Raw genomic sequence first — 72,089 nt, forward strand, 5'->3', positions numbered from 1 at the left:
TCAATTTAATGAATGCCTCCAGCTCAACTTGATAAGATTATTGGGTATGGATGCTTAGGACATTTCTAGGAGTGGATCTTCACACTGACACCTTACTAATTTTGCTTCAGAAATGGAGTCTGTCTCTTAAGAATAGGTTGATTAAGTCTCATGAAGATGGAGCATTAGTGGAAGACTTGTCCTCTTTCTGGTTAGTAGAAGCAAGTGAATAATTTTTTGTTACCTACCCTACCTGAACCAGGTCCTCAGAGACTATGTCCTGGAGGAGTTAATTCCCTCAGCTTTACAACCTCCATCCTAGGGACATGAAGTCCTTATTAGTGAGAGCTGACTAAATTTGGCAGGCCCTGAATGAACGCTGCTTCATCTTGGCCATCTTCTTGCCATCTGTCTTGATACAGGCATTCCAGGTCTCTACCCACACCTTCCTATTTATTGCTCTGGGAATAATAATTGCTTCAAGCCAGTGTTAATTGATTGCCCAATTGCTCTTCCCCAGGCCACTCTTCCCTTATCTACATTGGATCTCCTTGTTAGAATGCACACCCCTCGAGGGCAGGGACTATATTGGTATCCTCAGTACTACTTACTATGGTTCCTGGCACATAGTAGTGCTTAATAAATGCTTATTCATTCATGTGACTCACTCCTTTCCTCTTTTCTTGTACTTTCTCTCTTCAATTTCTACATGAGTCCAGTAAGGTAAGGGAAGGATATAGGGGAGAAATCCCTTCCTTCCTTACTCCCAGGAGTAGAAAATGGCAATTTAACCAAAAAAGTACATGGTGAGAAACCTGTGTTTGTTCAGACAAAACTGAGAGGAGACTTCTGGTTTATGTACCTTTAGTTTTTGGCTATCTCCTTTCTTTCTGTCCCCCCCCCCACCTTTTTTTTTGAGAAAAGACCTCTGTCCCTGACAATAGATATTTCTAGACTTGTGCTTACCTCATGAGGAAGTCTCAGTTCTACAGTTCTCAAGAGAACAATAGTCCCTAAATTAGAAGGTTTGGCAACAGAGGGAGATTTCTTCATCATCATGTTTTTTGGAGGATTAAGAGGAACCATCAACACCCCACAGCTGGAGCAATAAAGTCATGCCATGAAGTGCCAGAAGATGATTAAAGGAAGACGAGGACTACCACCAACATCATCCTGCAGCTGGAGCACTGAAGCCATGACAAGAGGGGCCAGGAGACCTAGACTTTGGCAACCTTCTATGATATTGCAGTGAGTTGCTCAGATGCTAGAGGTTGGAGATGAATTTGTGAGTATTTGTTAGTTTCCTCTCTCCACAAAATGACTTTAACTTCTGTGAGAAGTCTAATGAATATAATGGACTTGAGATACACCGCCCCATTAGGTCTGATTTGGATGATTAGCCCGCAAAGGAGACTGAGAAAGATCAGTTAGACAGATAGGAGGAGAACCAAGAGCAGCTACAAACACCAGAAAGAAGAGAGTAGCTAGGAGTAAAGGGCAGTCAACAGTATCAACTGACACAAGCAGGGCAAGAAGGATGAAGACTGAGAAAAGGTCATTGGATTTGGTAATTGCTATCTTCGGTAACTTTGGAGAAAGCAGTTTCAGTTTAGTATTGAGGTAGGAAGCCAGATCACAAGGACATGCAAAGTGAGGGAGAGAAGAGGAAGTGGAGCCAATGAGTATAGGAAATTTATACAGGTATTTAGCCCTGAAAGAAGGAGAGATATATGACAACAAATTAAGGGCATGAATCTCTAGTGACTTTTTTTTTTTTAAGGATGTGGGTTTTGGAACATAGGCACAAGTTCATCAATTATTTATTTGAGTAATGGTATGGAGCCATATGATTCTAAAGGTAGATCCAGAACTGGGAGAATCACCTATGAAGGAAAAATATGCATAAGAATAGAATTTTATTGGTCAAAAGTCCAGGCCAAGTCCAAGATTCAGTTGGGGGTAGGCAATCAGCAAAAGTCTTGCTGGCTGTTAGTGGTCAATAGCCTGCCATAGGGCAGGAAATCTAGTCCCTGACAAGACTGGGGGACCAGGAAATGACTCAGTTATAGAGAACTGTTACTAAAGGAAGAAAAGCTGTGGGGGAAGGAGGGCAGCAATTAAGTCCCATAGCTCTGTGAAGTTCTTCTTCCTTATTGGAGCTGCTTTTAGCCATTATGCTTGGAGCCCTGGGCTTAAGCCTGGAGCATTCACAGAAGAGACTCTCCTTATTGGTGGAGAAAATGATGACTCAATGTAGCATGCCTATGTGAGGAGCGGATTGATGGGAAAGCTTGGGAATGGGGGGACGTTCTTCTTCTTTCCTGATTTGGGAGGAGGCATACGTGGTTTCAGACTTTCTTTACAGAGAAATTCAGAGAGACAAAAGGCTTTGAGAAGGAAGAAGAATGTCCTCTCTTAAGCCTTCCCATCAGATGTGACCCTTGTGCAGATACGCAACACTGAGTCATCATTCTCCCTACCAATGAGGAGAGATTGCTGTGAATGCTCTGCGCTTGAGCTCAGGGCTACACAGATAAGCAAAGAGAAGCACAGCATTTGCTGCTGGCACCTGGAAACTGTGTTTGGTGGTGGAAGGAGGCCAGTGTGACTGAATCCAGAAGGAAGGGATGGGGGGGCAGTGGGGCTGCAAGGGGTAAATGATCCTGAGGACTTTGTAACTGTTAGTGTTGCCTTTGTCCTGTGAGTGTCCTCTTGAGGGGTCTCTCATACTGGACCTTTGCTGCTTCTTGATGTCTTCATGCATGGAGAATATCTGAGGAATTTGGTTGTCCTGAATCTGTGTCAGAAGTTGTGTCCTTGATGACACTGTCTGAGGCACTTCTTCCTCTGTTAGGAATTAACTGTACCAGAAATGACAGAAACCTGAAAGGAACGAGACAGGAACCCAGTTTCTGAAGAGCTTGTATAAGAAAAAAAAACAGAAAAGGAAGCTGAGCCAGTGAGCTACAGAACAAGGTTCTTTATATTTTCTTTTGCTTGAGGAATCTTAGACTTCAAAAAAAGAATCCTGCAAGAATACAACTGAGTGTTTATCTAGCTTCACTTGATGATACCTAAAAGGAGAGAAACCCATTACTTCCTTATTTTTTTTACTTGTGTGATAATTTATAATTTATAAAATATTCAGAACAACATTGTGAGGTATGAAGGTTAGTTATTACATTTTTACAAAAGAGGAAACTAAGGATCAGAGTGATTTATGGAATTGCCCAGAGTTAAACCAAAGTCATTTGGATCCAATTCAAGGACTTTCCCCACGACACCCTGATGTCTCCATACACAAAGGATTAAATGTGTTCTGCACAGTTGTCAAGGTTGGTACTAGAGCAGATGTCTGGAAGCTACAGGTCACCTGCAACTCAAAGGAAAGAAGGAATATTTATACAATTAAAAAAATTTCAAAATCAAAGAGGCAGCCACAGAGAATTATAGAATATTCACACTTAGAGAGAAAACAGAGATTAAGAGTTCAAATTCATCTATCTAGACACTGTGGCCTAGCCAGTGCTGGCATCAGAACAAATGGATCTTAGAGAAAAAGATCTTATTTAAAAGAGGAAAGGGATAAAAATAAATACAAAAGGCATGAATGGAGGAAAACACAAGGCAAAAAAAAGATAATCTTAAAAGTGAATGGATTAAACAATATAAGAGAGTCACAGAATGATAAGAAAATAAAATCTAGTAACTTAGTGTGTAGAATAAATGAGTGGATAAAGCATTTTTTAAGTACTTAGGTATAAAACTATGCTAAGCATTGGGGATATAAATAAAAAAAAGTAAGACAGATTGCTCTCAAGGCACTCACATTCTAGTGGGGACAGACAACACATATCGAAGGTTTCAGCTGCCAGTCAGGTAGAAAGGTCCAATGGTCCTTAGGACACAGCAGCAAAGGAAATATTAGTGTCTTTTCTTTAATGTAATTATCTAATGTCACTAATTCCAAAGCTTTTGGGTGAAGAGTCCTGGGCTGTATCCATCAGGGTTTGCAGGACATGACATCTTAGATGGCAGCTGGGATGGTTTGACTGTCCTTGCATGTACTGCCTCCAGTCTCTCCCTCAACTGGACAGTTTTACTTGAGCAACTCAACCCTGCTCCCCCCTTACCCTCCCCTCCCCTTCCCTACCTCTACATGGGGTATCATGCTGGTAAATTTTGATGAATGAAACCTACATAGTTATCTTGGTGTTTACTGGCTAGATTTCTTTCTTAAAGACCACACCTTAAACTTGATTCCCTCTGGCTGTCATTGACTGGCCAACAATAGGTCCCTGCCCAAGCACCACCTAATGTTTATTTTTTGGGCCCTGATGGCTCAGAGTAAATCCATGTAGTAATTGTTTCTCTTTTGGCCAGCAACCCTGAAGGCCTTCCCCTCCCTTTTTGATTTTTCTTCTTTCTTTCTTTCTCTCTTTCAAAGGCACCATCCCTTGACTCACTTCTTAAATAGGCCTAATAACTGAATGGGCATTGCCTCAGTCAAAGTGAGAATTTGGAAAGACCTGAGCTTAAAAAGGCCAAGGTCTCCCACTGCATTTTGGGCCATCTCCGGTTGTCCTGATCTATATCTGGCCACTGGACCCAATGTCTCTGGAGGAGAAAGTGAGGCTGGTGACTTTGCACAGCCCTCCCTCACTCAAATCCAATTCACTTGTAAGTCATGGCATCATCTTCCTGATGTCATGGTCCTCTTCATGAATGAAGGACAAACCACACACAACCACAATTTCTTGAGACATCTCCCTCTTATATCCAAGGTGCTTTCTCTCATTCCAAATGGTATATTACAGCTGGTTTGCAAACAACAAGTCCAGTACATTGGAAATGCAAAAGTGTTGGATTTAGATTCAGCTAGAGATTCAATCCTAATCCTTTTATACTTTGAGGATCAGTGGTCATGCTTGGGAGACCCAGTAGGCGGTACAAATGATCACTGAGAGATGTTCTGTATTTCATTACTGGTGGACCCTGACTCTCTCAGGAGTCCAGAGGCCATTTCTTTCTCTTCAAAGCTCCCACCTTTTGGGGAAGAGCAGAGTCCACTAGAGGCAGAGGTGGGAAAGTGAAGGACACAAGGAGAGGGATGTACTCTGTCTACCTCAGGCTCTCAGATTGAGAGCCTAGGAATATATCCCCATTACCACTTACCTCCCAGTCAAGATAGGAGAGGGTTGGGAGTAGCAGATCCCATCCTTTCCATTTCTGGAAGTGGCTTTAGTCTAACCCTGGCCATGGAAATATTGTATCCTCCCTGTCCCTCCAGAAGCTCCCATTTTATTCCAGAAGGTGGCTTCCTGAAGAATGGATGAAACCCATTACTTCTAGAACTCATCCATTCTACTTTTGGAGAGCTCTAATTTTTTTTTTTTTGGCTAGGAAATGGGGTTAAGTGACTTGCCCAGGGTCACACAGCTAGTAAGTGTTAAATGTCTGAGGCCGGATTTGAACACAGGTCCTCCTGACTCCAGTGCTGTGCTCTATCCACTGCACCACCTAGCTGATCCTGAGAGCTCCAATTTTTGAGGAGTTTTCCCTTGTATTAAACTTAAAGTTGTCTCTTTTTAGTTTCTAGCCATTCCTGATCATTTTACTCTTAGGGGCCTTGCAGAACAGGTCAATACCTCTTCCACATCATTGCTCCTTAGATACATGAAGACTTCTATCAAGTCCAACTTTCTGTCTACCCTTCTGTAGGCTAAATATTATCAGGCTCTTTGATCAGTCCTTTTTGATGTGAATGTGTGACTATTTATCATCCTGGTTGTCCTTCTTTAGACACTCTAAAGTTGATCAATATTCTTCCTAAAATGTGGAATCCAGAAATGAACATAATGGCCTAATCAATCACTCAATCAATAATCATTCATTAAGCTTCTACTCTATGTTATGCACTGTGCTTAGCCCTGGGTTGATTATGACAGAGTATAGCAGGTGAAGATTGGAATCAGTCTGGTCGAAAAAGGAACCTGCATTTGGGGCCTAATTGAAGCTTATAGAGATGAAGTGGTCTGGGAACCAATCTGACCATTATAAGAGAATGGATCCTTCACTTTGCAGAGGATTCACAATAGGATTTCTTTAAATTCCAATCTTCTTTAGTGCATTTATGGTGTGATTTGACCTAGAAAAGTTTGCCTTACATTCATCTTTTCAGGACTTCATCAATTCAGTAAAATGAAACACATTTATTCTGCTGTTCTATGGGATATCCACTCCCCTATCCACTACTATCCCCTTTCCTCAGTCTTTGATTCTGCTTATTGCCTCTAGAATCTTTCCAGTCCCCAAAGATAATGGGGTATCACAATCTAGCCATCTTAGTAACACATAATTTCTAAATTGTTTCACATTCAGCTCGCATGCCTCCCTTCCTTTTGAGACTGGTAATAGCGTACAATGGTAAAAGTGCAAAAAGATACCATATGTTGATGAGTTCATCTGAGATTTTTTAAAAGGGCAAGAGAATTACCCAGAAAAATCTTTAGAATAGATAATGATAGTGACTAAACCACAGTAAGAGGAACAGACTTCCAAATAATTTATTGATTTCCCTGGATGCTGGATAGAATGTGGGTGGTGGTGTCTGGAATTCTGTTACATAGACACGCTCTATTTCTGATGCTCATTTCGATGAATATTTCATGAGAGGCACTCAAGTCAAAGTTATGACTGTAGATAGACTTAAGAAAAATCATACAGCTTTCTTAAGAACCTGAAGTGTTGAGTTTAAATGAAAGATTTTATATGGTATCTTCCAACAGAAGAATTTCTTCTCCACAGGTAAGTGATTGGCAGCAGCATGATATAATTCTTCTGTTCAAATTTGTGACTCGAATCTCAAGAGTATTTTTGGATCAAAAGGTACAACCCTTTTGTGAAACATACATCCCTTCTGTATCATTCCCAGCACATGGGCCTCTCTCTTCTATTTGAAATTTAACCTCTTCAACTGTTCACAGACCATCTTTGCTTGGATTTTCCATCAGCAATTTAAAGTCCACAAGTCAAACACTTAACAGGGTGTAATGCAACTTAACTGACTTGCCAACATAAATTTACTAAAAACTCATATTTCTATATATATCTAGATATGTACTGATGTACATTTACTAAGCACTGACTATGTGCCATGTATTAGATATGTGTATGTATACACATACATGCATATATAGTCACTGGGGATACAAAGAAAGGAAAAAAATAGTCTCTGCTTTTAAGGAGCTTACAGTCTAATGGGGGTGACAACAAGCAAATATGTAAAACAAGATCTATTTATCTATGTATCTATCTATCTACCTGATAAATTGGAAATAATCAACAGAAGAAAGGGACAAGAATTAAGAGACATTAAGAAACGCTTCCTCCCGAAGTTGGGGTTTTAGCTGGAACTTGAAGGATTCCAGAGAAATCAGGTGGTAGAGATGAGAAGGGAGAGCATTCCAGGCATGAAGGACAGTTTATTAAAGTGCCTGGAGTGGAGAAATGGAATGTCTTATTTTAGGAGCGACAAGAGGATCACTGGATTTTAGAATATCTGGAGGGAGAAGTGTAAGGTATAAGAAGACTGAAAAGGTGGAGGAATGCAAACTATGATGAGCTTTGAATGCCAAACAGGGGATTTTATATTTGAACCTAGAGATAATAGGGAGCTACTGCAGATTATTGAGTAGAGGAAGTGATATGATCAGACCTGCTCTGAGGAAGACCATTTTAGCAGCTGAGTGGAGGATAAACTGGAGTGGTAAGAGAATTTGTGACAGAAAGACCCACAGTAGACTATTTCAATAGTCTAGGCAGGAGGTAATGAGGTCTTATACCAGAATGGTGGCAATATCAGAGCAGAGGAGACATGTGTGAAAGATGTTATGAAAGGTAAAATTGACAGGCCTTGCAAATTGGACATGGGGGTGAGGGAGAGAGTGAGTAGAGGATGTGGTGCTCTCATTCTTTATACTTTTATGGGTCTGTGGTCTCACCATTGGATAGCGTTCCATAACTCAAAGCTGTCCAGCATCACAAGAAGAATATCATTACTGAAAAGATAAATCTTTGCTTTAGGCAAAACTTTATGGCCATTGTACCCTAATGATTCCTAGACTTTGCCATTCACCTTGCCATATAAGTCTAAGGACATCCAGCTGTACTGCAGCTGGATCTTCCTATATGCGATGTCTCTCCCAATTAGAATTTGAACTGTTTGATTTTCTTATTTGTAGTCTTATTCCTTAGCATAATGCTTACCTCATAGAAAAATCTTAATAAACTTTTTAATTAACTCATTCACATGTATATTTAACTATGTCGCTCACCTTCTCCAGTGGCTTGGTGTTGCTTTTAGGATAGCATAAAAAGTGTTATGTTAAAGTCCTTATGACCTGGTCCCAATCCAGTTTTCCAAAATAATGGACATGAGTATTGCTGCTGTTCAGTTGTGTCCAACTCTTTGTGACTCCATTTGGGGTTTTCTTGGCAGAGATATTGGAGTGGTCTGCCATTTGCTTCTCCAGCTCATTTTACAGATGAGGAAACAGAAGCAAACAGGGTTAAATGAATTGCCCAGGGTCACACAGCTAGCAAGTGTCTGAAGCTGAATTTGAATTCAGGTCTTCTTGACTCCAGGCCCAGTGCTCCATCTACTGCATTACCTAGCTGCCCATAACATTGCATGCCTTCCTACAATCTGTGGTCTAGCCAGACTGGCCTTCTTGTTACTCTTCACGCTGCCCTTTTTTTCTTATCTCCATGCCTTTGAAATGGCTGTCCCCAGTGCCTGGGATGCATCCTCTGACTTTTAAAGTCTTTTGTAGCTTAGCCTCTTTCTATCCTTCCAGTCTTCTTATGCCTTATTTCCCCTATAAGTACTCTGAAGTGACACTGGCCTTGCAATTCCTCATAGACAATCCTCTATCATCTGACTGTGAACATTTTTCATTGGTTACCCCCATGCCTGGAATGATCTCCCTCCTTATCTCTGCTTCCTGGCTTCTCTGCCTTCCTTCACGTCACAGCTGAAGTATTGTCTTTCCCAGTCTTCATTAATCTTTGTGTCTTCCCTCTGAGACTCTCCCTAATTTGTCCTTTATGTAGCTTGTTTGTATAGTTGATTGTATATTTTTCCCCTATTTCCCCATTAGAACATAAACTCCTTGAAAGTGGGGACTTTTTTTTTGGATCCCTACTACTTAGCATAGTCTACAGGAGGTGCTTAATAAATGTTTGTTGGCTTGAATCCCTCCTCTATCCCTCCTATAAGACTCAGCTCAAGCCCCACCTGTTTCATAAAGCCTTTCCTGATCCTCCCATCTGAAAGTACCTTCCCTCAACTAACTTCTTCATATTTATTTTGTATTAATTCTGCACTTACTTGTTAATTTGCCTGTTGTTCTATGTACAAAAGAATTAAATCTTCTTGAGGTCAGGGACTGTTCTATGTTTGTCTCTGTATCCATAACACTTTGTATCCATAATGCTTAACCTGGCACATAATAGTCATTGGCAGTAATATCGCTAAATATTTCTAGATTGATTATACTCCAGACAAAATGAATTATTTTATGCATCATGAACGTGTCCCACAATTTTACATTCCTTTCCCTTGCCCACTTTGTTCTTTACACCTGGAATGAAGTCTTTCCATTTTTACCTCTATCAACCCACGCTTCAAAGTCCAGTTCAAACATAATCTTCTCCATGAAGCCTTCCCTGATTTTCCCAGCTGGGGAGTGATTTCTTGCTCTTTTGCACCCTTAGCCTCCTTTTAAAATACTTATCGTGGTCTGTTTTTATTGATGTGTTTAATGTTTACACTAGAAATATTTAAATATTGTCACTTTATGGGAGATCTTTTGTAACAAAGCACAATAGATAAAACTAATAATTCAGTGACCTCATCTGAAACCATATGCAACATTTCACATCTGTAACAGAAATATTTATTTTCTCTCCCACTCACCCTCAACATCTACTGGAAAAAAAGAGAATAGAAAAACAAATTTCCTGTAATAAGTATGCATAGTCAAGCAAAACAAATTCCTTCTTCAGTGAGAGTACACTATATATATGTGTATATTATATATACACATACATACGTATATACATACATATATGTGTATATATGTGTATATACACATATATGTATATGTGTATGTGTATATGTGTGTGTATATGTGTATAATGTATATATTCCATGCTCTAAATCCAGCATTTCTCTTTCGTGGATAGCATGTGTCATCATCAGTCCTCTGGAATCCTGCATGATCATTTTATTGATCATAGTTTTTTTACAGCTTTTAAACTTGGTTATTTTATAGTATTATTATCATAGAAATTGTTTGCCTGGTTCTGCAAACAGAATGAAGTGAGAAGAACCAAAAGAGCATTTATACTATGACATTAAGGTCATAAAAATGAAAAAAAATTGAGCATTTATCAGTGTTTAATTCATATTTATTTTATCTTGTCTTACCCCTTTCCTCCTCCGGATACTAGGGGACTATACCTCTTAAGTATCTCATTGAGATTTGGTAGAATTGCACTCACAATTGGTACATGGCAACAGAGAGGCACATGAGGAATAGACTAGATAAGAAGGGAGATGGGCCTGTATATTAAGAAGATAGTCATTTCTGTGGAGATCCACAAATATGAAGGGGAAAGCATGGTATAGTGAGGTGTTTTAGAAGATTTCAGTGAGGACTGAAGAAGGAAGAAATTGAAACAATATCATGGTGTGGGTATATGCAGACCTCCAAGAGAGAGGAGCCAATTAAAGATGAGGTACTCCAACTATCTAGGAATCTGCTAGAGCTCTTTCTCCATTAAAAACAAAAGTGGACGACAAATTCTTTTGCTTGTCTTGCTGATAATTTCAGCTTTCTTAAGCAAATGAAGCAATAGAGGACCTCTATTCTTCACCTGATTCTGACAATAAAGAGGAACTGATAAAAATTATGGGAGCCTTTGGTGGCAGGAACCATGACATCTTAGAGTTCATGATAGATAAGGAAAGAAAGGTTGGTGTAGCTATGCTTATACAAAAGGCTTGAGGAGAGTGGAATTTCAAAAAATTCAGAAATGGGATAGGTAGGTTCTTCAAAATATAAAGGAAGTTGACTCATGATGCTTGAGAGGAGACTCTCAGGAATGTAAGTCAAACAATACAATAGTAATTGATTCTGATAAGAGAGATAAGGAAGGCAGCCATCTAAATGTACCTGGGAGTCTGTACAGGGATCTCATTGATGAATTTGGAATTTAAAAAGCCATGTTGAAGCAGTAGAAAGGAGGGCAAGTTACTGAGGATAAATATGACGGAGTGTCAATATCCCAGAATAGCACCAGCAGGATTAAACTGAGCAGGGACATAAAATACTACAAAAAGAGATTTATTAGCTATCAAGCTGGGCACAAAAGGATAACCAAAGATAACCAGATTGTGCTAGTAAATGTTTAACAATCAGGTCTCAAAAAATATATATATGTATATGCATATATATGTATATACGTGTATATATATAATATATAATATATGCATGATACACTTTTAGGTATAATTTGCATTATTAACATTTTCTCCATCATTTCCTTAAGTCTAGATAATCAACAAAGCCATAAATCAAACCTTGATTTGCGGCATTTGCTGATTTCCAAACTGTAAATGCTCACACTGAAAACTTAACAATCAGCTCTAGCAAGACAATTCCTAACTAGCTCTGGCACACCACTGAAGAGGACTCATGTTTTGAGCTGAATGAAAAAATGATAAGGGGTGATGGAGAGAAGACCAAACTCAGCTTCTATGCTGCTTTTTCTTTCTCTACCAAGGAAAATGAATAGAACAAAAATAATGAACAGGGGTTTGGAGTCCAAAATGAGTGAAGGGATGCTAAGAGAGTACTTAGCAATTCTCAGTGAGTGAACCTGATCCAGAAGAGCAACATCTTAGAAGATAAAGCAAGGATCACAGAATTATTTGTTAAGAATGAGTCATGACAGCCTCTTAAGTGAGATCTACAATCACTCAAAAGTGTTTCCTCTAAGTATATGCGGGAGAAAAAAACCAAATGGATGAAGAATAACTTTTGTCTAGGCTGTGATATGCAGTTGGATAGGCAGCCCATGGATCTTATCTATTAGTGATATATGCTGGACAGACAATGCACATACACAATGAGCTTCACTCAGAGTTGAATAGGAGGAGAGTGGGCTGGATTGTTTTTGGGAAATCGAAAGGCTCTTTTATTGGCGAAGCTTCTTCCTGAAATAAAGGTCTATCTTTTTTAATGCTAATGTTCTTTTGGCAACATTTTATGGTTCCAAGTCATAGAGTGTCACAGTTTCCAAAGAATTAAGGTTGAGAAGTAGTCAGTCAGTCAATAAACATTTATTGAGCATCTACTATGTGTCACTTACCAAGTGCTGGAGACAAAAATACAAGTTAAAAGACAGTCCCTGCCCTTGAAGGGCTTAAAAGGCAACACACAAAAAGAAAGGTGAAAATCTTGGGGGGAAAGGTGAGAAGAGAGGGCAAGGGGTTGGAGACCCCTGGGGTGTGGGCATGATAGAGCAGGCTAGTTAAAAAAAAACAATAAAATAGATAAACCACTGGTTAATTTGATTTTTTTTTAAAAAGAAGAAAACCAAATGACCAGTATCAAAAATGAAAAGAGTGAATCCATCTCAATGAAGAGGAAATTAAAGCAATTATTAGGAGCTATTTTGCCCAGTTACATGCCAATAAATCTGACAATATAAATGAAATGGATGAATGTTTAGAAAAAATATAAATTGCCCAGATTAACAGAAGAGGAATTAGAATACTTAAATAACCCTATTTTAGAAAGAAAATATCCATTGTAGGAAACAGGACTGGAAGAGACTAGAATGCAGTTGCTATGAAGAGGATTTAGGGGATTTAGTGGATTGTAAATTCACTGTTCAGGAGATTGTGTAACCATATAAGAAGTTTTGATGTTTTGAAGAGAATTTGAATTCACTTTGACTCCCAATATTATCTACCCATAAACTAAATGATATTCTTCTTTTTTCCCCTCCTGATTCAATGAATCAATGAAAGGAAAAGCTTTTCTTAAGCTCCTACCACAAGCAAAGCACTATGCTAAATGATAGGAACACAAAAAGAAAAACAAGTGGGACCGTCCTTGCTCTCAGAAATTTCACACTATTTGTGGGAGACAACATGTAAAAGAAAAATCAGCCAAAGGGCAGGTAGAAAAGCCCTTAAGTCCTGAGGGATGCAATGGTGATGCACATGGCAAGGCCCAGGGACTCCTTAGATTACATCAGCAGGGCAGAGAATATAGCCTGGAGCACCTTTGGAGACAGTGGAAGGGCAGATTGTGGTCCTCCATCTTAACCAGAAATAATAGAGTTGATGACGCCCATCTCATCCAAGCAGTCAAGAAGCCTATATGGATTCTGTGCACTCTGGCTGGGGAGAGGAAGAAGGAAAAAAAAAGAAAGGGAGGCAATTACCTGTGGAACTGGTGGGTTGTCCTTTTGCCTAACAGTCCTGATTGCTTTCTGGGGCAGCTGGGGGTTGGGGAAGGGGGTGAGGAGGGTGAAGTAACTTTAATCTTAGCAGAGGTGAGATGCTTGACTTTCTTGATGTTTATTGCTTCATATACTCTCTCATTTGTGAGTGATTATGGTTTAGTGAAAAGAGCAGGGGACAAGAAGTTGGAGGACCTGGGTTCAAGGTCTAGCTCTGCTACTTACTGTTAGGTTGACACAGGGCAGTTTACTTAGCCACTCTGACCTTCACATTTTTAATTTGCAAAATAGGGATAATATTATTTATACTACTTACTTCTAATAGTTTATGTGAGGTTATCAGTGATGTAGATAAAGTGTTTTATCAACCATAAAAGGAAACATAATTTTGAGTCATGACTTCTTGTTCAACATTGAAAGAGATGTGATTTCATTGGTATGGGTACTTCCTCCACCAATAGGATCTCCTCTTTACACTTTAGTAGACAGTCTTTATCTATGGACCAAATTTCATCATCTGGCTGCTTCATTTCTGTTTAAGAGCTTCTATGAATGTACTAGTCTGGTTCTTGAAAAACCAACACACAGTACATCACTGGATCCATATCCGATAAGATTCCAGCTTAATAGTTCTTGCCAAAGCTTGTACTCTGCAGGAATAGCCTCTGAGAACATAGGGTCACCTCTACTGGATAATGAGGCAGCAGAGTAAGAATTTAGTGGGGAGTGAGCTATTATTTTTATCATTGGCATCATCTTCAACTTTAACAGATGGATAGATAGATAAAACATTTATTAAGTACTTAACTATGTGCCAGGCATTGAGATAAGCAGTGGGAACGCAAATGCAGGAACAAAGATAGACAGTTCTTGCCCTCAGGGAGATTACCTTCTAATGGAGGAAGACAACACATAAAAGGGAGATGAAAAGGATGAGGGTTGGAGCAGAATATCCACACAGGAGCAAAGTTTAGAAGGGATTGGAGTGGCATGGGCTGAATAAAGTTGTGAGTAAGCATGGCTGGCATAGGTCCTTCTTTAAACGAAGGTTAAATGAAACAGAGGACTAGCCTATAGAGGTAGAGGCTGATGGGCAGAGGTACAGAAGGAGATTGGGGGGATTCGTGGGTTGAACCACATTTGGAGTAAGCTTATCATTAGCTTCTACTGTCATGTTTTCTCAGCAAAGTGGTTTGTGATCATTTTCATATCTCCTTAAGACTTCAAGAATTCTGTCATCAGCCTATAATGATATCTTGACGATTGTTTTTAATTTACTTAAATTTTTTTAAGCACCTCTGGTGTTTTCTATTAAGCTGAAAGAGATCCCCCAAGGATTTAAACCTGAATTTGGATGTTAGCTAACTGGTCCCTTTGTTTCCCTTTTGAACATGGTCATGTAGAAAATATAGCACAGGCCAAGACTAGACCTATAGTAGCAATCTTCCATTGGTGCAGGGAAATAGACTCGATTGTCATCCATTCACACATCTGGCAGTTACCACGTAAGAACACCCTGACCACAGATTGGATACCTTCGACCTTCTCCTACTTGTTGCCTCTCTGTCCCTCCCCTCGTTAGAATATAAGCTTCCTGAAGGCAAGTATTACCTTTCTTTTTTCTTGTATTTATATTCCCAGTGCTTGGTACATAGAAAGCCCTTAATAAATGTTTGTTGTTGCAAGAATGATGAAGAATCATAGTGAATTTCTATAGAAAATCAAACTTAAGAGTTGATAGAGTCTAGCTCTGCTCCTAGTGTCTGGAAACAGTGTGCTATAAGGGGATAAGGCTCTGTTTTGGAGTCAGGAAGACCTGAGTTCAACTTTTGATACAGATATTTATTAGCATGTGACCCTGGTCAAGTCATTTAAAAACAATAGCAACAATGATAGCTAACATTTATATAGCACTTGCTATGTAGCAGTTACTGTGTGCCACTTATTCTGTTATAATACAGTTATTATCTTATTTGATCCTCATTACCACCCTGCCAGGTATTATTATCCTCATTTTACAGTTGAGGAAACTGAGGCAAACAGAGATGAAGTGACTTGCCCAGGATCACACAGCTAGTAAGTGTCTGAAGTTGGATTTGAACTCAGGTCTTCCTGACTTAGAGCTCTAGCTACTGAACTATCTAGATTAACCTTTTTATGTCTGGTTCCTTGTGTGTAAAACGAATTCAATGACTTCTAAAGTCCCTTCCAATTCTGAATCTATTATGATCCTAAGACCTAGAGTCACAAGATTTTATCTGGATGTCTGGCTCCACCACTATTTGTGTGACTTCACTTAATTTTCTTCAACCTCAGTTTCCTCACCGGTAATATGGAAATAATAATATACTACCTAGTTCAGAGGATTGTTGTGAGTTAATGTATGCAAAGTATTTTGCAAAAACATTATATTAATGTGAGCTGTCACCTCATAGGGCTATTTGAGAATCAAATGAGATAATGTATTTAATGTGCTTTGTAAAACTGCAAACCATTATATAAATGTGAGCCAGTATCAATTTTTAATACTTTCTGAGCATTCAGAATGCCTTCTAACTTCCATGCATTAAATCCTCTTCCTCTTCTCACTTAAAAGCCTCCTCAAATCACATCTCAGGAAAGAAGGCCTTCAACCTAGGTTGGTTTACTCCTTCTCCCTTCTCCCTCCAGCAGGGCCAAGCTAATTTCTCTCCATTATGTTCATAGCCAGCTGAGAGATCCAGAAAAAGTGGAGAGAGAGAAGCTTCAGGAATGGCCCAAAAGGTAAACCACATAGAATTAATTTAAATGATTGCCTTTTAGTATCTGAATATGTGAAAAAAAATCCACATATGTAAAGGCAATGATCAATTGTACATGGAGAATTTTTGAAAGTTAAAAAAATTGTTAACATTAAGTCTACCCTAATTCCATCCAACAGTCTTGGAAACCCCTCTGAAAAGAAAGGAGGCTTGAGAGATCTGAGGAAGTGAAAGCCCTGAGTATTGGAGCCCTGAGTATATGTTGTGGGAAGTCAGGGGCAATATGGAGGAATCACCCAGGTGGGAGAGGGAAAATGAGGACACACAGATAGGAGCAGTAGAGTTACTTATAATCCTGGAGGCAGTGAGGAGTCAGTAGCAGGATTTAAAAATGAGGAGATAATGGAATAAAATCTGATGCCTAGAGAGGTTGAATGACTTGCCCAATGTCACAAAGCTAGTGAAAAAGTTAGGATTCACTCCCTTACCCTTACTCATTCCCTCAGAGCCCTTTGAATGGGATAAGCAAATGACAGTCTTAGCAGTGGAGATAGGGCAAAAGATAGGGCATTTTCAGGGATGCTATAATGTTGCCTGGAGTTTATAGTATTACACAACCCAAATTAATTTTGCATCAGTGCTGTGGCAGAGTGCCATGGAGACACTCATGGGATAAACTGCTATTGAACCAATAAACAACTGGTTTCTGAAGAAGCACATTAGAAGGTATTTTATGTCCATTGGCATTAGAACTAGCATTTGTGGTCTACAGAACACTTTAACCAGAAATGGAAAAGTATTTGTGTCATTGAATCACTGATTGATTGGTTGAATTATCTTTGTGGATGTGCCTTGCAATTACTGGCAGATTCAACCATAGTGGGGGACTCAGAGATACTGTACTCCATTTCCTTTGCTTCTGATGAAACCAATAATGGGTTATTAAGTGATGCAGGCTTATCACATTTCTGTGAACTTCTAGCTCTATGTATATGAGGAGACAATTATCTTCTTATATATATATATATTTAGTTCCAAGCACATTGGAGAGCTAGAGAAATATTGTAGACCTGAATCGGGCAGTGAGTTAGTCAGTATGCAGCCTGCTACATGCCAGGCATTACGCTAAGCTCTGTTGATACAAAGAAAGACAAACTATAGTCCCCGCTCTCAAGGGGCTCACAATCTAGTAGGGGAGACAACCTGAAAACAATTATGGAAAAACAAGATACAAACAGTATAAATTGAAAATAATCAATAAAGAGAATGAAGAGGGATTAAGAAAAGTTAAAATGACATTTTAACTGGTACTTGAAGGAAGCCAGGGAAGCCAGGAGGCAGAGATGAAGAGGGAAAGTATTTAAGGCATGGACAACAGGCAGTGAAAATGCCTAGAGTCTGGAGAGGGGGTGTCTTGTTTGAGAAATAATAAGGAGAAGGGAGAAGGCATCATTGCTCTAACAAATACATGGATGGAGTGGGTAAGGTGTAAAAAGACAGAAAGGTAGAAGGGTCATGTTGTAAAGAGCTTTGAATGCCAAATGAAGATTTTACATTCGATCTTGTAGCTGCTGGACAGAGAGCGCCTGGAGTTTATTGAATAGGATGAGTGATATGATCAGACCTGTTCTTTAGGAAGATTAATTTAACAGGTGAATGGAGAATAGACTGGAAAGGGAAGAGACTTGAAGCAGGCAGACCAACTATCAGGCTATTGAAATTTTCCAGGCAGGAGGTGATTAGGACCAGAGTGGTATCAGCATCAGAGGAGGAGATATATATGAGAGGTGTTATGAAGGTAAAGTCAATAAGCCTTGACAACAATTGAATATGGGTGGTGAGAGAGTCTGGTGGTGGTGAGGGTCTGAGAATGACATCTATCTTGAGAACCTGGGTGACTGGGAAGATGATGGTCCCCTCAACAGTGGGAGATTCAGAAGTGAGGAGGTTTTCTGGGAAATACAATGAGTTCAGTTTTGGACATGTTGGGTTTAAGATGTCTATGGGACATTCAGTTTGGCATGTCTAATACATAGTTAAAGATATGAGTCTGGAGATTAGGAGAAATGTTAGGGCTGAATAAGTAGATCTGAGAAATATTAGCATAGAAATGATAATTGAAACCATTGGAGCTGATGAGATTACCAAGTAAGATGGTATAGAAGGAAAAGAGAAGAGGCCCAGCAAAGAGCTCTAGGAGATGCTCACCTTTATAACGCATGACGTGGATGAAGATCCAGCAAAACAGATTGGGAAGGAGCCATCAGACAGGTAGGAGGAGGGCTCCGTCATCCTCCCAGTCCTTCAAGCTCCCAACCCAGCTGTCATCCTTGGTTCCTTATTCTCTCTCATCATCCATTTCCAATCTGTTGATGAGGCTTATTGATATTTCCTTTGTAACATCTCTCAGATATTAACTCTTCTCTCCTTTGGCACTGCTACCGCTCTGGTGTAGGCCCTTCTCATCTCATATCTGGACTACAATGTCATGGAAATCTGGAAGGAAGAAGATATCAAGGAGAAGAGGGCAAGCCATAGTGTTGAAGATTGGAGAGGAGGATTGAAAAAAAAGGCCATTGGATCTGGCAAGTAAGAGATAATTGGTAACTTTGAAGAGAAAAAATTTCCATTGAATGATGAAGTCAGAAGCCAGACTGGAGAGTTATAAAGAGAATGAGAGGAAAGGGAGGCATCAGCTACAGACTATGTCTTTTCAAGGAGTTTAGTTGCAAAAGGGAGAAGAGATATGGGATGATACTTATTTGGGAATGGGTGGATTAAGTAAGGGATTTTTGCAGACTAGAATGAGGAAACTTTAAAATTGTAGATCTGGAAAGAACTTTGAGGGAAGTGGGCCATATGATATAGTGGAAAGAGACTGGGATTTGCAACCAGAGAACCTGAATACTCAGCTCTTAGTTGCCTGAGTGCAAAGGAAAAAAGGCAAAAAAGGAATAAAGTTCAGGATCACTAAACTTGCATAGTTAATGGATTGTTGAGTCAGCCCTGCATAATTGAGTTTTCACGACCAATAGAAAGGCAGCAAGCAGGATCATTTTTATAAGGGCTTGTGTTCCCTTTGTACCAAAGGAAGAGTGAGGTTTTTTTTTTCCATTATGAAGATATTAAACTCTCATGCTTTTTTATGAAATTAGGTTTTGAATAATAAATGCAAATTTGTACTAGCTTTAAGAAAACATCCCATTTGTTCTACTCCCCGAGGCTGTGTCCAGAGTCAACTTGACACAACTCATTATCTTTCTGGCATGATGCTCGAAGGCCATTGAACTTTTTGAGTAATATTAGTTCAATTAGTACTAGTCTTCATGCTTTCCCCTTAGAAGTTACATAGATAATGATTAGCTACCAGGATGTCAAAGAAGTCATTTATCTAGCATCCTCCTAGAGCAACATTTATGAAACTTTATACAACAGCACTTATTAAACTGCTTGTTGAAGTGAGGGAAATTGGAACTCCTGAAACATCACCAGTAGGTGGGCCATTACAGTAATTTACGGGGAAGTGTCTAATTTTGAGAAGTGATAACTTTTACTATGAATCATTGCATCTCTGTGTAATAGAAGTTTCATTTTCCTCTACCAGTTCTGAAATAGGTGGACTAGGAATGAATAAATGTTAATTACATTTGACTACAGTGATAATTTACAGTCAACTCTCCATCTTTTGAGCTAATGATAAGGACCTTGTGGCGGATTCATTCCATTATTCAACAAGACAAACAGTCATTAAAGCACCTACTATGTTTAGGACATTGTACCAGCCATAGACAATTAAAAAAATAACAGAGGATATTTAACTTTGGACTAAATTATAATCTTTCTCCTCTTGCAGTGGAATTATAGTTAAAAAAATTAATTTTTCTTTAGCTGACCTTGGTGGTTCTCCGATCTACTTATCCAGTGCTAACCTCTCTTCTAATCCCAGACTCACATCTCCTACTGACCATTAGATGTATTAAACTGGGTGACTTGTAGATATCATCTTTCTCTCCAAACCCTTCTCCCTTCTGAATTTCCCTGTTATTGTTGGGGGCACCATCATCCTCCCAGTCCTTCAAGCTCCCATCCCAGCTGTCATCCTTGATTTCTTATTCTTTCTCATCACCCATTGCCAATCTGTTGAGGAGGCTTATTGAACTTTTCTTTGTAACATCTCTCAGATATTCACTCTTCTCTCCTTTGGCACTGCTACTGCTCTGGCGTAGGCCCTTCTCATCTCGTATCTGGACTGCTGTGATAGTCTAGACACGTGGGTCTAATCATATCACCTCCCAGTAGCTTCCTTTTACCTCCAGGATCAGATATGAAATCCTCTGTCATTCAAAGCTCTTTACAACCTGGCCCACTCCTACCTTTCCAGTATGCTTCATTTCCCCTTTCTCCCTTCCTCCCCTGAAGCACACCAGGATCCAGCAGCACTGGCCTTCTTGGTAGTTTTCTAACCCAACACTCTCCCTTTAGACTAAGAATCTGAACTGTTACCCATGCTTGAAATGCTCTTCCTCATTTCTGTCTCTTGTCTTTTCCAGCTTCCTTCAAGTTGCAGCTAAAATCTCATCTTCAATAAGAAGTCTTTCTCGATCCCCCTTAATGCTAGTGCCTTCCCTCTATTAGTTTTCTCCAATCTATCCCATATCTATCCTGTTTGTATGTAGTTGTTTGCATGTTATCTCCCCCATTAGACTGTAAGTTCCTGCCTTTTGCCTTTCTTGGTATCCTTGGTGCTTAGCACAATGCTCAGCATATAGTGGGTGCTTAATGAATGCTTATTGACTGACTAATCGTAAAGAAGTCATTTTGTGTTTTAACATTATCTATTAGCTCTGGTGAGGAGGGGGGAGGGAAGAAAAAAGGAAAAAAATACATGATAACTTTATTACATATTTAAAAGGAATAGGAAGCTATACATAATAGATTTGTAGTTTTATGTGTTATCATCTTTTAATTTTTTTTAATTAATTTTTTTATTTTTAGGCAGTTGGGGTTAAGTGACTTGCCCAGGATCACACAGCTAGTAAGTATCAAGTGTTTGGTCTGAGGCCGGATTTGAACTCAGGTCCTCCTGACTTCAGGTCCAGTGCTCTATCCACTGTGCCACCTAGCTGCCCCTTATCATCTTTTTATTATACTATGTTATGGAAATACTTGTTTTATTCCATAAATTAAAAATAAAAAAGATATTATGCAAAACGGCTAATTGAAAGCTGATTATGTAGTTAACCATATATTGGACACCACTAATTTTTTTTTACACGTTAATAGTATTTTATTTTTTCTAATTACATGTAATGACAATTTTCAACATTCATTTTTGATAAGCTTTTGAGTTCCATGTTTTCTCCCTCCTTCCCTCCTCTCCCTCCTCCACGAGATGGTAAGCAATCTGATACAGGTTATACATATGCAATGATGTAAAACATATTTCCACATTAGTCATGTTGGGACACCACTAATTTGGAGTTTGTGACAGTATGATGAGCTAAAGTTTGCCTTTAGACTAGCTTTGAAGAATGAGATTGTTATTCAAATTGAAGGAATAAAATGGGCCATATTTAACCTACTTAAGAGAATAAACTTTTATCATCTATTGTTACACTTTTGGTCATTCATTGCTGTGTTCTACTGGTGACAAATGAGTCACATTTAATCATTAAGGCAAACCTTACAGCACCTCTACTTGAAGGGTCAGCCCTTTTTTTCACCCTCCAACCTCTTCTTTCTTCAACATCCTCTCCTTTTCTGTTTCACCCTCTCCTTTCCCCTCCCTGCATATGCCTTAAAGCATCATCCTGCTAAGGATGTCCCACTTAAGCTTTGTCTCCCTCTGGATTGCACCAGGATCCCAAATTGCTCTTCCATTTTCCCTTCTAGCAGTACACTCTATTCCTCAGTTTCCTGTCTCAGCTAGCTGTTAGGAAAGCAATTCCATTAAATGAATTCACACTAATAGCTTGGCTTAATGTGTTACCTCTCCAGGGGCCATTTTAAAAGAAGATGCCTGTTAACCCAAAGAAATCTATCTCTAGTGTTAGAATTGTGGTGGGCCAGTAAGGGAAATGTTTTTGGTTGGGTCTGTTTCTCTTAGACCTGCTCAGATCTCTACTCTTAGGGCACTCACTACCTGCTCTGTTTATGCCAAAGCTGGCTCTGACTATTTGGTAATATTATGTTAGGAGTCAAATTGAATTATTGTGTGTGCTCAAAGGAATAAAGCAATAGACATAACTTAGATAATACTGTCTCATTCGTTAAAAAAACAACACACAGGTCAATTCAAATTAACAAAGTATTTTTTACTGTTAGTTTCTTCAATTTGCAGTCAAAACAGTAATAAAACCATAAAAAGTTAGTATTTTCCTATCACCCAAACCATTTGAGGACTCATGTACCATGAAACAAAAAAGGAGGGTGGGCTTAAGGCAGCAGTTCTCAAACTTTTTGGTCTCAGGACACTTTGACTCTCTTAAAAATGTTTGAGGATTCCCCCAAAACCTTTCGTTCATGTGGGTTAGACCTATCAATATTACTATATCAGAAATGCAAACATCTTAGTATTATTACGAAAATAGTTTTGATCTTGTGGATCATCTGAGGGTCTTGGTGACACCCAGATATCCCTATGCCACACTTTGACAACTGCTAGTTTAGGGAATAAGAGCAGGAAGAGGATGAGCTATCTACTTGTTCCTAAGAAAATGTGTTGAATTGAATTCCAATCTATACAGCTGGCTATTCTCTTTCCAGCATTTGGCATGGAGTCTCTTTTTTTGGTGTCTGTCCCCCTTCTCACATGATACTTGATTCATTCATTTAATATGAATTTGTTGAGTGTTTATTACGATCCAGGAGCTAGACTAGGTGCTGGGAATACAAAGGCAAACAGTCCCTGACCTCAAGGAGAGTACATTCCACTAGGGAGAAACAATATGTACCTAAAAAAAGTCAATGCAAAGTACTTACAAAGCAGGTAAAGTAAGTTCCCAAGTAGTGGGGGAGGGGAATATCAATCAATCAATCAATCAATCAATCAGTTAATCAACAAGCATTTGTCTATTTTTAGTCTGTCCTACTCTTTGTGACCCCATTTGGGGTTTTCTTGGCAAAGATACTGGAGCAGTTTGCCATTTCCTTCTCTAGCTCATTTTATAGATGACAAAACTGAGGCAAACAACATTAAGTGACTTGCCCAGGGTCACATAGCTACTAAGTGGCTGAGGCCAGATTTGAACATGCAAAGTCTTCGTTAAGGCATTTATTAAGCATCTGCTATGTACCAGGTACTGTACTAGAAATTGGCAATATAATAATAGAAATATAGGAGCTTAACATGCTTTCAGGGGAGGCACCATGTATATTTCTAAGTATATGTGAAATATAGGACAGGCTTGGCTAAGATAAGGATTGGGCCTGTGATTTCATTTGTATGAGGTACTCCTGGATGAGGACACTCTACCAATGGAAGTTGGCAACTTCTTTCAGGGAGCTTCCTGGGAAAGGTTAAGTGACTTGCCAAGGGTCCCAGCCAGTTCATGTCAGAGGTGGGACATGAACCCAGATCTTCTTGGCTCTGAAGACAGCTCTTTATTCACTATGCCCTCAAACAAATATGAAATATATAATAAATAAATGAAAAGTAATTTTTGGTGCTATTTTCAGCAGATAAAGGAAAAAATTATGAAGGGAAGAGGGCTTTGGAAGAAATACAATGGGTTCTGTTTTGGACATGTGTACCAAGTTCTAGATATGCATGGGGCAACCTAGTGGACATTGAGGAAATGTCCACTAGGCAGTTGGTCATGAGAATTAAAGCTCAGAAGGGAGACGAGAGTTAGTTATATAAATCTGGGAGTCAGTCATCTGTGTAAAGATGCTAGTTGAACCCTTGGGTGCTGATATGATTGCTAAGAGAAAGAAGAGAGAAAGAGAAGAGAGTCCAGGAAAGAGTTTTGGGGTATACCCATGCAAAGGAGATTTGATGTGAATGGTTATCTAACAAAGGAGGATGAAAAGGAGTGGCCAGTCTGGTAGGAGGAGAACCAGGAGAGAGCAGTGCCACAAAACCCATAGAGGAGAGTTTGTCTGAGAGGAAGACACAGTCAACAGCATTAATGCTATAGAGAGGACAAAATGGATACGGACTGAGAAAAAGGCCATGAATCTACCAATTTGAGATCCTGTGATCCCATAGGAATAAAAAAGACTCAACTATAGATACAATAGAACTAGAAATGACCCTCTCATTTTACAGAAAAGGAAATTAAGAAAACTTAAAGAACATGGAACATATTACTTAGACTTATGGATAAGTGAACAATTTATGAATAAACAAGAGGTAAAGAGCAGTGAGGTGTAAAATAGATAATTTTGATTACATTAAATTAAAAAGGTTGTATACAAATAAATCAAATGTAGCCAAGGTCAGAAGGAAAGTAGAAAATTGGGAAAAGTTTTTATACGCATTTTCTCAAATAAAGGTCTCATATCTCAAATACATAAATAACTTTGTCAAATCTATAAGAATACAAATCATTCCCCAACTGACAAATGATCAAAGGATAAGAATGGAAAGTTTTAAGATAACTAAATCAAAGCAATTTACAGTCATATAAAAAATGCTCTAAACCATTATTGATTAGAGAAGTGTAAATTAAAACAACTGAGATATCATTTCATACCTATCAGATTGGCTAAAATGATTGAAGGGGAAAGAGACACATGGAGGGGAAGTAGAAAAATTGGGACACTAATTTACTGCTGGTAGAACTATGAACTGATCCAACCATTTTGAAAAACAATCTGGAATTATGCTTAATGAATTATTAAACTGCGTATACCCTTTGACCCAGCAATACCACTACTGAGTAGTATTTCTAAAGATGATTAGGGAAAAAGGAAAAGCATTTATATGTTCTAAAATATTTATAGCAGCTCTCTTTGTGATGGCAAAGAACTAGAGATTGTGGGGATGCCTGTCAATTCGGGAATGTCTGGGCAAGTTGTGGTACACGATTGTGAAGGAATACTGCTGCATTACAAGAAATGATGAGCTGGTTGATTTCAGAAAAACATGGAAAATTTGCATGAAATTATGAAAAGTGAAGTGAGCAGAACCAAGAGAAAGTTGTACACACTAACAGCAATATTATTTTAAGAACAACTAAGTCATTTTGACTGTTATAAATACCCAAATTAAAAATAAAACAAATAAATATTAAAAAAAAGGAAACTAGTATCTACAGATGAGTGGTGGCTTGTCTACATCTGCAAAGCTTGGTCGTTAGTGGCAGAGCCAATGCTAGATAGAACTCCTAGTTTACTATCTTCCTTGTACACTGCACCATTCATTTATTTTTTAAAATTTATTTTCTTTTTAATTCATAGACTAAAACAAGCATTTCCATAACATAATATCATAATAATAATAACAAAAGATGATTGCATAAGAAACTGCAAATCTGCTATGTACAATTGCTATTGCTTTTGAATACACAACAAAGTTATTATGCAAATTTTTTTCTCCCTCTGCCCCAGCCCTAGATATTGTCACCATTAGACACAAATAAGTATATATACATAAAATTATTCTATACATACTTTTAGTTATCAGTTTTTTTCTCTGTATGCAGCTAACATCTTTCTTTTTCCCCTCCGAGGCAAATAAGTTACTTGCCAAGGGTCACACAGCTAGTAAATGTCAAGTGTCTGAGGCCAGATTTGAACTCAGGTTCTCCTGATTCCAGGGGTGGTATTCTATCCATTGTGCCACCTTTAGTTGCCCTGGCCTCTTTCTTTATGTGTTCTTTATGGTTATTTACAAAAAGAGAGAAATCCCAAGGTTATCAGGTTCTTTAATTTTCCCTTTCCTCTTTATCTTGTGTGCTTACTTATCACAGTGGATGGATGTAGTGGGTGCTTAGTCAATATCTGTTGATGAAATATTAACTATGAAAAACATTGTCTATAAAAAGAGTAGTAGCCTGAATCCAGGGTGAGAGGAAGTAGTTTTTTCTCTGAGTGTACTTTGGCTTAAGTTCTCTGCTATGTTTTCTTTTCATTCTTTCCCTTCTCTCTTTCATCAAGTGATATCAGCTGATATCTTTCTTTTGGCATGAGGAGTAAAACGGAAAATGGGAAATTGAATGCGTTTCTCCTATTGCTGAATCTCAAAGGGAATTTTGGTGACTCAACTTCCTTTTCCTTTTGATTTGTAGGAGGTACACACACACACACACACAAATCAATGGAACCATACATAAGCCTGGAAAATGATACCAAATAGCTATTTAGTCTATCCTCCACTTATGACAAGACCACATCTGAATTGGCATTGTTACAACTGGATCATGCCATAGTGTGCTGATGGACATATTATTTGAAAGTGGACCAGAGGTACACTAATCAGAATGCTAGTCTTTGTCCCATAGCAGAATGATGCTAACCTATTCCTATAGGCATGTTGGCTTGACTGTGTGATGGATATCTTCATCTGGTATCCCATTTTGATTAATATTTAGTACGCATAAAATTGAATTTTTCATTACCTTTCAAATTTAGCTCGTTGTTTGCAGTTTTAATCTAGAAAATTCAAAAGTGTTCAAGCATCTTTGTCACCTCCCCCACCTTTCTCTCTCTCTCTCTCTCTCTCTGTCTCTCCTGCCTGGCAATAAAAACCCGTAATAATCTGGCTCATACCTACCAACAGGGGAACAAGCCTGGAATTTGTAGTAAGAGGACCTTGAATCCCGTCTCTCTAATTCCCTGTGTGATACTGGGCGAGTCACTTAACCCATATGACCTTTAATTTCCTCATCTTCAGAGTGAGGTGCTTGAACAAAATGACCTCTAGCCTTCCAGCTTTAAATCTTATTTCCCACTACTCAGTTGCATAACATAAACCTGCTTTTGTGAGAATGGAGTGTATCTACATAGTCACTCCCTTTACTTTTGCTCAGACATCCACCTCTTCCTTTAGTGTTACTGACCAGAGTAACCTCTATCTGCCATGGATTCCTTTAGACAAGAGGCTTCCAAACTTATTTGGCCTACTTCCTCCTTTTCAAAAAAACCCAAAATTACTCATTGCCTCACTGGAAACCTACTTTCTTTAATTGTTTAATTTTTTTTTTGAAATTTGCTTCATTTCAAAAAATGTAAAATATTTTTTTAAAAAAATGACATCTTAAATTTAATAATTTATTGTAAATTTTTTTCTGCATTGAATTTTTGATAATGCAATATTGCATCATGTGATCATATAGTATTGCATTGTAAACAAGTTATTACATGCACATATTCCTGCCGATGCAGGCTGTATTTCCCGACAACGCATGACAGGCTCACCTGTGCTTGCTTGCTAAGACCTATAGTGGACTTGACCACTGATACTTTATAACTTACATTTTGTGTATTTATTTGGAAAATAATGTAATCACTAGGACTTTAACTCTGTTACACAACAGATGAAACATGTATGAATGTTTTTTCAAAATTTTCTTGTCTTCTCTTCTTTCCTTATGCTTCCATTGCCCTCTTATTTTTATTCAATGCTCCCCAATTGCACCCGAGGCTACCACACCACCCACATCATTCCAGCCCCTTCCCCCAGTGGGCAATATCAGCTACTTTGGGAACCTCTGGTCTTTATTGTCTGTACCACATATTTAGCATTCAGAATGTCCTATCCTTATTTGAAGTTATTTTCTGTGTATCTATCCTGTTTCCTCAAAATAGCCTGAAATCCCTTTAAGGTCAAAGGACCTTGAATGCTTTATTCCTCCTGGTATCTTTGATGTCCAGGCCAGTGATTTGCACTTTGGTAATAAACATTTATTGAGGAGGATGGTGATGCTTAAGGGGTAATGGCTATACATCCCAAGTGAAAAAAAAATAATTACAGCCAAAACCTCATAAGTATTAGGATGTTTCAGTTGCAGCTTTTTTTTTTTTAAATACCCTCCGCTTGCCATGTTCATTTCCTTAAGCCCTTGGATTTTCTTCTGGAGGCCTTATTAGTGCTAAGGACAGGGTCCATTCTCCTAAATTGGCCCTGATGGTTTTTCTTACTTTACTTTGTACTACTCCTTCTCAAGCCTAATGTTGCTTCTTAGCAACTTGCTTGATAGAATTTGAAATGCTTGGCAGATGTGAGCCCTTTAAATAATGGAAGAATCATCATGATGAAGAAAGGAAGTATTCACTCCAGTTTTTAAAAATGAGGAAGTAGGGGCACAAATAGGTGAAATGATTGTTCAGGATAACCATTGTGTCACCAGCAGGGCTAGATATATTCTTAACACTGTTACAGATTGTGTTCTGCAAAGCTCCCTCTCTCAATATCACTGGAGTATTCATAAAGGGGAATGGTTACATACTGGAACACCACAATCTTCAGAGAATCAATGTTATCCCTCAACAACCCTCAAAGCAATGGAGAGGCATACGTTGTGGATGGGCATAGGTTGAAGCATGTTATATTGATTGTTTATATCAAAAATCAGCAAAATAACACCTAGAAACACTGTGATCAGATAAGGAGGTGGGCTGGTCATGTAGTAAAAGTGAAGAATCATAGCTGGGCAGCTGAAAGGTGGTACTGGTATCCACAGAATGGCAGAAGCACTAGAGTGAGGCTTCTGGTGTTTTGAATTCATCCTTATGAGTGAATATGGACAAGAGTTACATAGAATAAGATGGTGTGGTTCCTATCTACACTGGTAGGCCCACATCAATGCGGTCATAGATCCATTGAAGTATAAGGCAGCTGAGATAGCAGGTCAATGGCCTTGGTGTAACATACATATTGTACGTAATATACATATGTAACATATTGTATGTTACGTACATTTGTAATATGAGATATTGAGTTGTGTACTTGAATATGATAGGTACTTTGAAACATGTTAGTGCATAGTTTTATCATTCCTTCTTACTCAGCCATTTTGAGGAAGGAAATATGGAAAGAAATATTTATTAAGTACCTATTATTTGCAAGGCACTTTACAAATATTATCTCATTTGATCCTCACAACAACTCTATGAAGTAGGTGCTATCATGACTCTTATTTTTATAGTTGAGGAAACCAAAGAAGTCAGAAGTTAAGTGACTTGCTCAGGGTCACACAGCTAATAAGTGTCTGAGGCTGAATTTCAACTCAGGTCTTCCTGAGTCCAGCTCAGCAAACTACCCACTGCACTTTCTAGATGCCAAGGAAGGGCCCAGTTGAGACATTCCTCTTTCTATTGAATTTGCCACCAGTTGCCTTCTCTCTTTGCCCTTCTCTCATTGGTGAGTTCTTCATGAAACTTTTATTTTGAGAAAGAATGAAGACTAGCTATCCTTCATTTTTTAGATCCCCTTCCCACACCTTCAACTCCCTTTTATGTGTTTTGTTTTCTCATTACAGTGTAAGATCCTTGAGGACAGGGACCATCTTTTCTCCTTGCATTTGTGTCCATGAGTTTCACAAGGTTCCTGGTACCAAGCAAGTACTTAATAAATGCTTATTGACTCATTCTGATAGAAATTATAATGGTGCAGTGGAGGTTAGGAATCCGTGATCAATCAATGAACATTAATAAAGCATCTATTACATGCTGTGCTAGGTTCTAAGGATACTAAATGGATTCTATTGTAGTTTGTAGTGCAATATGCTACAAAAGTGAGACCTGAATCGAAGGAATTTTCATGCTACTAGGGGTATACCACATATTCACACTTAAGGAAATGTAGTATATTTGGGAGAGGGTCATTAAGAGCTAGGGGGGAATAAGGAAAGGACTCTTGAAGGAAGTGGTACTCGAGCCAAATTCTGAAGGGAGCTAGGGATGCCAAGAGACACAGGTGAGGAGGGTCCAGAAGGCATAACTAGTCCCCAGCCTGGGTAACCATCCCCTGGCTAACCAGAATTAAAAGGGAAAGGTGGCACAGTACATTAGTGCTCTTTCCACTTTTGTGGACCATAAACATAATTATAATTTACATATATATACAATTTTCATTTATAAAGGACTCTCTTCACAATAACCCAATGTAATAAGAAGTATGAACATCATTATTTCCACTATACAGATGAGGAAGCTAAGACTCAGAGATTTGATATGACTTTCTCACAGCTAGTAGTAGTCAGAAGCAGAGCTTGAACCCAAGTTTTCTGACTATAAGTCTTGTACTCCCTCCATTAAATCATGCTGCAACATTTGTTCTAGGAAATTAAAATAAATAAAAATGAGTGGATAAATAAAACCACTGGGCCTTGATAATAGACTGTTTAAAATAGTTAGGAAGCATACTTTGCTGTTTCTTCTAGCCTACTTGTGGTCAAGGCTAGGTGTGGCTCCCTGGATGTTGGGGCTCAGTGAAGTAGATTCCACATAGGCCATGGGGTGAGTGTAGGGGACACAACTGAAATGGGAGCAATCAGATGGCACATGTCAAAGATACAATTCTCCAAACTGAAAAGGTCAGATATTAACAATGTCTGAAGTAGCTACACAGGCTGGTGGCCTTTGAGTGGCCAATCCTAGCGATGCATGGACCAGAGGTAGTCAGTACCGGTGACCAAAGAGGAATCTGGCTCTAAACCAAGATGACAACTAAATTCAGGGCAACAAGAGGGAAGGAAAGTTCTTGGGGCCAGAGATCAAAGGCTTGGTACCATGTGCATCACTGTGTTTAGAGAAACCAGGAAAATGACAATTTGTTAGACTTGCTATGGTTCCTGAGTGCCTTTGACCTTTTTAAGCCAGCTGTGTACGAACAGGCCTCAGTCTTCAACTTCCCATGAGTCACCTTTCGCTGTAGAGCTCCTGCTGTTTCCACCCTCATTAACTGATCCAGAAACCACAAAGTCTACACAGTTGAGAGAGTGGTGCCCCAGGCCTGTAGGAATAGCGTTGCTATAAATACTTATATATTTCTCTAATGAATTTATAGAACTTGAGTCACAGGTATCCATGGGGAGACAATGTGTGCCTAGGATAACTTAGGGACCTCATTTTGCTCCAGAGCGGTCCAGGGAAATAAAGTTTAGCTCCTGGTCTTACCAATGACATTCTGTGGAATGGCTCAGACAGGCCGTCTTTTGTTCTCTGGACTTTACCACCTTCCCCTCCCCCAATCCTCCAAGGCTTTCATTGGGGTCCTCCTGATGTCAGTCTTCTGGGATGCTTCTAGCTGGTGATTCTTAGACTTTCCCTAGACTCCTTGTTGACTCTGGATCTGGGTTGGACTCCAGGAATATAGGCAGCAGAAGCTTTGACTTTTCTGGAATGGTCCAAATATTAAAGCCTTGTGACATGGGCATAAGATATATGGGTACTCTGGCATGGGAGAAAGGGTGCTGGCACTTTATAGAATGTAAGCACACAGATTTACTTAGTCAGTTTGTCAGGAGCATTTACTGAGTGTCTACTATTCAACAAGAAGGCAGAGTGCACCCAGCCCTGAGGATTTGGAGAAAAGGATGCAGAGATGGAAAATCAAAACACCTCAAATGCTTTTTTGATGACCATACTGCCTCTTATGAAAAACATTGTGATAAAAATGATTTTCTTTATGTATTATATTTTAGTTTCTGGGAAGAGAATTTTGAAGACCAAGAAAATGGATTGATGACTTCTTGCTTAAGTTCTTCACAAAGTAAAGACTCTGAATTTGTAATAATGTCTCAGCAAAAGGCCAATTAAGGTCATAGTTTTAGGTCAATAGAAATCTGAAGGAAACAATGACTCTTAAAAGGAAACAAAGATACTATTCCTCAAAAACTGATGTTATCCAGATGTGACAAGGAGCCAAAAATCTTGGCTTAGGTGCAGTCTTGCTTCTGTGGTGACCATGGTGCTTACGGCATCAAAATGTGGTTTAGTAAAATTTATTAGGTCAGGGGACTTTAATCTCAGCTCTGCCTCGAGCCACATGACCTTGACCAAGTCACATAACATCTGAGTATGTTTTCTTTCATGTAAAATAAAGGTGCAACACTAGATTCAATCTAAGGTCCTTTTCAGCTCTAAACAAATTTAGGAACATTAAGAAAATTAGAGATACCCCAAACACAAAACAAAAATCCCACAAGCTTCTTTTGTACGTTGTGTGAGCAGTGTCATAATAGAAACCTCATCCTTAGTAGGGGACAGGAAGGTTGTAGTGTGGTTGGTTCTGCTAATCCTCCGATGCTCAGCTCTTAGAACAGACCTCTGAACAGCATTGTTCTGCTCTGGGGGGGAGTGGGGCCTGGTAGGGGGAGAATACAGATTAAAGTACAATTATATTTTACCAAGCTTCCCTACCATTGTATTATACCAGGACAGGAATGGCTGTTTGGAGAGCCAAGTTGTTCAGGTAAGGGAGCAGTGAAAGGAATCAGGGGCTTGGTACTCTGTGAGCAACAGTGTGCTGGAGGTAGATAAGGAAAATTTCAATTTGTTATACTTGCCATTCTGTGGATGCTTTTGAATTTTTAAGTCAGCTGGGCATGAGTAGGCCTTCCTCTCTAGCCTTTCTGTATCTCTCCTGTCAGATTTAGGTATAGAAAAGTAGCATTCAAGACAGAAAATAGCTTCAGGTACTGAGACCCCTGGCATAAAAGAATAGATCTTACTATGGATTTAAGAGAGAACCAGTCTGGCTAGTTTGGATTTAAGCTGCAGGCCAGAAATAGAACTAAGGAGTACCATTAAGCAACCCACGCAGCAGAGATGCTGTGCCTATTGGGTAGTATCATGGGGCATGAGGACTCCATGAGAAGACAAAGGGCGTTGGGGCCCCAGAGTAATGGAGGCATGAGTTACATTAGCAACATATAAATGTTCCTTACATATGTGCCTCCTTACTAGTGAGATTGTACAGTAAGATTGTATGATTGTACCTGCCCTTTGCATTGATTCTGTGTGCATTTAAGGGAGAGTGTATCTCAGGATTTTTAGAAGGAATGTTTTATGGTTACTGTTTTTAACTCTTAACAAAATGTCTTTGCTCTGAGCTCCTTGTGTTTGCTTACTGATATTAAAAAGATAAGCTACAAGTGGGGTTCAAGAGCAATAGTTTTAGGAATGTGGACCCACAGAAGTATTCCAGAATCTTGGGGATCCAACCTGCAAACTCCTTCGTTGTGGGAGGTAGTCCATATGGATTGCTACAATTGAATTGAATTAGGATCAGTGAATGGATTATATAAGGAGAGAGATTTCTGATGAAGTTTCAGAACAACTTCCTAGCATTAAATAGAATGGACTGCCTTATGAGAGGGTAAGCTTCCTGATACTGGATGTGTTAAGGCATAGACTTGTCAGGTGTGGTGTAGAGAGGTTTCCTTTTTTAGGTGGGAGGTTGGATTAGGTCTGAGGACACTTCTAAATCTAATATTCAATGATTTTGTGGGTGAAAGAAACACATTTGGTTTAGTCTAGGTTCCTTTGCATTTCTAGGCTGTAAGAGTCAGTCCAGACTTGAATGCCTCTTTAAGAGAGTATAGTATCCAAGTTTCATTTCTGTCATCAAAGTAGAATTGCCTGGGTCAAAGCTAAAATATTTTTATGGAGGACACAAAAGCTTATAAAGCTATTTTCAAATTTGGTACTTCTTATAAAAAAAAACTTGGTACCTTATGTGAAAATAAATTGGAAGCATATGCATGTCATTTTTCTTAAAATACACAAAAGGTCGAATTGATAAAGGTTAAGAGGCAAATAGCAAAATATCCTTTGGTGTCTGGTGGGACTCATGATATTAGAAGATACTTTGGAGCACTCAGTGGTCTGAATCCAAATACTATGTAGAACTCTGAAGAGAAAAGATGGAGATGTTGCATTATGCATATTCTCTCCCAACCCATCCTTCCTTTAGTCCCTCCTTAGTGTCCTTAGTAAGGCTTTTCATCATCCCCTTTTGTCTGAAGTTTAAAATATTTTCAGGTGGAAACCTGGAAAAAATACCTTGTGGCTTTTCTAAAAGGGAAGTTTCCTGCCTTCCTTTTATGTTCCATAAGACAGTTTTCTCAAAGGTGCAGATTTAATTTTTTGGGGGGTCAGGTGGGGAGGACATTCCATTATCACCGAAACTAGAATCAATGCTTTTGTTAAGAGTTTCAGTCTGAAACAACAGGAAGTGTGACTACTTTCAGACTGAATGCAGAGACAAATAAAATGAGACTTCTTGAAACCATCTGACTAACTTCACAATGGATTCATGTGCTCCACTAAAAAAAAAATCCCTCCTACCACTCACTCACTCATTTTGTCAACAAGTATTTATTGAGAACCTTTTATATGGACTAAATACTGTTTTAAATACTGGAGATACAAAGACACAAAATAACCCCTAAATAGTCCCTGTCACTCTGAGGAGAGATTAAAAAAGAACATATTGTACACATACACGAGTGTGCACACACACACACACACAAACAAAGTAAAAGCAAGGTAATTTTAGGTAAGGGGGGGGATCAATACTGGTGAGTAACTAGGAGAATCAAGAATGTACTCAATTTGAAGGTGGCTATTCAGTTCAGCTTAGAAGGAAGCTGGTGATCCTAAAAGGTGAGGGAGGATCTCGTGCTTAGATTTCCTATCTGATGCCTATATTTGTAATAGATGGCCAGATTTTTGCTTTTTACATTTTTGTCCCCAACAAAGAAGTTGGTGACTTTTTTTTGTCTTACATGACAATTAGGTCATTTTATTTTCAGCCAAGGAGGGAGAGAGTATTTAAAGTTCCAAGTGCTATTATTTTATTCCCACAAATGAAGTACTCAAGGCAGTTCACTGAGATGAAATTTTCTTTGTTTTGGTTGTAAACTATTTATTTATTTATTTATTACTTTTCTGTCCTAAAGTTCTTTCAAATAATAATGTGTTTGTTCAATTCCAGCAATCACCCTTTTGCTGTTATTAGCCCTGGGTACATTGTCATTCAGACAATATGGAAAATTGTGTATAATTGGACAGATTCTCTCTTGGGCCACACAGGTAAGCATATGCCTCTTTCTTCAATGCTTCTTCTACAGGAGCTCTAGATAATGCCCCATTGCCCTGGTTACTGTCGTCTCTTTAGCCGGGGAAACTCTACTCTCAGGAACTCTCCTCTTGGATCGGGCTGTTAAAAAAGTTGTCTGCAACAACATCTAACTCCCATATTTTTTCTTCCCCAATCTAGTCATTTAATGTTTCTTGAAGGAAGAGCGAGGGACTTGCCCTAAACCCAACTCTGCTTATTTTTAACTTGATCTGTTTTTAGGACAGAGAAATGATAAAAAAAAAAAAAAGAGGGGCTTAAGGAGATCTTTTCCTCTCTTTTATAGGCTGATGCGGAGCAGAGTTAACTTTTCACTAAGCCCTCTTTTCTCAGAATCATAAAATTTTACAGTTGAAAGTTAAGACCTTATTCAAGAATCAAAGAATGATACAGCTGGAAGATCATTTAGATAAGGACCTCTCATTTTACAGATGTGGAAACTGAGATCCAGAGAGGTCGCCCAAGGTCTCACAGCTGGTTAGTGGCAGAACTGGAACTAGAATTGAGGTCTCTACTCAGTTCACTGTGTTTCTCACTTCCCTGTGGATGAGTGCATGGGTCTTAACTTGAGCAAGGATTCTGAGCTCCTTCCAGTTCCCAAGTATGGATACTATAGTTACTGCTGAGATCATAACTTCATTTGGGATAGGAGCTTATAACTAGTACTGAGAAACTCTAGTGATTTCACTAATCCTGACCAAGTGCCTAGTGCAAACAAATGGGGAGACAACTGGGATGCCTTGCCAGTCCCTAGATATCCCAAGGAAGTAGTCATCAAGAAAAGGGCACATATCCCTAGAGAGTTTGCTAGTATACAAATAACGACATACACAAATATAGGCAGATCTAAACAACTGGAGAAATATTAATTATTAATGGATAGGCTGAACCGATATAACAAAATGACAATATTACCTAAATTATTTACTTATTCAGTGTCATACTAATCAGACTACCAAAGAATTATTTTATAGAACTAGAAAAAATTATAATGAAATTCACTGGAAGAACAAAAGGAAAAAAATAGCAAGGAAATAAAAAAAAAAGTGAGGGGAAGCGGCCTAGAAGTACCAGATCTTAAACTATAGTACATCATTAAAACAATCTAGTAACAGATAACAAATATAGTGGTTGATCAATGAAATGGATTAGGCATGCATTATACAGAAGTAAATGACCACAGTAACCTAGTGTTTGATAAATCCAAAGATCTATGCTATTAGGGCAAGAACTCAATAACAAAAACTGCTGGGAAAACTGGAAAGCAGTCTGGCAGAAGCTGGGCATAGACTAACATCGCATACTATATACCAAGATAAGGTCAAAATGGCTACATGTTTTAGCCCAAAAGTATGATATTATAAGTAAATTAAGAGAAGTTGGGAAAAATGTACCTGTCAGAGCTATGGATAAAGGCAGAATTTACTACCACACAAGAGACAGAGAGGATCATGGGAGGCAAATAGATTGATTATAGGAAATTTAAAAAGTTTTGCACAAACAAAACCAAATACAGCCAAAATTAGAAAACAAGAAACTGGAGAAAATTTTTACAGCAAGTTTCTTTGATAAAGGCTTATAAATTTATTTTAAAAATTATAATAATAAGAGCCATTCCCCAACTGACAAGTGGCCGAAGGATATGAACAGGTAGTTTTCAGGGCTTGATTCATTGTTTTGTCAGTTGCTTAGACTTCAGAAAGTTGCTAAGAAGATATTAATAATGAATATTATACTTAAAAGGATGTTATGGGTAGATTTTTTGGGGAGAGAGCTAGTTGTTGAATATTTGCTCGCATACCATTGCTCATCTCCCTCCTCATAATAGGTGATTAAGGGAGTAAACCACTTTAAAGTCAGTCTTCTGGAAGATGGGGGAAATAGGCAGAAATTATTTACAGGAAAAACAATCGTAGGTCAATACGATAGAGACCTAGTGTTTGACTTTCTCATAATTTCTTTTTATTGTGAATTTCCATCCCCTTTGCAGCACAGATATTTTCCAAGAGAATCGTTAGTAATGTTAATAGTATATGACATTTATAGAGTGATTAGAGGCTTTGAAAGCCCAAATAGACGTTATCTCATTTGATTAAGCAGCTTATTTCTCCTGTTTGTCAGATAGGATGGAACAGTCCTGGGGTGTATTCCTGAGCTGTTGTTTGAGAAAGCTGAAGAAAGTCTTGATATGTTGGCACCTGATAACATTTGATGAATTGAGACTGAAAAAGTACAGCTTTGAGGAGTTGATGATTTTAATAGGAATAGAGACCAGACCTCTGATTTCATTAGCATCAGGAACACCTATGGCCTCAGTGTTCTTCCTTAATCCACATGGATGACTGGTTAGTCCACAGTGACGAAGAAGATGAGTAATGCAGCTATATGTTATCTGATATTTGTACTCTTGGATTTCACACTTTGCTGTAAGCTTGAGCCCTGTGAACAAACATATTAGATGATACCCTGGGACCACCTAACTGGATTACTGTTGGATAATCTTTATAGAGAAGAATAAAATATCATTTCCTGTTGAACTAAATTTAATGTAAACTTTTCCATAGAAAATGAGAAGTGATCCAATTTCTTCAGAAAATTGTCAGGTAAAAGCAGTTGAATGCTTCTTTATTACATTGTCATGGACAATTGGGATATTGTAAATGAGCATTAAAATATGGAATATTAAAATAAGTGAAACTGGTCAAGGTTCATTCCTATTTACTACAGTTTCCTACATCTAATGTTTCTTCTATAGTTCAAGCCAACTGAAGAGGTCAGATAGAGATTATAGCTCTCTCTATAGATATAGTAAAATGGTCCAAATTAAAAATTTGAATTAAAAATATGCCTACTCAACTAATTATTAAATGAAAATGACCCCAATGAGTCAGACCTTTCGCTTTGTGTTCAGCCATACAAGCCTGATAGAATCTGAGTCTCTTGGTCCTATATAGACAGTACAGGGACTTGATAGTGATGGGTCAGGCCAGGCCAGCAATGACCGAAATGGAAGTTGGGTTTGGCTAGTGGGGTCTGGCAACTACTGAAGTTCTAAACAAGAAGCCATAGTTAGTGGGCCAATCAATAGGAGAAGAGGTGAGTTCTGTGTGACGTTCAATCAGAAGACAGATTTGAAGCCAGAATTTGGAGTGTCAGGCAAGGTATAAAGTTTCATTAGGGATTCTTTGCTTGGAATTTAGAGATCAAGACTGTACAGGTCTGAGCTCAGGGAGAAGTGTGGGCTGAGTGGTAAAATGGAATGAGTCCAGGACTAGAAGCCAGGGAGTATGGGTTCTATTCCCAGTTTCTGTCACTAATTAGCCTTGTTAGCCTTGGTGCAGTGGAAAGAATGCTGAAGTCCCAGTCAAAGGACCTGGATTTGAATCTCTGCTCTGTTATTTACTACCAAGGTAACCTTGGGTAAGTCCCTTTAATTGCTTCAGGCCCTCAGTTTCCTCATCTATAAAAGGATCAAGTTGGATGAAATAAGCTCTAAGATCCCTTTCACCTCTACATTTATGATTCCAGAATAGTTATTTTTTGTTGCTGTTCCGTAGTTTCAGACTCTTCATGACCCTGTTTCAGGGCTTTCTTGGCAGAGATACTAGAGTGGTTCGTCATTTCCTTCTCCAGCTCATTTTACAGATGAGGGAACTGAGGCAAACAGGGTTAAGGGACTTGCCCAGGGTCACACAGCTGGTAAGTGTCTGAGGCCATATTTGAACTCAGGAAGATGATTCTTTCTGACTCCAGGCTGGGTGCTCTATCCACTGTACCACCTAGCTGCCCAAGGATAGTTATAATCACTCTACATCTGTGATCCTGTAATAATTTTTATAATACTGAAATGTTTCCGAAACACTTTCTCCACTATTCTGTGAGTAATGCCCCTAATTTTGCAGAGGAGGAAGCTGAGACTCACAGACATGGCATGACCTGCCTAAGGTAGGCACACAGCAAATAAAGGACACAACAGAGATTGAAAATGAAGTTACTTAACTCCAAGACAACTACTGATTTTATGGGGCTGTATATACTAACTACTTGGAATCTCTCGCCCCTCTGGGTTGCAGTTTTGTCTTCTGTAAAATGAGGGGGTTGGACAAGATGAAATGTGAGCATTTCTACCATTGGGAAGCTGGGCAGTTAAGAGCTGGAGTGCGGGTGAGGAAGAAATGTCTTAAGACTGGTCAAGTAGAGGCAATTTCCCAGGATATAGGATTCTTTTGGATCCCGTTTTTAGTCCTGAGGCCCTGGTCATATGGTCTGCTGGTGCAAATACCACGCAACCACCAGAAGGAGAGGAAAAACACACCTGGAGCACGGAGTGATTCTCTCCTCTGATCGTGCCTCAGGAAATATATGTTTAGTGACTGGAGTTGGATCCGAGTGATCAGTCAAAATCTTTGAATGATTCCAAGGTCTTGGGGAATTGTGTTGGACCCAACTTGTCAGTATGGTCACATGTGCCTAAACAGAGGAAAAACAGCCCAGGCTGAGCTGTCTTGCCAGAAGTCCAACCTCAGGACCTGGTGCACAGGATCATCCTCATCCCCCTCCTCCAACGTTTTTGGTCAGCAGGAAACTGGCCTTTTAACAGCCAGGATTCCGGTACTGCTGTACCTGGGACAATCTTTTCCTCATGATACTTGGGCCTCTTTGAGCCTAGCATTCAGGAATTTGCTTGCTTCTCTGAGGCCAAGGAAGAAAGTCTCTCTTATTCCTGCCTAGGTGAATCACTGGAGATCCCTTGGGGGATGGGGGATGGGGGATGGGGGATGGGGACAATGTTTACTCAATACTCACTACAAGGTTGGGCAAAGGCTAAGAAAACAAACAAGGAAGGGGAAGAAGAAAATAATAAAGCGTTCACAGCTTAAGTTAGTAACAATTCCACCCTTTAAATCCTATCCTTGGTGTCCATCAATGTTCCATTCCATCTCTCTCATTTTTGTTTGTTTTTGTCCACACCTGTGATTTAACTGGTGTAAGCAATTCTTGCTAAGAAAACGCCCTTTACAAAATGCAGATCAGCCCCTGCTCTGCAATGTATTGTCTTAGGGAGTTGCTTGGAGCCCTGAGAGGTCAGTGACTTGTCTACAGCTAGTCTGTATCCAAGGCAATGGTGGAACCCAGGACTCCCTAGTTTCTAGGATATCTCTTGGATGATGCTGTCTGTCTTTCATTCACTTTCCATCTTTTGTTGCTTTTGTTGTTCACTTGTTCTCAGTCGCGTCTGACTATCTATGACCCCATTTGGGATTTTCTTGGCAAAGATACTGGAGTGGTTTGCCATTTCCTTCTCAGCTCATTTGACAGATAAGGAAACTGAGGCAAAGAGTTAAGTGACTTGGTCAGGGTCATACATCTAATAAATATACAAGGTCAAATTTGAACTCAGGTCTTTTAGGTCTGGGGTCTATCTGGGGTCTTTCTATATCACTTAGCTGCCTCTTTCATCTTTTATTACCTTTTAAAAACTGCTTCTTATGATTATAATATTTTCCCCTGATTTTCAAAATTAATACCTTGGGAGATTATAAGCTATCTATAGGCTATTACTTTTAAGCACTTTGAAATTCAGTCAAACAAATTTCTTTTAAAAGTTTTACGTTTTTTTTCTGAAATACCTGATTGTTTTTATTTTTTTAAATTATTTTTAATCTTTTGTTTTTACATTATCTTCATTTTTTTTTAAAAAAATAGATGTCCTATCCCTTGTAATTTACTCAGCAAGTCATCATTTGTAATAAAAATAAAAATAAAGACAAAAGAGTTCAATAAAAGTAACCAATACAGCTGTGTCTGAACAGTATGTATAACATTCTATAGCCACAGTCCTCCACCTGCATAAAGAATTAAAGAATATATATATTTTCAGCTGTTCTCTAGGGCTAATCTTGATCGATCTAGTCAGGAAGCATTCATTTCCATTGTTTTGTTGTTATTGTTCTTTCCTTTTACATTGTTGGACTCATTGTATATGTTGCTTTTCTGGTTCTATATACTCAACTCTACATCTATTCATAAGCATTATCCCATGCTTTTATGATTTTTTTCATTGTTTCTTATGGTACAGTAATATTCCATTGCATCCATGTGTACAATTTCTTTAGACATTTGGTAAGTAATGGAATACACGTTTACCCCAGTTTAACACGCACAGTTCAGTGGGTAATTTGGTAAACACAGCACCTTTCTGTCCTTGAACTCCATAGAATATATGTCTAGCAAAGGGATTTCTGGGTCAGAAGGGACAGACATTTTAGTCACATTTTTCATAAAAATTATTTATATTAGTTAAAAAAGATGGAAAAACAGGTCAGTGGAACAGACTAGAGATAGAAGAATTAGAAACAGTGGAACTCAATATTCCATTGCTCAATAAATCTCAGTTTTTGTTATATACCTATTTATTTAAACCTCTGATATAAATTACTTGGGGAAGAACTCCTTATTTGACAAGAACTATTGGGAAAACTGAAAAGTAATTTAGCAGAGACTAGATTCAGACTAATATCTTATACTGTATGTCACAATAAATGCAAAATGGATACATGACTTTAATGTAAAAGGTCACACAATGAAAAAAAAATGGTATCTTTCATAACTATGGCTACAGAGAGAATTCTTAACCAAACAAAGGACATGGATGACAGAAGATAAAGTAGAGAATGTCAACTACATGAACTACTAAAAGAACTTTATGATGAATAAAAGCAATAATTATAATGAGAAGGAAAAATATTGTGAAAAGTCTTTGAATCAAATATTTCTGATAAAGGTCTAATATTCAATATATATAGGGAATTAACACAAAAATATAAGTCCAAACACCAAGCCCCAGTGGATCAGTAGATAAAAGATAACAGGGGCTTGGGACAAGATGGTGGGTCTGATTGATTAAAAATATATATGTATTTACACACATACACATATACACACACACAGCTAGATAGTGCAGTAGATAGAACACTGTACTTGGAGTTAGGAAGATCTAAATTCAAATCCAGCTTCTGATGCTTTCTGTGTAACTTTGAACAAGTCACTTAACCTCTTAATAGCTACCTTCCAGGGTTGTGGTGAGGATAAAATAAGATAATATTCCCAATAAATCCTGTAGTTTTTGGCTTTTCTATACTCATGAAGTTAATGGCCAAATGATCATATTTCCCAATGAAAGGAAATTCTGCCAATGAAATTCTTTCCCAAATGGGATTAAAAAACGGACTGTCAGTAAGGACAGCTCCTGGCTGCTCCATGCTTTCTGTACTATCCCTGGGAAGGACCAGGGAAACAGGAACAAGTATCTTTACTACTTTTTTGAAATGGTTTGAATGAACTACTTTAACAGATGGTTAAATTTCAAACTAGTATGAAAACATGACATTAAATGAAGCAGTTCTGTTAGGGGAAATGTATTGTAGACAATTGGCCAAGCATTATGGTGAGGTTTCATGACAATAAGAAAATGCATATGAGGAATCTCTATCAATGTCGTTGGTGGCCCATTCTTGCCTAGGGCCACTATTAGGTATCGGAGGTAGGACTCCAATGAATTGCAGGTCTTTAATAAGAGGTGGGTCTTCTTAACTTAGAGGTTGGCTCTCTCTCTATATCACACTGCTATACTTTATGACGTGAACATAACATAACTGACATTAATATTCTTATTGTTCGGTCATTCCATTTGTGTGCAACTTTTTGTGACCACATTTGAGGTTTTCTTGGCAAAGATACTGGAGTGGTTTACCATTTCCTTTATCAGCTCATTTTACAGATGAGGAAACTGAGTCAGATAGATTTAAGGGACTTGCCCAGTCACCCAGGTAGTAAGTGTCTGGTGCCAGATTTGAACTTAGAGGAGTCTTCCTCACTTCAGGCTGAGGTCTACCCGCTGCACCACCTAGCTGTCCTGGCCTTTGCATACTTTATCCATTTCAATCTTCATATATTGTTATATGTTATATTTTATAGATGATGAAACTTGGGCTCAGAGAAATCATGACCTGACTATGGTCATACAACTAGTAATTTATTGGAGGCAGGATTTGACCTGTATTCATAGAAATTAGCTATGATATAGTAATAAATAACATTATTGTGAAATTGTACCAGTCTGGGCCACATAACGTAGGTTTTGCCTGCACTCAGCCGTGGAGCCTTGCCTATGTAAAGGAAGAGTTACAACCAAACAATAAGTAGAAAATTAGATAATTTAGTGGAAAAGCCAGCCAGAGTATGAAAAGCAAGGTAATTGGGTCTTGTTCTCAGGCTTGGACAGCCAGATTGTTCAGTCTTCAGTGACCAAATTGGCAGTATAATTGCTCAAGTCTGCTTTTCCTGTACTTTGGATGCAGAAGGGAAAAAGAACATTGACTCTTTTCTAGAATTCTGGGTTTTCTAACTCTCTGAGCTTCTGTAATTAAATTATCTCAGGCAGAAAGGGGGCCAACTTTCACTGCCCAACCCTATATCCAACTATATCTCTTATATTTGATACTCTTTTTATATTATCTAATATAGATCAACATCCCAGAGCTGCAGAAGGCCACTGTAACTGCAATTGTCACTTTCTTTACTCTGGTGACCTGCTCTTGCTGAGATGATTTCTCCAGATTCTCTCCTGGCCCAGGATGGGATACACAAGCCTTTGCCTCTTAAATGTGTCCTCCAGAAAAAGATTTGGTTTCTTCTCCCTCAAAAAAGGACTTTGCTGTAACTAAGAAAAACAAATGAAAATAAAATTACAGAGAACAGACCTGATTAGTTACACAGGATAGAAAGCTTATCCCAAGATAGCCCCGGTCTAGCTGTAGCTGGCAGGTGCATCTTCCAGCTTCCACTTACCTGACACCTTTTCTCCTCTTGTGACCTACTGTCATGTTTCCTTTGGAGCAAAACTTCCATTGTATGTTAGGGAAGCAATCTGATCAGCTTATTAAAGTCTTTAGCACCAAGGTTTGTATATGACTGATACACTTCACTCTCCCAGTGTGTATACATTTTAAAAGTAATTTGTTATTGCACATAAATAGCTAATATTGTGGGAAGTTGGGAATGTTTGGTAGAGAAGAAAAGTGTGCAAGTTGGCATTTGACTTAGGGAAGGGAGTATTACAGTGGAAAGGCTCTGGAGTCTGAGAACCTGGGTTCAAATCCTGCCTCTTCTACTTATTACCTATATGAACTTGGACAAGTCATTTAGACTCCCTGGGACACAGTTTCCTTATCTTTAAAATGGGAAGATTGAGCAAGATGGCTTCTGAGGTCCTGACTAGCTCTCAAGCTATGACCCATTATGCTGAAATGTGGCCTGTGCCTTCTTAAGACTTTTTTTTAACCACTGGTTCCCTCAATACAAGCCCTTAATTTCAATTCAACAAACGTTTAGTTAGCCCTGGTATATTCAAGGCATTTTGCTAGATATTGGCAACACAAAGACAAAATCAAAACAGTCTGTCTCTTCAAAGAGCTGGCCTTCTACTTGAAGGCAGATTATGACAAATACAAAATGTGCACAAAGAAGTATAATACAAGGCAAATTGAGGAGGGAAAGAGCATTAAAACAGCAGAAAGCAGGGAAGACTTTAGTTTCTTGTCATTTCTACCTTTACACAAGCACCCACCCCTTTTTCTCTGCTACACAGCCAACATCCTGGTTCAAGCTCTCACTCCTTATCCCTTGGGCTATTGCAATAGCTCCCCAAGTGGTTGACTTGCCTCATCTCTGCCCTGGACAATCCATCTTCTACTCACCTGCCAAAGTAATTTTCCTAAAGTACAGGTCTGACCATGTCACTCCCCAACTCGGTAAACTCTAGTGACTACTTGTATTACCTCTAAGCTAAATATAAACTTCCCTATTTGGATTTTTAAGTCCTTGTAAACCTGGGCCCAACCTATCTTTCTATCTTTATCCTACACTACTCCTCTCCTACAAGTTATGGTTTTACCAAACTGGCTCCAGTTTTTACTGTTTCTCATACATAACACATGTCCTAACTCAATACCTTTATATATGCCCCCCACGACAAAAACACACCCCTTCCTTGCCTCTGCCTCTTGGAATTCCTGGTTTCTTTCAAAACTCAGTTTGAGTGCCAACATTGGCATGAAAATCTTTCCTGGTCCACTCCATTCCCCAACTGTTAGTGTCTTCCTCCTCAAATTACCTTGCATTTATTTTACATATAATTATATTTATGAATGCTGTCTACTCTAATAGAATAGCAGTCCCTTGAGAAAAGAGATTGTTTCGATTTTATCTTTGTGTTCTAAGTCCCCAGAACAGTGCGTGGCATGCTCTTGCTATATATTACTTTTCTGTAGACATTATACAGTCCTGCCAAACTGGTCACTTTACTGTTTTTCATATGTGACACTCTACTCCTGTCTCTGTGCCTTTATACCTCTTGGCACATAGTAGGTGCTTAATAAATGCTTGTTGCCTGACTGAGCTGAGTCTTGAAGGAAGGTAAGTGTTCTGAGAGTTAGTGACTTACAAACATGAAGGATAGGCTATGCAGAAACACAGACAAGAGATGGATTGTCACAGTCAGGAAACACCTGAAGAGTTCACGAAGAGGGGCAGAAGGAGGGAAGTGTGGATAGATAGGTAGGAGCTGGTTTGTGGAGAACTTTTAAATACTAGTCTGTGGAGTTCATTTTTCATCCTACCAGCACAAAGGAGCCACAAAAAAATTTGGATATGGTCAGACTTCATCCTTAGAAGATTATTTTTGTAACAGTTAGGAGAAGAAGTAGAGAGGGGCAGAAACTAGATAAAGAATCTACTTAGACTATTACAATACTCCAGGTTAAAGGTGATGAAGGCCTGAACTTATATGAGTGGAGACTGATTTTAAGTAGGGGTTGGGAAAAGACTAAGATCAAAGATGGCTCCAGCCTGAGTAACTGGGCAGATGGTAGTGTCCTCAATAGAAATAGGGATGTTAGAAAGGTAGGGCTAGTTTAGAAAGACAGAAAATCAGTTCAGTTATGGACATATTCAGTTTGAGATGCTTATGGGACATGCAGATGAATAGATGATGCAAGATTGAAGCTTACAAAAGAGATGTATGTGGTATATACACATTCAAGAGTCTTTTCTGTAGATTATAGTTGGACCTATGAAAGCACAAGAGATCACCATGGGTGAGAATGTAGAGAGAGAGAAGAGGAAGAGAAAAAGACTTAGGACAGAGCCCTAGGAGACATCCATGGTTAGGGGGTGGGAGATGAATGATAATATAGTAAATGAGACTGAGAAGGAGCAGTCTGTTAGATAAGAGGAGAACCAAGAAAGAGCTCCTCGAAGGAGGAGATGGTATCCAAGAGGAGGTAGTGGACAACAGTTTCAAAAGCTACAGCTAGGTCAAGGAGAAAGAAGCCTGAGAGAAAGCTATTGCATTTGATAGTTAAGTGATCAATGAGTCTTGGAGTTAGAAACCAGACTGCAATGGGCTGAAAAGTAAGTGGGTGATGAAGAATGTGATGCAATAAGTATGGGCAATTCTTTCCAGCAGCTTGTCAGGCAAAGAGAGGAGAGATGACTTAAGATCATATGACAGACCAGGTAGAACCAGGATTTGAACCCATTTCTTATGGCCTCAAATCTAGCAAGCTAATGCCTTGGGAAAAAAGATAATAGATGACGGCAGGGTGGGAAATGATACATAGGGCAAAATTCCAGAAGCTGTTTGTCCTTTGTTCTCAGAGAGGACCATAACATTGGAAAGGTGATGTCATGACTTGCAAGCAAATTGAAGTGAGGTGGGGCTGTGCAAAGTCACCAGCCTCACTCTCTCCTCAGGAGCCATCTGGGCTCAGTGGCAAGATGTAGATCAGGATGACTGGAGATGGCCCTGGATACAGTGAGAGACCTTGGCCTTTTTAAGCTAAGGTGTGTCAAAGCAATGCCCATTCGGTGATTAAAGCTAGGTAAGAAATGAGGCAAAAAATGGCCTCTTTTACCTAGTTAAAAAAAATCAATCTGAGAGGGGAAAACCCTCAGGGTTTCTAGCCAAAACAGAAACAATTGCTATTTACATTTGCTGTGAGCCATGAGGGCCCTAAAATGACCAAGACAGGCTCCCTATTGCCTTTAGGCAATAATATATAAATATAAACTTTCTGTTTAGCTTTTAAGACCTTTGCCACCTGTCTCCAGCTTTCCCCAGTTAGGTTTACTGCCTGGGATTTTTTTTCTGTTTGTTCTACACTAGATTCAAGTCACATTGGGCCTATCCATGACATTCCCTTTTCTGCCTGTAATGTACTCCGTTTTCGCCTCTACATCATAGCATGATGTTGCTTTCTTCAATATCAGCTCAGATGACACCGCCAACCTCCTAATCTCCCCATTTGCTAATAACTTCTTCTGGGAAATAAGTTTTTTCTATATTTTGTATTTGGGGGCAGATAAGGTGGCCAGTGGATACAGTGCCAGGCCTGGACTCAGGAAGACTCCTTTTCCTGAATTCAAATCTGGCCTCAGATACTGTGTGACCCTAGGCAAGTCACTTAATCCTGTTCACCTCAGTTTCCTCATCTATGAAGTGTGCTGGAGAAGGAAATGGCAAAACACTCTAGTATCTTTGTCAAGAAAATCCAAAAGGGGTCACAAAAAGTCAGATATGACTGAAATGAGCGAACGACAGCAGTATTTTGTATCTGATTTCCTATGTGTATTCCCCCCCTCCCCCGCAATAGAGTATAAGCTCTTTGGGGGAATGGATGATTTGTTTTTGTCTATCTTACAGTGAGTGGGATGTACTAGGCATTTAATACATGCTTGTTGAATTGAATCAAAATGAACTGGATGAGACAGATAACCCAAGTGGATGATTGTTCTGGTTCTATCTGAGAATTGCAGAAAATGGAGAGTAGTCATTATTTTGCCTCATCTTCCATGCTTTCTTGCCCTTGTTCTCTATATTACCTCCTCTGTGCCTCTGCCCAACAACCTTTTCCCCACAGTAATGCCAGAGACTATCTTTTTCTACCTGTATCTGTCCTGGAATTCCCTCTAAAACATCCCTGACAAGTGGTCATTTGGCCCTACTTGGAAACCTCTGGTGAAAAGGAGCTGACTCTCTCCTGTGGTGGTCCATTCTGTTTTTGGATAACTTTAATCGTTATTAAGTTTTTCCTTATACCACTCTGAAACTTTTACCCAGTGATTCTGTTCTATCTTTTGTTGCCAAATTTAACAAGTAATATCTTTTTCACAATTCACCTCCACTTTATTATTTGAAGACAGCTGCTGTCATGTCCCCACTAAATATTTTCTTCTTCAGGCTAAACTTCAGTTCCCTCAAGTGATTCCTGAAGGCTTTTTCTCTATCTTTTCATCAAGGTCAAAATTACCTCCTATTTTCCCTGCCTGGAATCTCTCCCTACTCCAATTTATCCTCTTTAGACCTACCAAAGTGATTTTCCTAAAGTTCAGATCTCGATAAAATCCAGTGGTTGCCTATTACCTTCAGGATCAAATATAAACTTCTCTGTTTGGCCCTCAACGCTTTTCACAACCTGGCTTCTTCCTCACCCACACCCTGATTCCAGATGCAGAGCCTTGGAGGCCATATGTATTCTATTTCTGGTTGGGCTTTGCTAAAGGGCCCCCTCTTTCCTAGGTCTGGGGACTTCTGGTTGACTCTTCTGTAGTTTTGGGGGTAGAAGTCACTTACTATAGTTTCCACTGATTTTTAAAAAATCATTATTCAGTCTCCTGTGAACGTGAGGGTTTTTCTGAAGCTAGTGTGTGGAAACAAGCTACTATGATGTCCCCATCGGACAGTCATCTTGGCAGAAATATTTCTGCATTTGTTAATACAAGCTTGTGAGTTTTTAAAGTTGTGTGTGTGTGTGTTAGAGGAAGTAATGGCTTTCCTCTACCTGATATCCATATGACATGGTGCGTATTATTTGTTCAAGGGATCATATTACGTACATTCTAGCCTTCTTACACATACTCCCTTCCACACATTCTATGACCTAGCTTTACTGTTGAACTTGCTGTTTTTTCACAATGATCCATCTTTCATTTCTATGTTTTTTAAGGTTTGCAAAACACTTTTTTATATTTTAAAATAAAATTTTATTGTATTATTTTTTTCATTATATTTGAATTTATTTTGAACTTAAATATGAAATAAAAAGAAAAAAATTGCCACGTGCACAGCAGAACATAAGAGGATTCAATATAAAGCAATAAATTTCCATTTCAGAAAAACCTATATAATGAATACTACAAATTATTTTCAAAGCTGTCCATCTTTTCTTTGCATCCTTGTATGTTTTCTTTTGTCCTCTGCTGTGCACTTTTTACTTTATTTCTTCCGCTTCCCCCCAAAAAAACTACAATTAAGCATGGATATAAATATACACATACACATATATAAATATATAGAAAGATATGTTCATATATGTATATATGTATATGCATACACATATATGCATGTATACATACATGCATATATACACATACATAGGCACCCATAAACACACACATATATACACATATACACTCATGCATATACCTAAGACCACATTATGCTTATTTCTACTTTTCATCTGTTTTTCTGTAGGTAGATAGCATCTTCCTTTCCATATTTTACCAAATCCACCATTTCTATATTTTTAGACTAACTGACCACCATGCTGGCAAAGTTCTCCCTCTTTACTTTTATCTCTTAACAATTCCTGGTTTCCTCAAGGCTTAGGTCATGGTACTTTTTGCAGTCTTTCTCAGTATCTCCAGCAGCCTCTTCCCCACTAAGATTACCTCTTATCCACTCTGTATATAACAAGTTTATGCCATTATATGTACATGTTGTCTCCCCAGTTAGAATATGAGCTTTTTTTAACTAAATTTTTTTTTTGATTAATAAAAATCTACTTTTTCTCCTTCCTACCTCCTCTTCCCTCCACCCTGAATTGAGAGTGAAAGAAAGAAAAATAAAACCCTTGTTCCAAATATGTATAGTTAAGCAAAATAAATCATACCATTAGCCATGTCCCCCCAAAACATGTTACATTCTGTCCTCTGAGTTTGTTATCTTTCTGTTAGGGATGGCTAGCCTATTTTCATCATAAATCTGATATCTGGCTGGTCATTGTATTAGTCTAACACTTAGCACAATACCTTCCACATGGTAGGTACTTTATAAATGTTTATTGATTCATTAATTGGTCAGAGTTCTAAAGTCTTTCAAAGCTGTTTGTCTTTCTAATAATATTGTTATTGTAGAAATTGTTCTCCTGGTTCTGCTCACCTCACTCTGCATGAGTTCATACAAGTTTCTTTGTAACTACCCTCTTCATCATTTCTTACTGCACAATAATAGAATGCAAACTTCTTGAGGACAGAAATTGTTTTGCTTTTGTCTTCATATTGTCAGCCCTTAGTGAAACAGGTTGAAACACTTAATTCAGTAAATACTTATTGATTGGTGGTTGATTGAGTACTTGAAATAGAAGGTTGACCATCTAGGAACTTAACATATGTTTGAGTTAACCTCATTGCTGAAGGTCATAATAGTATGGTATGATTAATTGTAAGTAAATCTCAGGAACATAGCAATATTTAATGATTTTATAAATTAACAATCCTTACCCAAACCCTATGATGCAGGCCATTATTAATACCTCCTATCTGATAATGATGATATTGTTTTATAGTAAAAGTTTCATTAGACTATAATTTTTGTGCTTATGCCTTGGGGCTATTTAAGTTAAAGTCATAAGGGAAAAAGGATTAAAGATGAGGATAAAAAAGGGGAGGGAGATGTCCAATGTCCTCTTTGACTGGTAGAGAATCTACTGAAGAATAAGAATAGAGCAGCTAGGTGACCTAGTAGATAGAGCACCAGGCCTAGAGTCAGGAAGACTCATCTTCCTGAGTTCAAATCCAGCCTTAGACATTTTTACTGGATGTATTATGTTGGACAAGTCACTCAAGCCCGTTTGCCTCTGTTCCTTATCTGTAAAATGAGCTGGAGAAGGAAATGGCAAACCATTCCAGTATCTTTGCCAAGAAAACCCCAAATGGGCTCATGATGAGTCAGACAGAACTGAACAACAACTACAGAAGAATGGGGAAGATGAATGCCTTAGTTACTAACTGGACTGGAAGTGTCTGGCATGACAGAGTCCTGTCACTACTATTCAGCAATTAGGATCAGTCTTGTGAATGCAGGAATCTAAGTATTAGCATAGATAGCATGCTATAAGCACAGATACTGAGAAGTTTCCTTCCTGCTCTGGCTTCCTTCCTTGCTTCCCTCCCCCTCTCCAAATCCAACCAAGCTCTTTTACTGGGATGGTTCAGTGACTGAAAAACTATCCTTAACTCTCCCTCTTGCTACGTTCTTTCTGCAGATGAAGACACACTGGGAGAGATAGCATGTTAAGCTAGTAACACTTACATGGGAATTAATCTACTAGGTTGTTTTCCCATTGACAAGAAGGATAATGACCAGCATGAGAGATTGGGTACTTGTTTGAAAGGTAGAAATAAATGCCACAGGCAGAGGCAGTGGAGGAAAATGTCAAAAGGAAGGTGAAAGCATGAAGACAAACCTTGATTCCTTCATAATTTTTCCTAGAGAGAGGATACTACTTTTCTCTAGAAGCTCTTACAATTTAGTCCAGCCCAATTCGCCTGCAGATTAATCCAATTTAACAAACGTTTATTAAGTACCTATATATGCTAGGCACTGTACTAGGCATTAGAGATACCAAGACAAAAATAAACTAGTCTGCATCATCAAAAATCTTATACTCTACTTTGCAAGGACAACATTTAAACAGATAAATAAACTCAAAATAACTCAGGAAAGAGAGCTCACCAACAACTAGGGGCCTCAGGAAAGGCCTGCTATTGGGGATTTCACCTGAGCTGATTCTCGAAGGATCCTAAGGATTTCAAGAGGTGGGGAGTATCTCATCATTTTGCAATTAGGCTCCCATGGATCTTGGAGGTTCAGAGATTTGGATCACTATGGCCCTCCCTGATGTCTTAGGACAGAATATTATAGACCTCCAAGCTTCAGGACCTGAGTTGTCTTATTCTTAAGTCAATATTGTGGCATCTCATTGGTTACTAACCACTGCTGCTCCCCAGGGCTTGCAGGGACCCCACTCTGGGAATTTCTGACTACCCTAGAATTTTCTTGGAAGAGTCTTCTGTTCTTGCTACCTACCTCCAGATACAGAGCCTTGTTAGCTATATATATTCTGACTCTGGTTGGGCTGGTATTTACTTTGCTGGAAGGTTTCTCTTTCCTATGCTTGTGGGCTTCTGGCTGACCTCTTCTGTAGGTCAGGGGTGGAAGAAGTCACTTACTTTAGTTTTTCATTGAATTAAAAAAATCTTTCAGTTTCATGTGAACTTCAAGGTTTTTCTGAAGTTGGCGTGTGGGAGTAGGACAATCCACTTCCCCTTTCAGATAGCCACCTGGGCAGGAATGTTTTTGTGGTTGTTAATACATGCTTGTAAGTCTTTTGTCTTAAGCATTTTCTGTGATAGTAGAAGTAACTGTCCTGTAGCTGGTTCCTATGGGGCAGCTAGGTAGTGCAGTAGACAGAGAAACAGGCCTGAAGTCAGGAAGACTCATCTTCCTGTGTTCCATTTGGCCTTAGACTTTTACTAGCTGTGTGACTCTGAGGTAGTTACTTAACCCTGTTTGCCTCAGTTTTCTTATCTGTAAAATGAGCTGGAAAAGAAAATGGCAAACCACTCCAGTATTTTTGCCAAGAAAACCCAAAATGGGGTCATGAAGAGTAGGACATGACTGAAACTACTGAACAAACCTGATCCCTAGTTTATATACTGAATGATATTTCTGCACGGGAGCATGTTACTCACATTTTGGAGGAGATTCTAGACACAAGACATACCTAAAGTTTGTTTTAGATATCTCCCCAGAGTTAAATGTGGGTAGGGACATTATGAAGCAGAATGTGATAGAAAAAAATCTGAACTACTTTTGGGGGGTTTCCTCCCTTGCCTGATGAATCTAGGTTCACATGCTGCCAGAGAGAGCCCCTTGTGGGAAGGTCCTTTCCCCCCACATACTCCAGGTTATGAGTCATATCAAGTTATGGGAATAACAAATAGGGTAGTTTTTGCAAGAATTAGAGTGTGTGAAGGGAGTCATGCAATGAATATGGAAAGGTAGACTGGAGCTAGTGCATGAAGGGCTTTCAGTGTGAAATGGAGGAGCTTGTATCATATCCTGAAGCCACTGAAGATTTTTGAGTTCAAGAGTGCCATACCAGATTTACACTTTAATAAGACTATTATTTTGGCAGCTATGTGGAGGGTGGTTGGAAAGGGAGAGCTACTGGAAACAGAGAGCCCAATTAGAAGGATATTGCTCAAGTACATGATGAGGAAGGTGTGACTGGACAATAGATTGTGTGAAAAAGATCTGGAGGTTTTAATGGAATTCAAGCTCAATATGAATCAACAGCACAACATTCCAGTGAAAAGAGCTAATGGAATAGAGAAGTATCCTTTAGAGAATGAAGGGGGGGATAGATTCCTTTAGATTCTAATCCATTCCGTCATGAGCTCCTCTAGGGCAGGAGCTGTCTTTTGTCTTTCTTTGTATCTAATACAGTACCTGGCACACATAGTAGGTACTTAATAAACACTTGCTGCCTAACTGGTGAACAGTCTTACTATACTTTGCCCTGGTAAGATGATTCCTGAAGCATCATGTTTAGGTCTGGGTACCACATTTTAAGAAGGACACTGATCAGTCAGAGCACGTATAGGAAGCTAGAGTCTGTGACACAGGAGTGTTGGTTGAAATGACTAGGGATTTTTTTTTTCCTGGAGAAAAGATTCAAGGTACACATGATAACTGCTCTCAAGTGTTTGAAGGGCTTTCGTATGAAACAGAGATTAGCCTCATTTTATTGACCCCAGAAGGCAGAAGGAGGAGCAATTAATAGAATTTGTAAGGAGGCAGATTCAAATTCCATATATAAAAAAAAAATTCTCCTAACACTTTGACTACAAATGGAGCAGATGGCCTCAGGAAGTAGTGAGCTACCCTTTGAAGTCATCAAGAAGTGGTTGGGTGACCTCTTGTCGAATGTGTTTTTGAGGAGATTCCAGTCCAAATGTGGATTGGGTTTGATGACCTATGAAAAGGTGTAGATCAAGCAAGTAGGAAGAGAAAGAGGAAAGAACAATAGTTCAAATCACAGGCCACCACTGTCATAGCCTTACTAGTTTCATAGCCAGACCAGTTTCACACCTGCCTCTAGCCCTGGCATCAATCCAGCCTCCAGGCAAGGGGATATTTGGCTTTCTATATAGACAATTCATCATTAAGCCTTTTTGCTAATTAATCTCATACTGACCTCCTATCTTGGTTCTAGAAATTGACCTTTGCCTTGTCAACTATAGATTAAGCCTCCATCTTGAACCCCAGATTGAAAGACTGTCTTGTTCCTCTGACCTACATCCATTTCCTATGGGAATATCTTTCTCTAAATCACAGTTCCAGAGAACTGCTTTAATACCAATAATGATATTATTAAAAATATGAGTAACAGAATTTATATAGCTTAAGATTTTCAAAGTACTTTGTCTTATTTGCTTCTTCAGCTAGTACCCTCAGGACCTTGAGCCCCTCACAAAGGCATAGCTCCTATGTCTTTATCCTCTGCCACCTGATGCCAAACCTCCTTGAGATGCCCAATACCACCTTTTTGGAATCTCTGTCCACCTTCTGCTTGCTAGAATTCTGCCTCTTCCCACCAACTTTGGTGATGCCTATCTGGCTCTATACATATTGCTGGACTGCTATGTTCCCACAAGACCCACACATCCTTAGACTTCTTTCCAGCACTCACTGTTGGATTCTTCCTGATTGCTCAGGAGTCTCTCTGCATTCCAGGCCCCCAGGTATTCCTAGTTTGGTCTGCCTCCCTCTTTTGACCTGCATTTCACGAGGTACTCCAACCCTCACCACCTGATGGCCTTGGGGGGATAGGATGCCTACAGCAGCATAAGTGAGTCACTTAGAACTGTAGTCATCAGAGGACAAAACACCCACCATGTCTCTTAATCCTGTTGTACCTGGCATTGAACTTCAGCATTTCCTTGTTATTTTTTCACAATCACTGTTATGCTTCCAGAAGTTAAAGGAAGAGGAAGGGTGCTGGAGAGTCTCCAGATTTCTCTGAGCCTCAGTTCTTATGTGTAAAATAAAGATAATAATAGCACTACGTAGGATCATCATGAGGATCAAATTAAATAATGTATTTTAAACACTTTGTAAACATCAGATTCTAGCTAAATGTGAACTAGGATCGTGATCATTATTTTTTATCCCTATGTGGGCTTGCTCCTTCTGGAGTCAAGTAGCCAAAGTGGCATCTTCTTTTTCCTCATGTGGAACACATTGAAAATTAATCCACAAGGACAGTTGAGTTTCTGTGAGCATAGCTTCAGTGCTAAAGGATATTTCTGGTTCTTAAGTTTTGGTTGGTTCACAGACCCCTGAGGCAGCATTGATAGATCTTGCCCTCACCACAATGTGGCTCCAGTCTTGCTCTGTGTGTCACTTTTACTTTAGTGCCCAGTGGGGATTAAGAAAGGATACGTGTGATAGCAAGTGAGATGACATGGCAACAAGAGGGAGCGGCTATGGATAGAAGAGCTCAATGATGGAGGGACGCCACCATAGAATGATGCCCTTTTCAAGGGCTGGTTGAAAATTCTCTCCCTAGGGGGCAGCTAGGTGGCCCAGTGGATAGAACTCTGGCCTTGGAGTCAGGAGGACCTGAGTTCAAATCTGGTCTCAGATGCTTGATACTTACCAGTTGTGTGACTCTGGGCAAGTCACTTAACCCCGATGACCTCACCAAAAAGAAAAAAAAATCCTCTCCCCTTGCCCTGTGATGAACCAGCCATACAGAGATGTAGTCAGAGACTACATCAACAGTAAATCACAGAGTGGTAAAATACTGATTAGGAGCTCCAGTTCACACTAGAGTCTAAGTCCGTTCCCTGCGTTTTGAGAGGTCCCAAGAACCTAGTAATCAAGCTTTTCTCTAGAGTAGGAGCTTTTAACCTGGAATCTATGAACTTGGTTTAAAAAAATACAATTATCCTTTCATCGATGTGGGGGCTTGGGGCACAATGCCCCCACAATCTAGTAAATCCACAAAAAATTTTTTGGCCTTTCTTTGTACTAGAGAAGAAATCTGAATTATTATGGTATTAAAAGATAAAATACATTGATATTATATAATACTACACATATATTTTATATAGTTCTGAGTTTCTAAACATTTTTTTTGTGTTGTCTGTGGCTTCTGCAAAACTCCCCCCAATTCCCATTTAGTTTCTTATACTGACCTGTGATATATTGAAACCATGATGGGGAAAGTTGCAATATGGAAGGGATAACTGTAAATATATTTTGACAACTGTATTTCAATAGCATTGATTTCCTTGGTAATCTTAGGTATTTTATTTTATGTACTTAAAAACATTATCTGAAGAACTCACTAGACTTCCAAAAGGGTCCTTCACACACACAGACACATACACACACACACACACACACACACACACACACACACACACACACACAATATTTATAACTCCTGACTCAAAGACTTGACCTACTAGAAGTGTGAGTTGAACAATGGGTGGGGATTGTCTATACACATTTGCCTGTTGGCAAGAGCGGCTATAGGTGTTTGAACAATGTAAGCTATTCATTTTTTAGAACTCTGGAGTTTAGAATAGCTTACATATAATCTGAGGGCTTCCTGGGTATGGGTATTTTATTGTGCTTTTTGGATGTTGCCTTTATTGAATGTAACCTACTTTTCTCTTTTTCCATGTCTTCCCTTTCTTCTGGATCTTACCTTGGGGTCTCATACACTGCATACGGCTGGAACCCTACAACTACTTCCCGATTGACTTTCACATCTTCATTAGAATTGAAAACAAACTCAGAAATTACCTGGTTCTAACCCCTTATTTGCAGATTCAAGTCAAAGGAATTCAACAAATGTTTTTTAAAGTATGTGCTATGTGTGCAAGATACTGGTGATACAAAAAGAAAACCAAAAATAGTAATTGTCCAGAAGAGCTTATGCAAGTAACTAAAGGTGATATCTATAAAAAGAAATTTCAATAAAATTAATTCAAAACCATCAACGAATTTTAGAGCAAGGACCCCCCCCACTCCTGGACTACTGAAATAGCCTGCTGTTTGGCCTCCTTGTCTTGAGTAGCTTCCCACTCTAATCCATTCTACATTAGCTTGCCAAAGTGATCTTCCTAAGGTATAGGTCTGAAGACATCACCCCAACCCCACACCCCATTCGATAAACTCTAGTGGATCCCTACTACCTGCAAGATAAAATGTAGACTCCTGGATGCCATTTAAAACAACCTGGACCCTTCCTCTGCACTTCACTTCCCTGTATGGCGTGTTCAGGAGGACTAGCTCCTCTGGCGTGAGGGCTTACTGAGCCTTTTCAAGGCTACTCATCCAACTTTGGGGTCCATCTGCAATTGTGCACATATGTTGCATGTGCATCATGCATGTGTGTGTAATGGAGGGGTGGTAAGGAGATTGACTTGGTTCTAGATGAAAAATGATGATGGAGACATGACTAAAAAATGACTGAACAACAATAACAAATTAATAAGAGGCTAGATCAGCGAAATTAGTGAGAAGAATCCAACATGCTTGCTAAAGCACCTGTGATATGTCAGGAATAAGTGGATGTATGGATTAATGGATAGAGAGCTGGTCTCAGAGTTAGGATGACCTATTTAAATCCTCCTTATGGTATCTACTAGCTATGTAGCTCTAGGCAAGTCATCCTCTTAGGGCGCAGGTGATAATCTATTTCTATACATTTCAGAATGAGTGCTCATCTATGCTAGTGGAAGAGACTCCTTATTGGGAGTTCCCTAAACCAGTGAAATCACAGAAACGCAAAAAAAAAAAAATGTGTCAGGCACTGAGCTAGGCACTGAGAGGCCAGTGACAAAAAGCTAAATAAATAAAAAAATATTTCCCTAAAGTAGTCTACACTCTACTAGAGTAACTGATATTTTACTGGAGAAGACTTTGAAGAACAGTTTAAGGGGCTTCAATTTGTTATTATGGGTTATCTGTTAAGATAATTAGTACTAACAGATTGTTAGACTATGAGGGCTATGTTATGTTATCAGAACTCAGGGGGTATGAGTTTTGAGTTTTGAAAGAGTTTAATTTTGTCAAAAGCTATGAGAGAGAGAGAGAGAGAGAGAGAGAGAGAGAGAGAGAGAGAGAGAGAGAGAGAGAGAGAGAGAGAGAGAGAAGAGTAGAATAAGTTTAGTGAGGTGTAAAGAGTACTCACTGATTTGGAGACTTGAAGGAGTTAAGAATCAGGAGTCTTGGGTTCAAATCAGAGGTGTTGTGAAGCTCAAATTATATAATGAATGTAAAATGCTTTTCAAACCTTAGAGCATTATATAAATATTAGTTGTTGTTGTTGTTGTTATTATTATTAGCCTATAGTCTTCGGGCCTTGAGTCTAATGGTGATTTCATTCCATAAGCCTTCTACTGCAGTCAGGCTGAGCTCAAGCAATATTTCTAGATTAATACAGGGCTATTCTGGTAAATATTTAATGACCAACTCTCCAAGAAAAAAAAACCTGCATGCACACATATTTTTAAGTTTAATCTGCATTATTAATACTTTATTAAGTTTGGTCAATCAACAAAACAATAAATCATGTCCTGATTTGTAGTGATTTGCCAATTTTTGAGGTGTAAATACTATACCTTTTGCAAACCTGTGAGAGCTGACTCCAAATTCCACCTCTACTACTCACCACAGGTGTTCTCCAGAAAGCAGCACTGAAACTTTCTGTGTCTCAGTTAATTAGTTTGTAAAATTCAGGAACTGTACTAGATAATCTTTAAGGTCCATTCCAACTTTACATCTATGAGTCTATGGGTATATGAGATAGTGTTCAGAACATGGGAGATGATACTCTGCTCTGTCCTGGTCTTACCACATGTAGGGTCTTGTTTTTCATTCAGGGCGCATATTTTAGGAAAAACATTGGCAAGGTAGAGTGATCAGATGGCAAAGTGCCTTGGGACCATGTATGCAATCATCAACAAGCCTTTTTTAAGGGCTCTGTGCCAGGCACTGTGACAAGTGCTAGGGATACAAATCAAAACAGAAAAGCGATCAATCCCTCCTCTCAAGGGGCTTTTGTTGTCATTGTTGTTCAGTCATTTCGGTCATGTCTGACTCTTCATGACCCTATTTGAGATTTTCTTGGCAAAGATTCCGGAACGGTTTGTCATTTCCTTCTCCAGCTCATTTTTACAGATGAGGAACTAAGACAGTGAAGTGACCTACCCAAAGTCAGACAGCTAGTAAGTATCTGAGGCCAGATTTGAAGTGAGGAAGATAATTCTTCCTGATTTCAGGCCATGTTCTCTATCCACTGTGCCACCTAGCTGCCCCTCAAGGGGCTTATATTTGATCAAAGTAGACAATATGCACATGTATAAGTACATAAAGAATCAACAAATGCAGAATAAACACAAAATAAATACAAAGTATTTAGAGAGAGAGAGGGTTCTAGCAATTGAGAGGATCCAGAAAGGCTCCTGTAGTAGATGACATTTAAGAAGCATCTTGAAAGAAGAGAGGGATTCTATGAGGTGGAAATGAAGAAGGCATTAAGGATAGCCAGTGAAAAGGTTTAGAGATGGCTGATGGATACTTGTGTGAGGGAGAAAGGGAAGTTTGGCTGGATCATGGAGAATGGAAAAGAGATTAATGTATAATGAGGCCAGAAAGTATGATTGGGCTAGATTATGAAGGACATTAAGAGCAAAACAGAAGAGTTTGTGTTTTATTCCAGGTCAGGGCTTATTAACCTTTTTTTGTGACATATCCTTTTTGTAGTCTGGTGAAACCTTTCTTGGAACAATGGTTTTAAATGCATAAGATAAAATACATTGAATCAGAAAACAAATTATATTGAAAACAATTAAAATATATATATGCTTGCATATATACATATATACATAATATGTATATATATGTGTGTGTGTCCATCTGCCCATCTACCTGTCTACCTGTGTATCTATCTATCTATCAAGTTCACAGACCCTATGCTGAGAACTCCTTTTCTGGGGGCAATAGGGAGCCAATGGAATTTATTAAGCAGAGGAATAATATGGTTTCATCTGTGCTTAGGGAAAAGTCATTTTGATAGCTGTGTGGAGAATAGATCAGAGAGGGAATTGGTATTCCCTTGTTATAGGGAAACCAATTAAGAGGCCATTAAAATTGTTTGGATGAGAGTGATGAGGGATAAGGTACTGATTTTTTGAGAAGAGAGAAGAGGTGAGATACAAGAGATGGTAGAAATGGTGAGATTTGGCAATTGAATGGACATGTGGGATGAGGGAGAGTAAGAGATTGAGGAAACTGGAACAATGTTGGTGTCCTCAACAGAAACAGGAACATTTTTAACAGGTATGAGTTTGGGGGTGAAAGATAATGAATCCTAGAGATATGAATCTAGAAGTGTGTATATGTGTTATGCATATATATATATATATATATATACATATATATATATATATACACATATACACACATACATACATATATATGTATATTCACACACAGTGTGTGTGTGTGTGTGTGTGTGTGTGTGTGTGTGTGTGTGTGTGTGTGTGTCTGGGAGTCATCTACATAGAGATAATAAACCTGTATGAGCTAATGAGGACACCAAGAGAAAGAAAGGATAGAGAGATTAGAGTTCTCAGGGCAGAAACTTGGAGATGACCCACAGTTAGGAGGGGTGATAAGGATGATAACTTAGCAAAGGAGGCTGAGATGAAATGATCAGACAGATAGGAAAAAAACCAAACAAACCAGGAGAGGGTAATGTCACAAAAACCCAGAGAGGAGAGAATATCCATGGGAAGATTGATTGAAGCAATTGAGGCTATTTATCCCAAAGGAAAGCAGGGGGAATATAACTATTTTTAATATTTGAAAGGCCATCATGTAGAAGAGAAGTTAGGCTTGTTTTGATTGGTATCCAGGTGAAAGAAATCAGAACAATGGGCTGAAGTTCCGGGGAGGTAGATGTTTTAACTTATGGAAACGTAACAGCACTGTCCAATAGTAGATTAATTAATTGCTTCGAGGTGCTCCTCTTAACTAGGGGTTTTCTGGCAAAGCCTTGATGGCCACTTGGTAGGAATGTTTTAGAGAGTGTTCCTTACAATACAACTTGGACCAAATGGCCTCTGAGTGCTCCTCTATAGGATCATAGAATGATAGGATTGTAGGCAACTAATCTAACCCTCTCATTTTCCAATTGAAGAAACTGAAGCCCAGAGATGGTAAATTATTTGCCCAAGATCACACAGAGCTGGACTTTGAACCCAGGGAGGGTCTTTAATTCCAAATTCCAAGTTCATCACTGTTTCCACTGTTCCATGCTGTTTCGAATAGTCTATGATTCTCAGAGGACTTACTTTCAAATCCCAGTACTAGTTATGCACTGTGATCTTGCTTAGGCTTCTAGACTTGTTTATTTCTCTGAAAAATGAAGGTGTTAGACTGATTGTCCTTCAAATTCCCTTCTAGCTCTAAATCCAAAAGCCCATGTTATTTAAGGTTCAGCTTTAAGGCTTTGGATCAAATAGGACCCTAGGAAACCTTGGCCTTAGATTTTCTGACCTTCCTCTTCACCTTGAATTGAGTTAATTTGACCAAGGTAATCCCATTTGAATATAGAACTGTTTTTGTAATGGCATCTGATACCGATCACTAAATGAATTTCCAGAGCAAAGGCATTTTTTCCTCTCCTGGAGCCTCTACCCACTGTGACCCCAGGGGAAAGATGATATATTTATCCTAATGGCTATAGCCTGGTCACAAGGTGGCTGCCAATGGTTTGTATCCACTCGCCCTTTATGACATTAACTTTCCCATTCTGCTGTGCAGCTATTGCAGTACAGTCAGTCAGCAAGCTACGCTCTCCCTCTCTGACCCAGGCCGCTGCTGAGCCATCAGGCTTGGCATACCAAGATCTATCAAGAAGGTAGAAATGAGAATTTTTTCCTTTGAGAGGAAGCTGATTTCCCAAGAAATCTCACTTGCTGACCATAAATCCACCACAGGATTACTCTCTTTATTCTTCCAAAGTTGGGTTTTCTCCTGTTTGTTACTCATGCCTTTCTCTGGTATCCATTGCAACAATTTATTAAGGACCAGCTGTGTTGAAGGCATGGTGCTTAGTGCTAGGCATACAAAGACAAATTGAAAAATTGGCCCTGTTCTCAAGGAGTTTACATTCTACTGGGAATGGGAAAATGTCATGTGTACATAGATAAAGATACACATGCTAATTGGAGGGGTAGAGGGCACTATTCACCCCAGGGACATCCCCTTAGAATGTTGCCTTAAGTTGATTTTGGAAAGGAGTTACGGATTTAAAGAGACTGAGGAGATGAGAGGAGTCCATCCCAGATATGGGGAACAGCTTGTGGAAAGCTGTGGAGGTGGGAAATGGAATACTGACCGTGAGCAATAGAAAGATATGTTGGGCGAGAATTAAGATGATTACATCAAGGTGAGTAATATGAAATAAGCCTAGAAGGGCAGTCTGGAGCCAGATTGTGAAGGCTGTTTCATGCCAAAATGAGCAGTTTATTTTATACTGGAAGCAACAGGGAACCAGTGGGGTTTCTAAGCAAGGTCAGACTCATGCTTCAGGAAGATTATTTCTGGCATTTGTTTGGAAGATAGATTAAGAAGGTGGGTCACAATTAGGAAGCCACTGTAGTAGCTCAGGTAAGAGTTGATGAAGGCCTAAGTTGGGGGGTTTGGGTGTGTGGCTGTGCAATTAGAAAGGGGCATATTTGTGTGTGTGTGTGTATGTGTGTATTTTTGTTGTTTTTGTTCAGTTGTTTCAGTCATGTCTCACTTCTGTTATCCCATTTGGTGTTTTCTTGGCAAAGATACTGCAGTGGTTTGCCACTTTCTTCTCCAGTTTAGTTTACAGATGAGGAAACTGAAGCAAACAAGGTTAAGTGACTTGCCCAAGGTCACATAACATGTAAGTATCTGAGGCCAGATTTGATTTAAACTCAGATCTTCCTGACTCCAGGCCCAATGTTCTATTTACTGCACTACCTAGCTACACACACACATGCATACACACACACACACACACACACACACACACATACACACACACATATGCAAGTGTGTATATATGTGTGTGTATGCTTTAGAGGCAGATTCTAAGGGCAGCTATATGGCACAGTGGATAGAGTACTGGGCGTGTAGTCAGGAAGACCTGGGTTCAGATCTGTCTTCAGACACTTACTGGCTGTGTGACTCTGGGCAAGTCACTTAACCCTGTTTGCCTCCATTTCCTCATCTATTAAATGAGCTAGAGAAGGAAATGGGCAAACCACTCCAGTATCTTTGCCAAGAAAACCCCAACTACGGTCACAAAGAATTGGACATGACTGAAAAAAACAACTGAAAAACAGCAAGAGGTAGATTTTACAGAATTTGGCCAGGGGCGTGCTGCAGCCAGTTGGAACTCACTGATTGCTAAAATTTCAGTGTGAGCATTTAAACCTTTGAAATCAACAAACACTATCTATAAATCAAGGCTTGATTTATTGCTTTGTTTATTGTCTAGCCAGAGGTCGGCAAATTAAATCCAGCCAGAGGCCTGTTCTGGTACAGCTCTGGTTTTTACATTTTAAAATCAAGTTTTATCGTATTTAAAAATGTAAAAACCATTCTTAGCTCAAGGACATTTTACAAAAATAAGCAATGGTCCTGATTTGGCCTTCAGGCCATAGTTTGTCAATTTCTTGGACCACTCCATCACTTAAGGAAGTGATAGAGGAAATATGAATAACACAGATCAAATTTAAATGTTTTTAAAGGAAATATGTTTTGTATGACCGTACATGCATAACCTACATCAAATTGCTTGGCTTTTCAATGGGAGTAAAGAGGAGGGAGGGAGAGAGAGAATTTGGAACCCAAAATTAAAAAAAAAAAGAATGTTAATTATTTTTACAAGTAATTGGGGAAAATAAAAAATTAAAATAAAAAATAAATATTGTGTTGTACATACATTTTTCTCCCTAGAGAGAGGTGGTTATTAAACATTTACCAGCACACCCCTGGACTTAGCAACTCGGTATGTCAGGTAAAGGAGAGAAAAAAGTTGAGAATATCTCCAAGGCTGCAAAGGTAGCTGGCTGGAAGGTTGGTGCCGACCTCAACAAAAGTTAGGATCATGAGATCATAGCTCTAATATTAGAAGAGACCTCAGAGTCTAATTTAGTCTAATCTTCTCATTTTACAGATGAAGAAACTGAGTCACATGGATTAAGCAACTTAACCAATATCATATAGGTAGTAAGCATCAGAGTCGGGCCCAATCCCTTTTGGGGTAGGGGTAGAGGGAGAAGTTCCATTTCGGTGGTGGTGGTAGTGGTTGCTGCTGTTCCTTTGTTTCTCAGAGGACTAGTAACATCATGAAGGTGATATCTCAGCTTGCTCTGGAATTGAGGGTAAGTGAGGGAGAGCTGCGCAGTCATTAGCCTTATTCTTTCCTCCAGAGGAATCAGAGTCCAGTGGCAAGACATAGAGTTGGATTTGAGAAGTCTATGAGACATTCCAATGGAGATTTCCAATAGGCAATTGATTTGCTATTACAGAAGCAGAGTGAGATCAAGGTTGGCTATGCAGATGTGGGACACATCTGTATAAAGGTGACAAGTGAACTCAGAGAAACAACACACTAGAGAAGTAGAAGGACCTAATTTTGAGTCACAAAGCCTTAATTCAAATCTTGGTTCTGTCCCTTACCATCTTTGTGACCTTAGGCAAATTACCTGACTTTCCCGGGCCTCAGTTCTTGCAGCTATAAAAGGAGAGGATTGGATTTGATGACATCTTTGTTTCCTTTCAACCATGGTGTGGCAAAGGAGACTAAAGACCAGATAAGTCGGGGGTGAAGTAGGAGACAGAAGTCTCATAAAGCTAGGAGAGATTATCTAGGAAAAGGGCACAGTCAAGATTGTCAAATGCTTCAGAGAGGTCAAGAAGGACAAGGACTGAAAAAAGCTTTTGAATTTAGCAATTGAGACCTTTGGTAACTTTGGAAAGAGCTGTTTCAGTTGGACAGATGAGGTCAGAAACCAGATTGCAAGGGATTGAGTAATGAGTGAGAGGAAAGGAAGAGGAGGCAGAGGTTAGCCAGATAGCCTTTTCTAGTTGTTATGCTGAAAAGGAGAGATACAGGACAGTAGTTTGAAAGAATGATGGGATGAAATGAAATTGTTTGTAGGGGAATGGGATCCTGGGCATACTTGTAGGAGGGCATGAAGAACACCTGAAGAGAGGGAGAGAGAGATCTCTCCTGGAGGAGAAAGGAGAAGATGGGATCAAGGGCATATATAGAAGGCTTGGCTTCAACAATGAAAATTTCCTGTTCATGGGATGCAAAAAAAGGAGAGAGTAGGGCATGATTTCAAGAAGGTTTGAGGTATGGATTTGGGGAAAAGAGGGAGCTTCTGAGAGAACCTTGTGTCAGCTGCAGATGCAGGCCATTTGCCTCTGGCCTCTTTGCTCCAGAGCCTTCCTAGGGAACCCTGGCCTCTGACTTCTCCCAAGGCCTTCTCCAATGCCTCAGAGGCTCTTCAGACCATCTTTAACTGCCAGCTCCTGAGTCCTGTCAGAACTCTTCTAGGCCATACCTTGACCTACTTCTGCCAGCTATGAAGCAAGTCATCCTGGGCCTTGCAAGGTACATCACTGTTACTTGCCTGGTCGGGTCTTGATGAAAGGAACAATCTAATCACCTTCCTCCCTCAAGGATCTCTCTGTAGCCACTGCCACTAGGTCTTGACTCATTCCTAATTGTTAGCATTTGCCCATCCCAATAATTATGAACCACTGGCTTTATACAAATATCATTCCCCACTCTCCACTGCTTGCTTCTTTACTCCCATTCCCCTTGACATCCTCTCCCTCCCATGACCCACTCCAGACTTTACTCACCCCTTCTTGTGATCTCTGGATGCTTGCTTCGTAATGTGCAAACTTGCCTTCATCTTAAACCTTTTCCTTTCCCATTTCCTCCGTGTCCTGACTCTGAATGAGAACTAGCTCTCTTCTGTTGATGCTGCATCCCTGGCAGCCTTTTCTAGTACTTTCACCCAACACACTGGTCATGGCAAGGGTATTTTAATATTTCTTCTTCTTTTTTTTTAGGCAATTGTTAAGTGACTTGCCCAGGGTCACACAGTTAATAAGTGTCAAGTGTTCGTTGTGAGGCCTGATTTGAACTCAGGTCCTCCTGACTTCAGGGCCAGTGCTCTACCTACTGTGCCTCCTAGTTGCCCCTCATCATTCTTTTCTTCTAACGGCCGCTTCCAGGCTTTCCTCCTCCTACCATTGCTCAGTAACCTTGTCTCCCTTGAGGTTCATTCAATTCAAATTTATCACCCAATCAAGATTCTGTTATCTACCAATACCCATGATATTCTCCCTCCTTTCTCATGCAGTTCAGTGATTAGCTCACAGCCTTTCTCTCCACTCCTACTGTTTCCCTTGAACTCAGAGACTTTGACATATACATTGATACTCCCACAAGTACCCTACCTTCTCAGTTCCTCAGTTTACTAAATGTGATTAACTACTCCCTTCCATCTCAGCTACACAGAGAAATGATCAGATCTTTGATCTTGCCATCACCCACATGTGTTCCACTTCCATGTTAATAAACTCAAACATGACTTCATCTGATGATGATGATCCTTTAACATTCCGTTGTTCCCTTTGTCATAAACATTTGGGCACCTGTTCTTCATCCTCCTCCAGATCTCCAGTGCTGCCACTCCTCAGTTCTTTCCTAGGCCATCACCCCTATACAAGCCACACTCTTCTCCCTTCCCTGTATTTATCCTTTGGTGAATCAATTCAACACTCTGTTATCTTCTGAACTGAATCCTTTGCCTCCTTGTCCTTTCACTGACCATATCTTGTCATGCCTTGACTTACACTTACCACCCACTGCCTTTGCTCTTATTTGTGTGCTACTAGACACAGATAGATAAAATCACAAAACTTTGTTGACTAGACTCACTATAAATTTTTACATAATCTCATCTATATCCTCACTGCAGGAAGGCAATCTCTATCTTCTTAATTGATTCTCTGTACCATTCATCACAATGCCTCCTGTGGCATTCCCTCCTCCCACATTCTCTGCTGAGTACTTGTTCTTATACTTGATTGCAAAAATTGAGGCTTTTCTCTTCTTCCTTCCTCTTCATTTCACATTATTCAGATACCTTTCCCCACTATATTCTATTTCACCTGAAGAGATAGCCCATCTTGCCAAGGGCAATTCCTCTATATGTACATTTGAACTTATTCTATCATATTTTCTGTAGCAGACTGCCCTCTCTTCCATACCCACTTTCTCACTAATAATCTTTAGTTCCTATCTGCTGGATGTTTCCCTGCTGCCTACAAACTCTTTCATCCTTAAAAAAAAAACCTTATTCAATCTGACAATCTCCATTATAATTCTCCTTCCCTTCATGGCTAAACTCTTTGAGAAAGTTGTCAATACTCAGTGCCACCAACTCTCCTCTCATTTACCTTTAAATATGTAATTTGGCCTTTACTGTCATCAAATTGACTGAAATTGTTCTCTCCAAAATTACCAATGACCTCTTAATTGCCAAATCTAATGCCTTTTGTGAGTCATCATCCTTCTTGACCTCTCTGCAGCCTTAGACAGTTGATTACCCTATTCTCCTGAATACTCTCTTTTCTCTGGGTTTTTATGTTTAATTTCTCCTGGTTCTCCTATCTGTCTGATGGTAGATAGATAGAACCTTCTCAGATTCTTTTGCTGAATCTTCATCCAGGTCACACTCATTAATGATGAATTCCCTCAGGGCTCTGTTCTGGGCTCTCTTTTCTTCTCCTATAATATCCTCCTTGGTGATTTCATCAGTTCATATGGTCTTCCTACCTTTTCTCTTCTAGTCCATCCTCCACTCAACTGTCAAGATAACTTTCTCAAACTACAAGTCCTAACTTACAGTGTCATCCACCTACTCAATAAATTTCAATGGACCCCTATTATCTCCAAGATGAAATATCTTCTTTTGAGCATTTAAGGCTCTTCACAATTTGTCCACTTTCTACCTTTCCAGTCTTCTTACACTTTACTTCCCATCATGTACTCTCCAATCCAGCTATACTGGCTTTCTTGAAGATCCTCAAACAATCCATTGCATCTCCAAACTCCATGCTTTTTCACTGGCTGTCTATAACAGAATCAGTCAAGGAAGATTAAAGACTTCTATACAGAAGTGAGAACCAACAGAAACTTGGAGTGGATCAAATCAGTAATTTGGTAGCTTCCTTCAGCAGTGTCCAACTGGGACTAGAGAGTCTGGATATTGGGTAACCTAGTATTGGGATTTGGAAAGGGATGAGTGCTAATAGAACTAGGGATCCAAGATCCAAATGTCTATGTGAACTGAATATTCATGCCAAGATTTTGAAAATAGGAACGTGAAGCCACAGCAGGTCTCATACACTGGGAGAGGAGGAAGGGGAAAAGGAACTGGAGGTTGAGGTGAAAATGAGGAATAGATGTAGGAGTGAGGAATAGAGAAAGAAAAAATAATCTTTCCCTTCCCTCCAAGTCTTCTCTTAAAGAACTTAGATGGGATGTTATTATTATTATTATTATTATTATTATTATATTATTATTATTATTATTAAAGTGAGTTTCAAATAATTTTCATTCTTTAAAATACCACTTTCTTCACTGATACTATAATAATTATGTTGGAGTCCTTGCCTCTGGAAATATCAATCCATAGCTCCTCTGTGAAGCAAGTCAGGGTTTGATTATCTTCCCTTAGCTAGCTAAACATAGTGAAAAGGATACTTTGAGGATGATACCCTAAAGGGACCTCAAATTCTTGGACTGCAGGGGTGAAGAACCTGTGGCCTTGAGGCCATATGAGACCTTCTATGTCCTTGGGTGTAGCCTTTTGATTGAATCCAAGTTTCACAGGACAAATCCTTTTATTAAGGGGATTTGTTCTGTGAAGTTTGGATTCAGTCAAAGGGCCACACTTGAGGACCTAGAGGGACACAAGTGGCCGTGAGGCTGTACATTCCCAACCCCTGGTTTGTATATTCAGGCTTCCTCTCCAACAGGCCCAGGACAAGAACTAGGCAAGGTAGGAAGCTACCTAGGATACAACATAGAAACCTAGATGAAGAGTTGGTAGGGATTTTAGAAGCCATCTGATCCAACATCAAGAAAACTACTTAATCTCTATGGCCTCACTTTCCTCATCTGTAAAATGAGAAGTTTTGATTAGATTGTCTCGAAGGTCTCTTCCAGCTCTGAATTTAACCTATTTTTTGATCCTGCAAAAAAGTCTTTTTTGTGAGTAGTATTTTGAGAAATATCAACTCCTGATATTTGTGGTGAATATGACTTGTGTGTGACTTGGCTGTGGAAAGTTACTTCATCAGTGAAGGCTCAGCACTACTCTTGGTGGAGGGGTGTTGGTGGTAAATGACTCATTAAGCCACAGCCTTATTAACTTTCAGTAAAATGTGACAAGCCAATTCTGAGGCTCCTCCAAGCCAGCCTTTGACCACCAAAAAGCCACAGCATCCCAATTCTCCCAGCCAAAGAAGGTAGGGTCAGATGGCTTTTTTAGAGTCATACCAGCTACCTCTTGCTGCAATAGCAATAAGAATGGCCAAACCCTAAGGCCATAGGAGTAACCTTAGAATCCAATGAGGGTTCCTACCCTGACCACAGTCAAGAGTCAGAAAATATCTTGGCTGCCCTTTTTATCACAATCCTGGAATGGAGGGGATGGTCAGAGCTAAATGAAGGAGAAGAAATACCTCAATGAATACTACAAATAAAGTTTACTCAAAAGTTGCATAACAGTATTGGGGGAAACTGAATTCATCCAACTGTTCTGGAAAATAATTTGGAACTATGTTATTGCCAAATTGTATTTATTTTTTCCCCTACCCCCCTGAAAGACCACAATTTGGAATATGCCTTGAGGAGGTCAAAGACAGAATTCCTATCCCATATATGCAAAATATTTATAGATGTACTTTTTGTGGTAGCAAACAACGTTAAAGCTAAGTGGGTGGCCACTGGCTGGGGGGAACGGTTGAACAAATTATGGCATATAAATGTAGTAGAATGGTAGTGCTGTCGGAAAATGATGAATAAGAAGAAGGCAGAGAAAACTGGGAAGATTTGGATGAACTGGTGGAGGATGAAATAAGTAGAGCCTGGAGAAGGATTTGTATAATGATAACAATAACATTAAAACAATCTAAATACATCAGAATTCTAAGCAGTCTGGGCTTTATAGGATCTATTCTAAAGGCAAACCTCTTGATAGAGAGGTAGTAGACTATAGGTGTGGAATGAGCATAACTTGGTACACATGTTCACTGCATTGATAAATTTTTTTTGCTTAATCATACTTCTTTGTTATTAAGAAGGGTTTTATGTGAATGAGGGGAAGAAGTTACTAGTATGTGACAACAATATTTTAAAAAAGCACCAATAAAATGTTTATTTAAAATTTATTTAAAAAAGAACTTGAACAAATTAGCTTGTCATAAATCTAAATGATTATGAAGAAATACTTAAATAATAAGCATTAATATTCAGAAAATGGACACACTTTATTTAAAAAATAATATCTTGGTCATGTATCTTCTGAGAGGTAAGTTAAATAATAATAAGGGTTTTTACTTTGAACAAGCTCATATTTTTGTGGTGGTACATTTCTCATTGGTGGTCCTTAAGCTTTAGTTTTTATAAGTTCTGAGAGTCCTTATCCCAGCTGCCACTAGCACTGCTGAGCTAGGTCTTATAGAGACAGGATACATCTCCCCCACAAGGTTCTATGGATACTCTTGAGGAGTTAGGGGCATTTTTAATGCTATAAGCTTAAGTTGTCCTGCTTTCCTTACGTATTAATCACCAGTGCTTGGCACCCTAGCATAATTTAACCATTTTTCACCTAACTGCACTACTTTGGGACTTATTTTTCCACTAATCCCTACAAAGCTCATTATTGTGAAACTCTCATCATTTCCTCACGTCAGGTACCTCCCTCCCTGCTCCTTGCTCCCCTACCTCCATTTCTCAGCTTCTTTTTGTGTATTGTCTTCGCATTAGACTGTAAGGTCCTAGAGGGCACAGACTATTTCTTTTTTATAGTTGTATCCCCAGCACTTAGCACAGTGCCTGCCACACAATAGGTCTTTAATAAAAGTCAACTGATTGATTAACATCAATTAGCTATTACATATATGGGAATATTTACTGAGAAGATAAAGCAAAAACAGAAGTACAAACATTTCAGAACCAGGGTGTGGCAAATTCTTCCTCATACCACCATAGTTCCTGGGGAGAGTAGTTTTAGCCTTAAAGCAATTGTTACACAGCTTTTGCCTCATGAAGTTTACTTCTAAATGTGGCATGGCAGATGGACAAAGTTGACCATTTGCCTTTAGGATTCAGCATCTTGACTATGGAATCAATTCGTATCTTGAGGCTCTGCTGGTAGGCTGATCTCAGAAGTCTGCAAATTTTCAAATATTTTTCCATCACTAGATCTCTAGCACCTAGCTGATGTGACCTTTT

The 72,089-nt window shown here is 39.1% G+C and overlaps 1 long non-coding RNA gene across 1 annotated transcript; it reads left to right on the forward strand.

Annotated features, from left to right (window-relative positions):
- The first annotated feature begins 1,097 nt into the window (after window positions 1-1,097).
- Window positions 1,098-37,980, forward strand: LOC144456924 (uncharacterized). The gene is made up of 4 exons (XR_013486152.1): window positions 1,098-1,264; window positions 21,255-21,294; window positions 35,146-35,243; window positions 37,411-37,980. It is a non-coding gene; the product is annotated as an uncharacterized LOC144456924 (long non-coding RNA).
- Window positions 37,981-72,089: the final 34,109 nt, after the last annotated feature.

This window comes from Phascolarctos cinereus, unplaced genomic scaffold (genome assembly GCF_003287225.1).
Source record: "Phascolarctos cinereus isolate Bilbo 61053 unplaced genomic scaffold, phaCin_HiC Scaffold_4;HRSCAF=312, whole genome shotgun sequence".
NCBI classification, from domain to species: Eukaryota; Metazoa; Chordata; class Mammalia; order Diprotodontia; family Phascolarctidae; genus Phascolarctos; species Phascolarctos cinereus.